The sequence below is a fragment of the Amaranthus tricolor genome, chromosome 1 (assembly GCF_026212465.1).
Source record: "Amaranthus tricolor cultivar Red isolate AtriRed21 chromosome 1, ASM2621246v1, whole genome shotgun sequence".
Lineage (NCBI taxonomy): Eukaryota > Viridiplantae > Streptophyta > Magnoliopsida > Caryophyllales > Amaranthaceae > Amaranthus > Amaranthus tricolor.
In genome coordinates this window covers 5,859,594-5,926,707 of record NC_080047.1, presented here as the reverse complement: position 1 = coordinate 5,926,707, position 67,114 = coordinate 5,859,594, and the positions used below count along the sequence as shown (strand labels likewise).

The 67,114-nt window shown below is 31.3% G+C and overlaps 8 protein-coding genes across 12 annotated transcripts in view; 3 read left to right on the top strand and 5 right to left on the bottom strand.

Moving 5' to 3' along the window:
* LOC130812043 (uncharacterized) overlaps positions 1 to 828 on the top strand; it is a 7,215-nt gene extending 6,387 nt beyond the window's left edge. For 2 of the 3 annotated variants that reach the window (XM_057677947.1, XM_057677949.1), the window contains exon 6: positions 1 to 828. This exon is cut by the window's left edge. In XM_057677947.1, the coding sequence (XP_057533930.1) occupies positions 1 to 282 (282 nt within the window). In that variant the 3' untranslated portion in view covers positions 283 to 828. The other variant, XM_057677948.1, reaches the window with a different exon arrangement.
* Positions 829 to 2,647: 1,819 nt separating this feature from the next.
* On the top strand, positions 2,648 to 3,614 carry LOC130812027 (EPIDERMAL PATTERNING FACTOR-like protein 8). Its single transcript, XM_057677945.1, has 2 exons — positions 2,648 to 2,842; positions 3,144 to 3,614. Exons 1-2 carry the CDS (start codon positions 2,680 to 2,682, stop codon positions 3,383 to 3,385), a joined length of 405 nt encoding a protein of 134 aa, XP_057533928.1. The 5' UTR covers positions 2,648 to 2,679; the 3' UTR covers positions 3,386 to 3,614.
* Positions 3,615 to 9,171: 5,557 nt separating this feature from the next.
* LOC130812001 (meiosis-specific protein ASY1) lies at positions 9,172 to 15,209 on the top strand. Of its 2 annotated transcripts, none has more exons than XM_057677944.1 (23): positions 9,172 to 9,282; positions 9,397 to 9,453; positions 10,237 to 10,333; positions 10,424 to 10,492; positions 10,590 to 10,682; positions 10,932 to 11,058; positions 11,170 to 11,239; positions 11,348 to 11,389; positions 11,728 to 11,856; positions 11,944 to 12,057; positions 12,139 to 12,181; positions 12,344 to 12,391; positions 12,465 to 12,589; positions 12,689 to 12,701; positions 12,811 to 12,890; positions 12,969 to 13,073; positions 13,364 to 13,514; positions 13,601 to 13,677; positions 13,763 to 13,820; positions 13,905 to 14,086; positions 14,188 to 14,316; positions 14,489 to 14,569; positions 14,917 to 15,209. In XM_057677944.1, exons 1-22 carry the CDS (start codon positions 9,280 to 9,282, stop codon positions 14,543 to 14,545), a joined length of 1,869 nt encoding a protein of 622 aa, XP_057533927.1. In that variant the 5' UTR covers positions 9,172 to 9,279; the 3' UTR covers positions 14,546 to 14,569; positions 14,917 to 15,209. The 2 variants fall into 2 exon arrangements, with proteins under 2 accessions (XP_057533927.1, XP_057533926.1); XM_057677943.1 differs by having other exon boundaries at positions 14,185 to 14,316.
* A 282-nt stretch (positions 15,210 to 15,491) lies between these two features.
* LOC130811985 (26.5 kDa heat shock protein, mitochondrial) lies at positions 15,492 to 17,632 on the bottom strand. The gene is made up of 2 exons (XM_057677942.1): positions 17,194 to 17,632; positions 15,492 to 16,127 (listed from the first exon to the last, which is right to left on the bottom strand). The coding sequence occupies exons 1-2, from the start codon at positions 17,450 to 17,452 to the stop codon at positions 15,709 to 15,711; spliced, it is 678 nt and encodes a 225-aa protein (XP_057533925.1). The 5' UTR covers positions 17,453 to 17,632; the 3' UTR covers positions 15,492 to 15,708.
* Positions 17,633 to 18,435: 803 nt separating this feature from the next.
* On the bottom strand, positions 18,436 to 23,274 carry LOC130811943 (uncharacterized). Its single transcript, XM_057677939.1, has 3 exons — positions 19,774 to 23,274; positions 19,017 to 19,702; positions 18,436 to 18,938 (listed from the first exon to the last, which is right to left on the bottom strand). The coding sequence occupies exon 1, from the start codon at positions 21,890 to 21,892 to the stop codon at positions 21,167 to 21,169; it is 726 nt and encodes a 241-aa protein (XP_057533922.1). The 5' UTR covers positions 21,893 to 23,274; the 3' UTR covers positions 18,436 to 18,938; positions 19,017 to 19,702; positions 19,774 to 21,166.
* A 153-nt stretch (positions 23,275 to 23,427) lies between these two features.
* On the bottom strand, positions 23,428 to 28,517 carry LOC130811959 (uncharacterized). 2 transcript variants are annotated; one of them, XM_057677940.1, is made up of 6 exons: positions 28,344 to 28,517; positions 28,155 to 28,248; positions 26,942 to 27,198; positions 26,308 to 26,398; positions 24,311 to 24,377; positions 23,428 to 23,685 (listed from the first exon to the last, which is right to left on the bottom strand). In XM_057677940.1, the coding sequence occupies exons 2-6, from the start codon at positions 28,157 to 28,159 to the stop codon at positions 23,632 to 23,634; spliced, it is 474 nt and encodes a 157-aa protein (XP_057533923.1). In that variant the 5' UTR covers positions 28,160 to 28,248; positions 28,344 to 28,517; the 3' UTR covers positions 23,428 to 23,631. The 2 variants fall into 2 exon arrangements, with proteins under 2 accessions (XP_057533923.1, XP_057533924.1); XM_057677941.1 differs by having other exon boundaries at positions 26,942 to 27,203; positions 28,344 to 28,516.
* Positions 28,518 to 32,351: 3,834 nt separating this feature from the next.
* Positions 32,352 to 33,332, bottom strand: LOC130811927 (uncharacterized). Its single transcript, XM_057677938.1, has 2 exons — positions 32,989 to 33,332; positions 32,352 to 32,891 (listed from the first exon to the last, which is right to left on the bottom strand). The coding sequence occupies exons 1-2, from the start codon at positions 33,140 to 33,142 to the stop codon at positions 32,665 to 32,667; spliced, it is 381 nt and encodes a 126-aa protein (XP_057533921.1). The 5' UTR covers positions 33,143 to 33,332; the 3' UTR covers positions 32,352 to 32,664.
* Positions 33,333 to 42,930: 9,598 nt separating this feature from the next.
* LOC130811911 (phospholipase D alpha 1) lies at positions 42,931 to 48,960 on the bottom strand. Its single transcript, XM_057677936.1, has 4 exons — positions 48,265 to 48,960; positions 47,559 to 47,676; positions 44,629 to 46,528; positions 42,931 to 43,785 (listed from the first exon to the last, which is right to left on the bottom strand). Exons 2-4 carry the CDS (start codon positions 47,649 to 47,651, stop codon positions 43,349 to 43,351), a joined length of 2,430 nt encoding a protein of 809 aa, XP_057533919.1. The 5' UTR covers positions 47,652 to 47,676; positions 48,265 to 48,960; the 3' UTR covers positions 42,931 to 43,348.
* Between the last annotated feature and the right edge of the window lie 18,154 nt (positions 48,961 to 67,114).

Here is a 67,114-nt window from a genome sequence, read left to right as displayed (position 1 = left end):
AACCAAAACACGTCTACAAGTTCAGAGATGTCAGATGAAGAAACTTGCAACGGGGAGAAGTTCCTCAGGTGTTATAACGCAGATCAAGAGGCAATTGATGATTTGGCTGATTTTATCGAGTGCAAGAAATGGAGAGACTACAGTTCTCGTCACTTATATTTAGGTCGAAGACAGTGGAGTAAGCGTCAAGAATCTGCTCTGCGGCTGCATGGTGCAAAGATGAAGGTTAACAGCTCTAGTAGACGTGGAAACAAAAAGAAGCAAAGGAAAGTCCACAAATAGGGCTGGCCATTTGGACATGTCGAATTATCAACTCACTTGAATCAAGTATATTTACGCAAATTTGGCTCATAGTCGTTGTAAGTTGAGCTTGGTTTGTAGTCGGTGTATGCCAGGGAATGGATGAAAAAGGTGGCAAATGGGTGATATTAGCCAAGCATCTATCCATCCATCCAGATATCAGTATGTAAAATTGTATAGAAGTAGGTACTAAGATTTGCTTATTAGAAAACACATACTTCATCTAATGTTGTAATGGAGCTCTCATAGAAGTAGAAGTATGTTATAGTATCAGTATCCGTATGGCGTATGGTATCCGATTTGATATCTCCTGAAGAAGCTTGGCTGTATTTGTTGCACATACAAATTGTTTCTTTTGGAAAGATCCATGTAAATGCATATATATGGGCCAGATAGAAAACTTATCGTACCAACAACACTATCATGTAAACCTCCAAACAACTAGAATTCTAAATTTTGATTCAACCCCACCAATCAATTGAGATCCGACCATTTTTTTTTTAATTTTTAAAAAAAGTGAATTTTGAGTTATATGTCAATAGTTTTTAGTTGTACATTTGCCTCACTTTTTATTTTAGTCTTCTATAAAATTTCGCCCATTTTAATTTTTGATTATGATTCATACTATTTTACTTCTCATTCACATGTTTAACTTATTTTTTCATTTAATCTCATATTTCTATTATTTTTCTATAAAATGTAACTTTATCCACTTTTTAATTTTTCCCATCTATTTTCAATGGTACAATTTTCATGGGACAGGGTGATTATTATTTGTCAATTTTACTATTTGAGTTTAATATTGTACAATTAAATTTGAAAAGTTATTTTTGGCCTAATATAATACCTTCTATAAATTTTAATAGTTGTTACAGTTCTTGTAGTAACCATTGTTTATCAACTAATTTTATTTGCTATACACTTCTCCATGTATAATATAAGACATAGTCAAGTGGGATCTTACTTTGATTCGTCTTAATGTCCATTTTTAGAATATTAACTTTTTAGAATTTTTTATCATATGAAATTAAAAATATTAAAGATTAAAATAGTGCATTGTATTTGTATAACATGAAAACAAAAGTGTAACAACTATTAAAAGTCGAAAGAAGTATGAATTTTAATAAAAAAGTTTTAATGAAAAAGTTACAAGCTATTTTATATTGATCTAAATAAAATAATAAATCTATAACCCACAAGGTCAAATCTGACCGATTCGAAACCCGAAAGATCTACATACAATAAACAACTTTCCTAGACTTTCCTAACACAAGAAAAGATGTTTAGATCACTAGTTACATTTATTTTTAATAAGTTATTAAACACAATTATATGTAAGTAAAAACTTTACCATCGTTTTACCAGACAATTTTACAAGTACTTTTACATTGGAACCAAATGGAGATAGTAATGTATAACAATACTAATTATTATTATTATTATTATTATTATTATTATTATTATTATTATTATTATTATTCAACAAAATTCACATTTTGTCAAAATATGTACTCAAAAGGCAACAAAAGTAGATCATAATGTAACCAATTAAACTATATAGAAAAGAGCAACTTGAGAACAAAATTCATGACTCCCAATCGACATACAAGAAGTTTTACCCTTAAGTTCAAAGCAACAATTTCCGAAAAACACAAAGAATAAGTCAAAAACCTGAAAATTTGGTGAGTGGTGTATGATCCATTGAGAATCAACAATTGCTTTAAGAAAATTGGTCCTCCATTTCAAACCAATTGTCCCTACAATGGGAAACAAGACATTACAACCTTTAATTAAACTGAAAACTTCAACAAAGTAATATATTGTGATGGAAAATATTATCGGCATCATTTAGCTGATTTTTTTATCAGACTCGTATACAATAAGATCCATTCCTTTGAAATTGCTGCTAAAAGTGATATATTGTGAAGGAAAATATCACTGTCATCATTTAGCTGATTTTTTTTGTTATAGGGCTCGTACACAACCAGACCCACGCCTTTGAGATTACCGCTAAAAGTGATATATTGTGAAGGAAAAAATCACCGTTGTCACTTGCTGATTTTTTTTGTTATCGGCCTTGTAACAACAAGTCTTGCATAAGAGGAGAGTTGGTTACACACAAATCCGATGAGGTTCCATTCTAAAAATCAATTGGTGTTAGGAAGAGTAGCTCATCAAATATATATTAGTCAACTTCCCTTTAATTTTTCGATGTAAGATCACATGTGGGTTATTTTCAAACTAGCAATTTCAAAGGGACAGAGTGGTATATTTCTATATCCACAACATTCATAAACCTATTTAGTCTTTATTCTTCCTTTCTGATCCTCCTCTAATCCCAACCAAATTCTACTAGTATTATTAGTATTTTGTGCACATATGTCATTCTTCTTTGCTAGAAAAGCCAGTCACTATACTCTTTTATATCACCATTCCCCTTTGTCTTCTCAAATGGATCCATCAACAAGATATTATCATAGAATTAGAGCAGCTTTTACTGTTACTCTCATCATTTTCCTCATTATTCTACCTTCTAAATCAGGTAATCATGCAATAATTTACTCACTTTCTTCCTATAAATTTACTAGGTTATAGAAGTATCAAAAAGTTCTTATTTTAGTGTAAATTGATAGTGCTCCTTTTTATTATATTTTTAATAGTAATATTCTCTTACTTCTCACTCCTTAATGTTCTTTCTGATTTTGCAACACTTAAATTCAATGACTTACTTACAAGATGATTAAAAATAAGTGTTGCAAAATCAAAAAGACAAAGAGCATTTTGACAAGTAATACATTTTTGTATAATATTTTTTATTCTATAATGTTTTTGTTCAATGTTAGATGAAAAAGAGATAAAGATGTCAAGCCAAGAGATGAAGAGCAAAAAAATGGTATTGGGTTCAAGGCCACCAAAGTGTGTTAACAAATGTTTGAGTTGCAATCCTTGCATGACAAAACTCATATCTCCTCCTAGAAATCAAATGAAAGAGCAAACCTCTTATGATTATGGGGCCAATAATCATGATAATTATTATCTTCTAGCATGGAAATGCCAATGTGGAAACAAATTTTTTCAACCATGAATTAGGATATGTAAGGTTGCTTGAAAATCGAATCAGTCTTGTCTTAATTGGAGCAAGTACCACTATTTCAGGCAAAGATCATGAGTTTGATTCTCACCTAATTCTTTTCTTTCCTCGGCTTACTCAATAGTTTATAAAAGTTTACTTATGATAAATATTTTGCATTATTTTTTCTATTGTGTTTGCCTTGGCTATAATGGTGAGATTTAGTACTTATTAATTTTAATACTTATTTTATTGTATATTATCTTTGAAAAATTTGTTAGGAATATGTGATCTTGAGTCAATGTTAAATGTTAGTTCTATGAATATAATGTATCCTATTGACCTATATGAACTTGTTATTTACTGATTTGTAGTCCTAATTTCTTATGGTATGTATCTAATATTTTTATCTTATTATTGGAATCCCAAAATTTTAAAATAGAGATGGAGAGAAAAAGAGTCTCATGCCTGAAAGATCTTTTCACGTGATTGGAAACGGAGTTAGTGGTGACTTAAACCCTAATCATTTAACCTTATTAGATAATCATTATTATTTATTTAAAAAAAATTAATTACTAATAATTATCGAATTTTTGATAATAAATAGTTCTATAGCTTGTTCATTTTACATTATGTATGAGAAAAACTCTCATATTGTGCAAAATTAATGAATATTGGAGTATAATTGATACTTCATTTCAAAGCTCCAATTAAAAAGTTAATTAAATAACATGATTGTTCATGCCTAGAATATAGTTCTATTTCATACTTTATAACATATGTATTTTGACACCACAATCTTTTATATAGAAGTGTGAATATATTGTTTTATACTCCATATGAATTAAGCATGATTTTAATTTGAAATATTCTATCTTCTTCCTTCTTTATTTGCTATATTTTTTTATTAGAAAACCTTAGTTAATCACGTTGATTTGTAAATCATCTTAAATGACAAAGGAAAAATTAATAAAATAATCAAAAAAAAAAAGGAAAGCAAAATCATTAAAGTCATAGGGCTATAAATGCTTGTCACCTCGGTGTGATTTATTTATAGATTGATAAATAACAGTTATTTATCTAGTAAACCTATTTTTTTTTATTTTACTAATGAATTTGCTATATGGAAATACCCCATTACTTTTTTTAGTTCTGAACCATCCATTTTTTTCTCTTTGTCAATACAATCCACACATCGAATTGTATTTCTCCCAATTAAGTCATCCGATTAATTTGCATGCTACGTAATAATGTAACAAATTCATGGAGATGAAAAAGATATTTTAACGTTTTTTTTTAAAATATCGTCTTTTCTTATTTATTTATTAATTTTTTTTTTCTAATTTAGAGGTATTCCAGAAAACTATTACAATCAAGAAGAAAATTAATCTTTTGCAGTAAAAATGGAACCCTTATCACAAGGCGACTAATCCATGATTTTTCTCTAGAATATCCTGATTTGATAATATCTCTGATGAATTTCAAGACCACATAAATACAAAAACCTTTTCCATAGTAGCCGAAGCAATAATGCATCCATACATGATATATTCATGTGTCATGTTATGTCCTACTTATCTTACATTATTTGGAATTATATAAAAAATAGGGACAGAGTAAAGATTTTGAATGTACTATTTGTTTTTTCCGACGAATTTTTAAAATTGTGGCCCTAAACATTATAAAGTATTACTTTAAATATAAAAAAGTTAACAAACAAATCAATTAAAAAATATTGCTCAGAATCAAGTTTGTATAGCACTGTTTAATATTTGAGGCCAATTATTTCCAGAGGCCCTAGGCAGTCAGCTACCTCGAATTTTTTCACATAAATGATGCAAAATAATTACTTCCTCCATTCTAATTTCCTTGCAGCATTGAAAATACTTGCACTATTCACTTATCTCTCTTAAATTGTGATTAGTTTGTAATTCATAAGTTAAAATATAGTCAAGTGGTATCTTTTTTATTCGTCATGATGCAAAAATTATTAATATCAAATTTTTATAATTTTTAATTATATATAAGTATTATAGATATTAAAAATTAAATTATTATATTGAATTGCGTGAAAAAGCAAACGTTGCAAGTAAAGAGAAAATAGTATATGATACTAAAACTAAAGTGGATGATTGATATATGCATGCACGAATATATTCCAATAACAAGGGGAAAGGAGGATGCATAAATAGAAGAAAATGGTGTATTTTGTCCATAGTTTTTTATATTTACACGATGGAGTACGCAATAGCAGCTGTACAAATCAGTGGTGTATAACTGTGACTTGTATTGTCACACCGTGTACAAGATCCTAGAACACAACCAGCCAGAAGCATTATTGGTGAGTCCCATCCGCAGGATTTGAGAGATGGACCCACATCAAAAACTTTGATAGGACCTAATACTCTAATATACTAACAAAACTTATCAATATTAGATTTAAAGTTGTAGAAAACTTATTTAGAATAATTTAAGTTTTTACTGATTTTTTTATAAAAATTTTAATTTTTAATTAATTATGAATAATTTAAATTTTAGGATCATTTATTCAAAAATATTGTTGCCTAAATGGTGATCAATTTTTGCTGGTTAATTATTACAACAACAAAAGAAAAGGCTTATTTGATTCATTTTTAAATTTTTTTAAATTTTTCTTTTTTTTTAATTTAATTTTGCATTTATTTTTTTATGTTTTTATACAAAATAATTTGTTTTGTATAAGTAAGAGTTTACCTTGGTGTATTTTTAACAAACATTCCTTATAGTTAAAATTATTCATGATTAATCAAAAATTATAATTATTATAGAAAAATCACTAAAAGATTGACTTATTACATAATAATTTTTCCAAAAAATTACAACTAAAAAATGAATATTTCCTTACCTCCACTACCTTGGGTCCGCCTATGCCACCACCCCACTTACGTACGCTTGTTGTTGGAAGCGCGTATGCGGTATGCTGCATAGTGTGTTGACCGGTTTTATATGAGTTTGACATGAGCAAATTAATGGATCCTTTCAATTTTGCTACATAGTTCCTCCGTTTTATAATACCTGCTACATTTTCGATTTTTACAATTTCATATTACTTGTTATATTTTTATTTTTAGTAATAAAACAATCATTTAAAGTTCTATCTACCCCTATTTTTATCCTACTCTATACTCTATACTTTATAATAAAATACTATACTATACTCTATAAAGTAACCTAACAACCTATTTTTCCTTTTTCTTTTTCAATTAACAATAATAAAATATTATACTCTATAAAGTAAACAATCAGCTACAGTGTAGGTCAATCACTTTTCTTAATCCCCGTGCCTATGCCAATGTAGCGACTAAAACAGAACGGAGGAAGTATATATTTTAGAACTATATTAATGAGTCATGGCATAAAGATTAAGAATGATACAGATGTATAAAAGAATAGAGAAGTTTAAGTATAGTTTTTCGTTAAATATGTTTTAAATACTCTTATTGTTTAGAAGAGTAGAGAATTTTAATTATAATTTTTCGATAATATATGAAAGTTAAAATATATTTACGTGCAACATGTAAGATTTGGCTCAATTTAATATTAATAACTTTCATTATGCTTGAATTTGGCTCAATTTATGTGAAACATGCAAGAATAGAGAATTATATTAATGACTCAAATTATGCTTGAAAATTATGAAAAAAAAATAACAAACTGAGAATCACACTAATTAATAATTATTTAAAGAAAAATTTAATATTAATAATCTAACATTTCACTTATCCGCTTTGAATAATCTCACATTTAGATTATTTTTTAATAATTCAACTTTTGCCGTTAGTTAGCTATCAACATAATCTTTTATTTTATAATAATTCAACCTTTGTCCTTATTTTGCTATCAGCATACCCTATTACGGCTATTAGTATGCTGACAGGTGACAACAAACTAAAGGCAAATGTTGGTTTATTAAAAAATAATTTAAAGTTTAGATTATTCATAGCGAATGCGTAAAAGGTTGGATTATTAATATCAATTTTACCTTATTTAAATTAATTCAAGTTTTTTTTCTTTCTTATTTATGTCCACTTTTTCTATGACTAAGAATCAGAATACATAAATTCTTGTATAAAACGGTATCATCATGAGACATGTCTCATATTGAGAATCTCAAAACAAAAAATTTGTATTCTCATAAATTATATCAGTCAAATTATTAAATCTATGTATAGAATGCGTCTCACAAAGAGACCCTGTCATACACTTATACAGACATACTTCAATTGTGATGTAATTATAGTTACAACTCGTCTTGTATGAGACCGTCTCACCATAAGATAGGGTCATATAAATAGCCCATTTCTTTAGTTGATTACGTTAAGATCGTAATTCGTAAGTGATCGTTTTAAGGTCATAAGTAATCACTCTAAAACTATTCTAAGACTATAAAAAATTATTATTTTAATATTCTAAGTAATCACTTTAACGTTATGAGTGATCACTTTAAAACAAAATGTGTATTGGACTAGTCCAATGGAGATAGTCTCACCATGAGACCATCTTATTTAAGAATTAGCGTTGTAGTTATAGCTCCAAATTTTAAATGAAAGAATTTGAATTTCAAAGAAACATTATTTGAGCAGCAATATTATGAATAAAGCCCAAAATTATGAGTAAAAGCCCAAAATTCAAATTGAACACTGAATAGTTACTCTTAGAGTTAGCTGTGTGAGAGATCATTTTTTAGAAGATGAGTTCAAAACAAGTAGTCCTTGTGCTAATAATTTGTATTAATTGAGCTATTGGAGTCATGTATGGGCGCATTCTCACGCTCATACAATAGTTTGTATTTTTTTTATAAAAGACTATTTTTCAGTAAAATGATTTTAAAATAATAAATTTATATTTTCATTATTTGTATTAGTTGAGTTATTTAATTCATTATTATATAGTCTCACTATCATAAAATAATTTTGAAATATAATTTTAGTAAAAGTTAGTTTTTAAATTTTCTGTTAGAATTGGCTCTATTCCCATTATATTGCTCAAAAAAAAAATAATTCCCACTTTGCATTATGTGGGAAACTATTTCCCACATTACCGTCCACGTCAGATATTTTTTTTTTTTTTTTTATAATAAAACCGCTACCTGAAATGGCGGTTTTGTTAAGAGATCTGAACTAAACCGCTACTTGAAATGGCGTTTTGTGGATTTTAATTTTTTTTTAAAAAAAAAAAAAAATAGTAAACCGCCACTTGAAGTGGCGGTTTTGTAGTAGTACAAAACAATATTTTTTTTTTTAAAATAAAAAGTAAGATAACCGCCACTTCAAGTGGCGGTTTTGTAGTAGTACAAAACATTATTAAATTTTTTTTTTAAAAAAAAAAAAAAGTAAGCAAATTGCCATTTCAAGTGGCGGTTTTATAGCAGTACAAAACAACATGTCATTTTAATTTTTTTTTTAAAAAAAAAAAAAAATTAATAAGCAAACCGCTACTTCATGTGGCGGTTTAGTGCTTAAGGCAAACCGCCATCTCAAGTGGCGGTTTTGTCTGAAAAAAAAAAAAAAAAATTTCTGACGTGGACGGTAATATGGAAAATAGTTTTCCACATAATGCAAAGTGGGAATTATTTTTTTTTTTGAGCAATATAATGGGAATAGACTCGTTAGAATTGGCTCACGTATTTTTCAAAATTTCGAAAATGAAACACTCTAGCTCAGACGTTACTCGAGGCAATTTTTTCTATCAAGTGTCGATTTTCGCGGTTCTTTTATATGCCCTGCTGAGTGCTCAATTCACACACCCTTCTCTTCCCTTCCCTCATTCGTCAAATTCAAATTTCCAAAGAAACAAACTGAAACTCCTCCTATTTCTCTTTCTGGTATCTTACCTCACAACTTTTCTCTCTCGCGCTAAAACTCAGAAAAATGGTGAAATTCTTTCATTCATCTCATCGATTATCTTCTTCTACTTCTCTCTCTGCATTTGCGATTTCTAAAATTTATTGCAATTTGATGTTATTTTTACTTCTCATTTTGATTCAGGTCGTGGCGCAAAAAGTGAAGGAAGCAGAAATCACTGAACAAGAGTCGCTTCTTCTGGTATTCTTCGTAATTTGATTCTTAACTTGTAATCGTAAATGAAGTTTGCTGAATCGTTTATCGTTGCCTTATTTACTTGTTCAAAATGTATGGTATTACAATAATAATATTATCTTTATATGCTAAGAATATAATAATATCTTAGAGATATTATTGTTATTCAAATATTGATTTCATATTTTTGCTCTTGAACCGAGCAGAGCTTCAGATTCTAGTATTATCGGTTATTGCTTAATTTATTTGTAGCGTAGTTATGTTAATTACGAAAATTGAATTATCTGTTCTATTGTTCATCCTATACTTAAGGAGTGATCTGTTTGTTTTTGTTTTGGCTCAATCATCCATCTATTCATGTCGCTGTTATCCGATCGATTTTGGAAATTATAATCTAAATTTGTTGAGGTAATTTGTGCGTTCTGCTTGATGATAAAACTTTTCAAAAAGTAAATTATGTGAAAAGAAGTTGTTTTGAACATTATTTTGTGTAGATATTTCGTTTTATGCGCTTATCTACGAAGTATATGAATATTTGAAGACTATGAACTTCTCATTATTGGATGACTTCTGAAGTTTTGAATTATTCGAACATTCTGAGCTGAGGCTGAATTCTAGTAACCGCGAATCTTATGTCTGCTGGTTACAATAAACTAATAAACTAATAGATATTTTGATTATCGTAATTCTAAAGTGAGTTTCTCAAACGCCTTTGTTAAAAAAAAAAGTTAGGTTTTGCTATTTCGGAGTTCTAATGATCAATTCACGAATCGATATAACTGTTTGCAGACCAGGAATTTACTTCGAATTGCGATATTCAATATCAGTTACATTAGAGGCCTATTTCCAGAGAAATATTTCAATGATAAGAATGTTCCTGCTTTAGGTAATTTTTCTGTGTGTCTTTGTTTTGTTTGTGTCAAATACGATAATTTAAGCAGTGTGTTTGTCCTGGAAATGTATGTGTAATCATCAGAAATGAAGATAAAGAAGTTGATGCCTCTGGATGCTGAGTCTCGCAGACTCATAGACTGGATGGAGAAAGGCGAGTGACCTTATGAACTTATATGAATGTTCAGCTTCGGCTATGTTCTTGCTTTCTAATTTCAGTTGATGAGCTTGACTGTGTTGAAAATATGCAGGTGTATATGATGCATTGCAGAAGAAGTACTTAAGAACACTGTTATTCTGCATTTGTGAGGCTATTGATGGGCCAATAATTGAGGAATATGCATGTGAGATTCTTTTACAAATGATAAAATATTATTGCTGCATTGTCTTAAGTCCATGAGAGATGAAGTTGTGATTATTATGCTGTCTTTCATAACCAATTAAGCATTTGTAAATTCAAGATTTTCTGATGTTACACTAGTCCTCAAATGCAAGTAATTGTTTGTGTCTAATATGATGCTAAAAACTCAATACCACTTGAGTATAATGCTGAGCTTAGTGAATAGGCTTAAATTTTGGTGTGCAATTTTCAGTTTCTTTTAGCTATCCGAATGCTCAAAGCCAAGAAGTATGCATGAATTTCAATCGTTCTGGAAACAAAAAGCAGGGAGGAACTTTCAAATGCAATGCTACTGATGAAGTTACTCCAAATCAAATGAAGTAATTCCTATATCTTGCTAAAAGAATCTGCTACAATTGAGACTTCTGTGTGATTTGTTAGTTTGTATCATTTCACTTACTATGTGTTTGACTAAGGAGTTATTGTTGTAGGAGTTCAGCTTGCAAAATGATTCGTACTCTAGTTCAACTCATGAGAACACTTGATAAGATGCCAGAAGAGGTAAAAAGAAATTCAGCTAGTTTTTGCAGAAGATGATAATAATTAATAACTTATTTATGTATTCAGTCATTGCTTTTTAAATTTTAATGGTACTATTTCTCATTTCAGCGTACTATATTGATGAAGCTCCTCTACAATGATGACGTGACGGTGGGTTTTAATATCTACTGTCTAATTATAATTGTAATACCAGCCCGAATGCATGCATCTATAGAGTATCTCGTTTGAGAATCCGTTAAATCTTAATAAATTTATGGTGGGAAATATTTACAAGATTATAGATTTCTAGGCAGTTGTTAAATTTCGGTATGACTGTAAATGGAGTAGGCACTTGGCCTCTGGAGACATGTAATGCCCTTGTGTAACCTTGATTCTTGGATAAATGTGTTAAAGACATTAGAGCAACTACAACAGCTTTCCTTATGTGCAACTGTTTTAAGTGTTTTCAAGGTGTGTATCCTAAAATATATCCTTAACTATAATTGCAGCCAGCAGATTATGAACCACCATTCTTCAGAGGCTGCACAGATGAGGATGCTCGTAACATATGGAAGAGAAATCCTTTGAAAATGGAGGTTGGAAATGTGAATAGCAAGCATGTTGTGTTGGCTCTTAAGGTCAGTTAGGAAGTTTGATGGTGTAGCTCAAATCAGCTGTTTATAGTTTTGTTTGCCTTCATATGTGTTAATCGTCAATCTTTGCAGGTAAAGAGTGTGCTTGATCCTTGTGAAGATGACAATGAAGTAAACAATGATGATAGCGTGAGTTTAGGAGCTGATTCTGTTGAAAATGATGACGCTTCAGATTCTGGCAGTGAGGTCCGTCTTATTTTATTTTTAGTATGCTTGATCTATGCAGACAAAATGTCTTACATAGTAATTTATTTTGAGATTTTCCAGGCCAGCTCCTCACAGGAGGATCAATATATAGTCCAACCGATAGGTATTGCCAAACTTTCTCACCTTTATAGCACACTTTCTCGCCTTTATAGCACTAGATTATGTCATGTCTAGGTTATTGATGCCTGATGGTCTTTTCTCAATTCTCATGTTGCTATGTGAGACTGTGTACATATTATGCATTGCTTTCTGTTCTGTTTTCCAGACCAGCAGCAACCTTGTCAACAGGATATTGCAGGCTCTGCAGGAAGTGGTAATGCACTTCTCATGTTCTAAGTATTACATCAAGGAAACTGCTAGCCTATTTAATGTCTGGCACTTTGCAGAGGATACACAGGATCCATTAGAAGATGAACTTCAACTCAACCGCATAAAGGATTGGATCATATCTAGTATTTCTGAAACTGTGGGATTCCTTGACGTTCTTGCTAATTTCCCAGACATCTCAAGGGTAATCAGTGTTTCTTTGAACCATAAGACCTGCATTCAATAGGTTTTTGCATTTTGCATATTAACATTTATTAATCTTTTGAAATTTGTTTATTCACAGGTGCTAATAGAAGGTAAGATTGTTTCGATTCACCCCTCTAAATAAACGTGTACAAAACCCTCCAACTCAACATCCATCATCAGTGTGTATATTATATAGTATGTATTTTTTGTTGATGACAGAAATCATGGACAAGCTTGTTCTTCAAGGTGTCATAGCTAAATCTGGAAAAGATGCATATACTGTTTGCAAACAACAAAAGGTAACTTTGATTCACTCCTTTGTCACTCATTCAAGCCCTTCTTTCATTCATTTATAACCCATTTATTTTGGAACCCAGGACTTCGAGTATGAATTTGATGTCAAAACAGAAATAGATGACCAAGTTCCTCGAAACGGAGAGAAAGTCTCCCCTGGTTCTGAAGAAAATTACTTGTATATGAAGGTTGGATCCACTTTTCCTGCATATTACAAAGAGTTTTATTTGTATTCAAATTTCAATATCACTTTATAGTTTGTGAGTGTGAACAATTTTTTTAAAAAAGATTCAAGAGCTGGGTTTTCACCACCATGATAAAATGCTGCAACAGAAGCTCACTTTTGTTCTATTTATAGACTCCTTAATTACTTAGCCTATGGAAAGCCTATATCGCTGTTTGAGATATCCATTTATCATCCTATTTTCAGTTCTTTGTTCCTTTTACAGTCTACTTGACTAGTAAGTCCTAAGTGCAGGCTTTATACCATGCTCTTCCTATGGATTATGTCTCGGTCAGCAAACTTCAGAGCAAACTTGATGGTGATGTCAACCAACCCACTGTGAGAAAACTCATTGACAAAATGACCCAAGATGGATTCGTTGAAGCTACCAGCAAACGCGGTCTAGGTCAGACTGAGTAGCTTTATTTTTCCTTATGCCTCTTATACTTTAAGTTGTCTATAAGACTATAAATAAATCTTTCATTTATCTAGGCAAGCGTGTGATCCATTCTGATGCAGCTGAGCAAAAGCTACATGAAGTCAGAAAAGCATTGGATTTTGAAGCTATGGTAATGACTACTGTTATCTGTTTAGTTATCCATTTCAGCTTCAGTAAGGAAATAAATTTAAAAGGAATCGTAATCTGAATAACAGGATGTAGATGTTGATGGAACACAAAGCAAGTTGAACTCCGCTAAAGCTGAAAAAACTGGTGAAATATTCACCTCTTGAGACTTTAAGAAAGTTTGCTGCAAATTTCCTGTCTGCTGATTGATTGGTGATACACATTTTACAGGAAACAAAAAGGCTGATGTCTCAACATTTGGCGTTCTTCATTCCATTGGATCTGATGTCACTCGCATGCGCATAAGATCTGAGACTGATAATCATCAAAATGGTTCCTTGAGGACTGATCAATCTGTTTCAAAGACAAAGGAGGGATATAATATTCCAAATACTCCCACAAGCAAGAATGCGGTCAGTGTCATTCTACTGCAGCATCCTTGTTTTGATTTTATGAAGCTCACAGATATGCTTTAAACTGTTTATAATAGAATTTCTTCTCTGATAATTAGCAGCCGGCAGCTTCACTGGAGAGTACCATACCTGGGACTGATAAAACTAAACTGAATAGGAACAGCAATGATGTTGAAGATGTAATTAGCAGTCGACAATCTCAAGACAAGCGGTCTAGGAAGGCAAGCACGGTAAGCTGTAATGCTGAAATAAAGCAGTTAGAAATTTGTTATCTAGCCATCATGCACTAATAGTTTTCAACATAATACAAAGAGAATTATTTTAGCAATCTTCTACTGATAAATTTATAACAGGATTACTAGTTTAACAAATGGTCTGTGATCTTTCTTTGTTTCTATATAGGTGAAAGAGCCTATCATTAAGTACTATAAGCGCCAGAAATCTCAAGCTGCTTACTGATGTTGTGTTTTGCTAACACCAGAGGTAAAACTTTTTCTGAACTATCAATTAATTATAATGAACAAATATTAAATGGAGAATTTCAGGCACGTATTGAATACGGAATGGACGACAGTAACAATTTGCACTAAATGTTATCAATTTTTTCAAGTGCTCTGTTTTATATAGTTTGTCCACAAAACTCGCATCAGTGTTTTCTATAATAGCTACTCCTGTCTTCGCTACTGATAATTTGTTTTAACATTCACAATTTCAATATCATGAATATCCTGTCAACTCCTGATATGAATATAAATTTGCAGGAATTGTACCAGATTTAATCTTCATGCTAATTCTGACCCATGATTTTCTTTCTTTTGGATTCAATACAGGTGAAAGTCACAATCCTTTTAACACTTGAAAAGGTAAAGATTATTTAGCTGTTACGGAATCCTAGATATTTTTCTGATCCACAGGGGAGAGGTAAACGTTTTTGCTGAATCACTCGTACAGTTGCTGTAACAGTCTAATAGAGAGTTCGCTTGCTGTATTTATGGTGGATGACCATTTGCTAACTCTTGTGAACTATAACACAAATTTGCACCTGTATAATGGCTCTAGTTCACCCTAATACTTATAACACTTTTGTCCCCCTGAACATTAAAGAAAGAGTTGCTTTTTTACAGTCCAAAGCTTCTTCATATATCTTATGTGAGCTAAGGTGTCTTGTTGATTATATTTTCATATCTGCCCGCTCTTCATTAATGATGTTCTCTGTAATATGGGCCGTTGTCAACTTCCTAATTGACTTTGCTACACTACACTAAAAAAACTCACTAACAATTACTTGATGGCAAAGAGAATACCTGTTATTATAATAGCATGTAAAGTATATTGGATGATGACAAACACGGTAATTTATTGATTTATTGGGGACATAACAATGACGCATAAGAATTAAGCTCCAACATTAATGCATTATTCTTTTAATAACTTTGAAATTCTTCCATGTACATATCAAGAAAAAGAAAGGATTAATTTCTTTCTTTGCTATAATTTCACCACATTATTAGGAAATAAAAGGTAAAATCTTTCTTTTGTTGCATTACAAAACAAATAGAAGCCACAAATCATTATTCCCGAACCCCAAACCATACATACAACGCAATCTTCATCCTTACAAATCAGTCAATTTGAACCTCCTTGACATTCTTGCCATGAGACTCTGTTTTGGGCACAGTAATAGTAAGCACACCATCCTTCAACTCAGCCTTGATATCATCTTGTTTAATCTCATCAGGCAAAACTAAGCTAGTATTGTAGTAACCATAGCTCATATAATACTCTTCATCATGTTCATCTTCCTCTACTTTCCTCTCGCCTTGAATTCTAAGCACACCATCGTCGATAGTCACCTTCACATCTTCTTTGGTTAAGCCTGGCATATCAAACTTTAGCTTGTAGCTTTCATCTGTCTCTTTGAACTTTCCCATCAGCTGTGAGGGTATAGCAAGCTGGGATGGTAACACACTTTCAAATAGCCTGTTCATGTTTTCTGCTGCTTCTAAAAGAGCGTTTCCTAAGCTGGCTGGTGGGAACATTTCTGCAATCACATAAAAGGAACAAGTTTGAAATTAGAGGAATGTGTTTCCTCAGAGTTTAAGTGAAACTTTTAAACAAAATCCAATTGTAATCGTAGCGAATTTCAAAATAAATTATGGAGTATGACATACTTAGAGATTAAATTTAGTTGTTTTTTGACATGATATTGAAAACAAACATACATAATATCATAAATTTAAATCTCATTGGATCCTTTCAAATATTTAGAAAATACTACTCACTATGTAGCTCCAAGCACTGCATGGAGATTGAACATTGTATGATGAATTGACTTTAGAAAACAAGTTATTTTACATGCAAAATTTATTTTAAAGCAACAACAATAAGTAACATTAACAAAGTAACTTTTAAAATTTACATAAACATACTAATAAAAATTATTTAATTATAATGGTTGCTAAACTCTTACCAATGAATTCATAAGGTTAGAACTTGGATTAGCCAATTATGATTCTTTTTGTCACATGAAAATGATCCAATCATAGTAAGTTTGATTCAATTAAGTATGATTTTCGTGCTAACAACGGAGTTTAGACAAAATTTAAGGAATTGGTGTGTTTGTATTGAAAAGACAATTATAACCTTCTATAAAAATCTATAACAAAATAATATCTATCACTTTTTAAATTGCTTACGTGTTTATTTCTCAATAAAAATTTTCACTTCAAAACTCAATGATAATGTTATTGCATTTATTCATAATGTTTATATTTTTAACCTTTCTAATTATAATTATAATATTATTAATATTAATTAACTTTTATCTTTTAGGTTACATTATTTAAAGTATGAAAAAATTATATATTTAATTTTATTTTCTTTCAATTTATTTAACTTTTAGTTTATATAAATATGTCAAAAAATTTAATAAAATCGTATATCGTATAGACATTATCTAGTGTAAAATAAAAGAAAAATAAATGCTTATTTAGTTTTAAAAAATTTGTAATGTAGCAAGCAATTTACAAAGAACATAGGAAATAAATCAAGTATAATAAAACGAAAGTAGTTACTGGACCCTTGAAAAAATAGGAAAGAAAGAGTACCTAAATGACGATTATCATCTTTTTTCCTCCAAAGACTAATAGGTTTACGGAGTGTTCTAGGCAATAAAGACTTCCACTTACTGCTAATACCTGATCTCTTCTGATCATCATGAACTTGAACAGCCACTTCTTTACCGTCTGATGCAGCCGATGATGATAATCTCTGTAACACTCCATATCTCCACCCTTTCCCTTGTTTACCAACACAACTACCTGTTTTTTGGTGCAAGTTTTTCAAAGCCAACCTTGCTAAACTCATTTTTTTTATGAATAAAAATAAAATAAAAAGTTTGTTAAAAATATGTGTTTTGGTGATTAATTAATTAACTTGATTAGTTGATTTATGCTGTGGTTAGACAATGAAAATGACGCTTTAGTATTAGTGACAATTTAAAGAGTCGAAAAAGAAGCTAAGAAGTGTCGGAAAGTTTCTGGTTATATTAACACGTAAACACTTTTATAAACAATTTTGCTAGAACATGACCGAAGCTTCACCGTGCTTCTTATACTACAACCTCCTTTATTTCTCCCTTTTTGTGATTTTATTACTTTTGGAGATTTAATTATAACATGCATAATTTGATTTTTTTAATTTTTCGTGGCTTATTCAAAACTCATTCAAATTTTATTTTAGTTTAATTGAAGTGTACATTTTTATTTGTTACTCGTATATTAAATTTAAAATAGTCACTTATATTATCTAAGTAAGGTTTTATGAGGATTTTCACTTGAACTTTTCTTTCTCTGCTAATTACAGATACAAAAACCAAATTATTAACAAAAACAAAAATATCAAATACAAAATCAACAATTACAAAAAGGTTACATACATCGATTCTCCAAACTTCATCCTAAATAAAAACTATTAAATAATATTAAAGTAATAAAATGTTATTAGTGGTGTTGAACAGAAAATTTGAAACCATTAAGCGAAAAATTAAAAAAAATGAACCAAATAATCTAAGTTTTAAAAATATTTCAAAAGTAAGCGTGAAAATCCCAAACCTGAGGTTTGGAACTGTTTGCCTAACTGCAAACAGCCAAATAGGACAAAATAGTTGTTCGCAGTTACTAACTGCGAACCGCTACTTTGTCCTGTTTGGCTGTTCGCAGTTAGTAACTACGAACAAATATTTAATATTTTTTTCCTTAATTTTTGAGTTGTTATTTGTTGTATTTGCATTAGAGACATTAGAATAAGTAATTACAAATCAATGTATGTTTCAGGCGGTATGATTCATCGCCAAAACTCCAATCATTCGTAAGTGAAAGCTTGGAGGCTATGATAAAGTAATTAAACATATATATACAACAAAATATATGCAAATGTTTGAAATATACAACTCAATAAAAAAATATATATATATACATAGTCGATTCAAATACACAAAAGTTAAACGCTAACGCTCACGACCCTCATCTACCCTATCCAACTGAGTTAGTCTCCTACACTTCCTACGATAGTAAGAGGCGTTCGTGTGTCACTCTGGCAGTGGAGGGGACTGGTACTGTGATGGCCCAGCCTGCGAGGTCCCTGCAACGTCAACGGGGTATGAATGGTCCATTTCCTCCAAATGATAGTCATAAGCAGGAGATGAGACGTGCGTATGGGCGGTAGTCGGTGAGGACTCTGCAGCGACTTCCGGTATGAAGTGCTAGAACTGTGAGCCGACGAGCATGCCATGCGCAATCTCTCTCACCGGCTCCTCGTGGCTGTACCGCATCACTGCTGCCGCACCTTGTGCCTGCAATTAATATTTAGTTAATGTAACATTATATAATTTAATCGGCAACTTAATCATTTAATCCAAATGAAGACTTACAAATTGGGTCATCGTAGGCGCAACAGGTGCGTAATGTGCTGCTGCGAAGATAGCACGTGGTGTCATCCATCGGCGTGTGATGAAGAGGAATCACGACATGTAGTCTGGTGTAGTAGGTGCGCCATGAACATCGATCGGCGCACCTTGTGCCAGCAGCTCCAGTTTACCATCCCAACGAGCGATGTGACGCCAGTTGATGTCTATCCAGTTTGCCGCACCTTGATTTTTGCGCCAAATCTAGTGCAGCTAGGGTTCAGTGTCACAAGGCGGTGGAATGCCCTGTACCAACCCATATTGGCGCAGTATGCGCTCTGGTAGATGTACTTCGACAATGTCGAAGCATATGAGTGGCACAAAAGCCCTCCACGCACCTGAATGAATCCCCGAGTGTTCGGGTACAGCTGAGTAGGCTTCCGCAGGGTATGGGTCCACAAAAACTAAAATAAATTTAATTAAATTGTACTAATGTTAATGAGTACTGAAATATTTACCTGGTTGGGTCGTAGCAGGTCTAACTGATCTCGGTAAAACCCGAGACCGGTACCAGTGTGCTTGCGCGTCCGGCGTGCAAAATTCCACCTTGAACCGTACGCAACATCTGGTGGGGGTTGTAGTGGAGGAGCAGTTTCACCACGACCAACGGTTCTGTAAGATTAGCCGATAAGAATATGCTCCCACGCCCACAGCTGAATATTGGAAATGTAATTAGTATGTAATTTAACTACACCGGATTAGAGTTAAATGTTAATTTTATTACCTGTAATATGACTATTGGCCCCGCAATCTCGTTAACGTTCTTTTGGGCAGCACCGCATAGCCTCCTATACAGGTATCCAAGGGCTGCAGAGCCCCAGCTATACTCGGCAATGCGCTCCCACGGGTCGTCAAGTAAAGTTAAGTAAAAGAGCTGTATTTGGTTGTGTCCTCCAAGTAACCACGCGCTAGCACATTCACGTCTATGAACAAAGTAGTCGTTTACCCGATAGAAGGTAAATTCAACAAGTGTTGTCAAAGGTAAAAAACGTAAACCCTACATCATTGAAAACTTCAGCTAAGTTCGTGTTAGTAACGCCATACCTATGACCTCCATCATAACACAATGACCACTTAGACATATCACCCACGTCATCAATCCAGAAAATTGCCTCTCGTTTTGCAGTTGCAATTGCCATTAAATCATTCATTACCTTAACTTGTTGTCTTTGCTCAGCTGTTTTACCAAACAACTTCTTCAACTGAACATTACCCATAGCACGATTGAAGTTGCTAAGCAAATGGCGTAAGCAAAACCTATGATAAGCATTAGGTGGTTGCCACTCCGGCTCTTTCATGGTTGCTAAAATACCAGCGTGTCTATCATAACGCATAAACCCATCCTCTGTGTGACATGCTTACGAATACAAGCCATAAACCACGACCATGCACTTATATTCACCTTCTCTACCAAGGCAAAGGCCAATGGAAAGCTTCCCTTATCACCATCTTGGGCAATGGCAGTCAATAAAGTATGACGATATTTACCATACAAGTATGTGCCGTCAATGGCGATAAGAGGTTTACAATAATTGAAGCCTTCAATGCAAGGTTTAAAGGCCCAAAAGACACGTTGGAAGGTCCTAATATTAGGTCTCACATATACACTCGTGTCATTGTCCTCCTTAAAATACCACTCAAGTACTAACCCCGGGTTGGAATGTTGCAAAGCTTCTAAAAAGCGTGGAAGGAGTGAGTAAGAACCTTCCCAGGTCCCGTAAATGGACAACAAGGCTTGTTGCTTAACACACCACGCTCGCTTATAATTCACATCCACACCAAAACGATCTTTAACCATCTGCCGTACGACAAATACCTTAATGGATGGGTCTTTAGCAACACAAATTCTAATGACATTGTTAATGACAGAAGATGTCAGGTGAATATGTCCAGCCGAAACAGTGTCACTACCCAATACACAAGAACCATGCTTATCCTTATAGGTAACAATACGCCATGAAGATAAATAAGCATCAAAGCCCTAAGTCTCCACGAACAACCCCGCTTGCACTTCAAGGTAAGGACAATTTGGTTCGAGGTCTCTGTTCTGTACTCCACATTTCTGCGAATATGATACACTTTGATAGCTTCCAACAATGATTCCTTGCTATCAAACATCATACCCTTCTGAAACTCTCTGTCTTCGGTGTATGTGGTATCACAAGCCAAGTCCTCCATGAGTTGTCCTCCTCATACTCGTCTATAGGTGGACAGAGGGCATAAGGTGTAGGAGGAATGATTATAGGAATGTTGCCTAGGGCCATGTCATTTGCTAGCACATTCTCATCGACATCCACATCGTCCTCAGAAGGATCGTCAATGAGCTCATTACTCTCCTTTCCATCATTCCAAGGTCCCTTCTCAGCAGTTTCTCCTAAGTTAAGCATTGAATCAATTGCAACTTGATTCGTAGGGGGTTGAGAAGAAGTACAAGATGCGGAAGAAACGACGGGATTTACAGTTTCCTGAGTTAATATAGGCATAAGGGTAGGAGTAGGATTAGAAGCAACTACATTCCCTAATGGTACTTCTTCTACGTATAAATTCAAAGAGGGAATTTGGGTGGACTTTGAATGCTCCCACATAGCATCTATAGCCTCATCATCCTCAACAGGAAAGACAAGCAATTCTCCACTCATGTCATATTTAAAGCTTATATTTACGGTACTCCTAGTAGGGTCCAATCTAATCTTCGAACATATAAAACGTTTAAAGTCGTTCAAATCCATGTTCAAATTGCAAGCAAACAACTTACGTCTTCCCCCAACATAATGAACTTTGTCACTACTTTTTTGAATACAACCATTCCAAAAACATACTATAGTCACGCGAAATGATGTCATTTTCTACATTAATACAAAGAAAATCAACATTAACATCAACTTCATGCCCATACAAGTACATTATATTCATTTGATTATAATCTTTTTTGGTCTAAAAGTTATTACTAATAATATTACTTCATTTCTAATAATATTATCAACATTGAATTCAACTAATTCAACAACATTACTTCAAAAAACAACATAAAGCTATAAAAACAATTAAAAATTACATTCAATACTTATGTATGATTAAGAATAGTCATAATTTAACAACTAGTAACCTACATTTGAAAAAATAAGCAAATGTGATTATTACCCTAAAAAACTACATATACACCAAAAAAACACAAACAAGTTTACCTTTGAGCAAGCTAGAGTATTCCACACTAATTTTGAAGTGCCAAATTGAAAGAGAAATGCAAGAATTGATGGATTGAATCCATGGTTTTAGAGGGAGAATATCGAGAGTGAAGGTAAGGTTTTGAGAAATGGGGAAAAATGGGAAAAAAAGAAACTGATGCGTGTTTTTGTGCAACAGGTTACTAACTGCGAACAGCCAAACAAGACAAAGTAGCTGTTCGCGGTTAGTAACTGCGAACAGCTATTTTGTACTATTTGGCTGTTCGCAGTTACTAACTGCAAACAGTTCCAAATCACAGATTTGAAATTTTCACGCTTACTTTTGAAATATTTTTAAAACTTAGATTATTTTGTTCATTTTTTTTGTTTTTTCACTTATTAATTTCAAATTTTCTGTTAAACAACCCAATATACACTATCACATACATAATTCAACTATAAATAGTATATATACTATCGATATAGGGAAATCCAATAAAGTTCATATTCAAAAAAAATTCTCATTATGGATAAATTTGACGCAATTTAAATATATTTTGCAATGAGATTGCACGCATTGTTTTTTGCTCTCTCATTGAAGTAGGTATGATAATGTTTGACCGCCACCTTCACCCCAGACACTACTTTATAAAAAAGGTCATTGCTCAATAAATTAAAAGTTTGAGTATAGCATTTAATGGTATAGATAAGTATTTTTAAAATATTACAACTTTTAAATACCTCTACATTTTTCTTGGCAAAATATATTTTTATTGCTATTATCACCACAGCTTCTACCAAACAATATTAATTTCGACAGCTAATTATATAAAGTTAATTATCTAATATAATACAATAAAATTTGATTTGATCGTCTTAGCAATTAAGAGTGTCCTCTTATTCTAATCAAATGCCTCATTTGACTTAACTGCACAATTATCGATATATTATTTTAATCTTAAATATCTTTAATTATATTTAGTAAAAAATTATTAAACAAAAATATTAATAAAATTACCATTAAACAAATCAAGCAAAATCTCACTTGACTCAAATTAACAAATAGGATATTTGATAAAAAAACGGGCGGAGTAATAAGTCTAATAACTAATCATTTTTCCTCAAATTAAGACGTTTTATGAAACGATGGAGTAAGAATAAAAATATGGCTCAAGTTTCTAAGGCAGTAAGAAAATCAATGAAGAGAATAGAGATGAAGAAACAGCATGAAGTTCCATTGACAGAAAGAGTTATAAAAAGCAGAGGAAACCAAAAGGAAGCATTTAAGAAAAGTAAAATAAAAATGGTTACAACAAATGTAGTTTCCTTTCCTCCATGCATTTCTATCCTTTCTTCTCAAGCATTTACTCATGTAGTTGTATTACTTGGTGATATTACCTACCCAAATCTCGGCTTCGTCAATCATACATTCCTTCCTGCTCCCATATGTCCACAAGAAAATCTACCATTTCCTGGAAAATATAGTAACATCACAAGGAAATTAGTAATGTTGAAAATACTTCACATGTAAGGAAGATTCTATACCGTTAAAATATTAAGTTGTAAACTTGCATATAATACTTTGTGAGTGCCTCGTTGATGTGTCCATATGAGTGAGCCCATGGAGTGATCATATGACGAATTTTCACGGCCTAACATGATACTCGAGCTGAAGGTGGTTCTTGGATATGATGTGGCTCGCATGTGAGTGGGAGTGTTGAAAATTCTTCACATGATCGCTAGAATATTGGGTTGTGAACTTGCATATAATGTTTGGTGAGTAATACTCCTAATACCATATGGTTTTTGGGAAAGAGTAAAATTCATCAAGTGTTGTATGCAAGTCAACGCTCATTACTCGTAAGTTTGTGGGCCTGAGCCCATGGGTGACCCGTGAGTGTGTCCACATAAATGAGCCCAAGGAGTGATCATATGACGGATTGTCACGGTCTAACAAGTAAAAGGGCCTTCATACGCGTCAAAGGGTCGAGTAGAAATAGCTTCTTCGTTATTACAGAGGGGAACCACTTCATGGATAATGCAATATTGTATATTTGTATGTAACATGAAATGATAATCCAATAGAAAATGGCTTACAGATAGAGGTACTGGTTGAACGAATGGCTTGTTACTCCCAAGTAAGCTCTCGTAGGTCGCGTTCCAACTGCGAGGCCAGAATGAAACAAGTATGCTGAAACCATGGTTGCTAACGGGATAAAAAATGGGGGAAAGAAACTAACAATTCAAAAAAATCATATTCCGTATTTATGAAAAGAAAACTTAAGATGAATGCATAGTATGCATTTAGATTTTTACTAACACACAGCAGTCTGTAGGGGGGAAGTGAAACAAGTGAAAAAAAAGGGAATTGATAGTGGTGATTGTTGTGATTAGACATGTGCAACGGGCCAGATACGGGCCGGGCTATACTTTAAACAGTAGCATGTATTCTAAGAAAATAGTAAAATAGAATTTACGTCCCCAAGATTCACAAGTTCGCTGTATTCTGAGAAAATATTTAATATCATTCCTCTAATCATAAGAAAAGGAACGTGTTCCATGTATAGACAAAACAATGAGGTAACATTCCCTTCCCCACTGCAACCCCCAACAAGCCTAGCAGGCCAAAAACGAATGCAGTCATCCACAAAATTGACAGAAGGATATTGTTGATTAATGGTGACTCAAACTAACAAGCACCATTGAAGAAGATGAGTATGGGTCAAAGAGGAGGTCCGCGGGGCGCGGAGAAGCTGCTGCCTCAGTCTGCGGGGCGCGGAGTGCGTTCTATCTCCATTTCGCGGCTCGCGTAGTTGTACACGGCTCACGAAATGGCGGTTTCTTTTCACGGAAGGTGTCTTTTAGGACGATTACTTTGTGTTTATTATATAATAACTTCCTTCTATTGAGCATTAGTATATAAACTCCCATTTTAAGATTAATAGATAATAATTCACAAATTGAGAGAGATCACAAGAGAGCCATTAATTTGTGAGTGTGATTGAGATTCATCTTGTAAATTCTTTGCAATCATAGTGAAAATATTTGATCTCGGTGCCGGTGGACGTAGCTATCACATTGATAGCGAACCACGTTAAATCTCTTGTGTCATTTTCTTATTGTTTGTATTGAATTTCTTGTTTCATTATTGTTCATCAAACTTGCTTTCGCTGTCGCACAATAGATATATTATTCTACGAAAATAAATTCCATTTAGAACAAAAAGTATACGCAACAGTTATCAACCAAAAGATCCCAATCACTTTCCTTCAACAGACAACACCAATTTTTGGAGGAAAACATTGCTTCAGTGTACTAAATTTTCTCCATCCTCTTCTATATCTAGAAGCCGATGCTGAATTCTATTCCATTCTAGATTAAAAAGCTGTAAATTGGGTCAAGATTAGCCTGAACCAAACAGACAAAACAAGCAAAGTAGATGGTTGAGTAGGCACAACGTATAACCTGAAAAATAAACCGAGCACCAAATTCAAAAGCTATACGATTATACTATCCCATAAACCGTGTAGCAAACCAATCAAGTAAAAATCCAAATGATGATAGCTCCCTTTGCCATCACTTGAAATTCTTAAAAAACTTTTTGAAAGCAAATATTTCCTTTGCAAGACACCATCACTATAAACTTCATGTCTAATTTTTGTTTTGATGACGTCACACTAGAAATTACGCCCAAAGCAAGCACCTTAAAACACAGGCACTTTTGAACCAAGATCCCTTAGATTCCATAAACGTCTTAAAAGCTCCAACATCGATAATAGGTTCTAAACATTGAGTAGCAACCCAAACACAAAATTCTATAAGATCCAGGCTCCATCTCTCTTTGTAAACCTCCTCGCCGTTCATACTTCGAAGTTCGAAGTGTCTTTGTTCATTCACATCAAGTGTTGCCTTATCCCCCACTTTTTAAGCGAGGAACTATGTTTTTTTAACCTAATGTAATGAACCTTTTCAAAGACTCGATCCAAATTAAGCAAACGAGTTATAAAAATTTGGGAGGCCAGAGGAAACAACAAAGCACAGTACAAGTTAAAAAGCGTATATGTATAGATTTGGAATACAAATAATGTACCAACCTTATTTTTGGATCACGAACTTGATGCCCTTTCTTCCTTTGATTTTTATTATCTAACCAGCGTTGTCTAGTCTGATTCCACAAAAGAAGACCTGCCACCAATATATTTGAAAGATGTGATGAAAAACCAGCAAAGAAAATCTGACAAGTACTAGAAGTTTTCAAAAAGATTACTCTTCAATTCTATGCCTCAGAATATCCCACAGCAAACATTTATTTTCCACGTATGTGCTCACTTAGAATTGCTATGTCAAATTCGATTTCTTCACCTGATGATAATATAGATTTATGGCACACGCAAAGTCTTAAGTATAATAGGTATTGGCTGTAGTTAATGGTCTAATGGGAGTGGTAACATACAGCCTGTGATCAAACAAAAGAATCCAACGCCACCTCCCCCCCACCCACGAACAACCTAGAAGATAGCTACTAAGCTGGACACAAAATATTCAGTACAAAGATAAACATCATCATCATCATCATCATTATACTTAATATAACCCGCCCACAGAAAACTATGAGCAAGGTTTGAGGAGGGAAGAAAGCAACTCATACCCATAAAGGAGAGCGCGGTCAAAGAGCCCTCAACTCGAGAAAGTATAAAGATCAACATGTTAGCAGTAATTTAAACTTGCCATGATTTACAAATTCACAAGCGTGATTGGAGCTGCCAACACCAGAAGGTGTATCAAGAGCTTGAATTGATATGTTGATTGACGATAAGCTTCCTTGTGACTGCATTGCACTGTTGTCCATGTCACAGGCACTTGTCGTCCAAAAGTCCCTGGAATTACTGGGTATGCTTCTTGTTTGATGTTGACTTATACTGCTTTTTGATCGCTCATCCAAGGATTTTATTGAATCGGGCTTGAAACAACATGCAAAGCAGCCACTGCTCTGTTACGAAACATTCTCTATTAGGAATCAATCACATTCGGCAAACATAACAGCCAAAAAAAGAAGCCACAAACGAAAAGTCACCAAAAATAGCATGTATAACCTTTCATAAAAAATAAAAAAAAAAGATTTTAGGTCCTTTATAACTAGTCAAAATTATTTCAATCCAATATATAAAAGATAGAATCTGGAATTCAGCTTGATGCTATCAGTAAATAAAAAAAACTTAGTTTTAAGACAAACCTAAGAACTCTACATAGAGATAACCCATCAACAGTTTCCTAACAGCTCGTCTTGTATGAGACCGTTATAATTAACCCACTTTTATGATTGATCACTTTAAAATGATAAGTGATCACTTTAAAATGATAAGTGATCACTTTAGCAGACTAAATATACATAAGTCAGCCCAATAAATATAATCTCAACATGAGACCGTCTCATGTAAGCATCTTTGGTTTTATAAACTCAGGTTTATGCCCAAATGTCTGTAAATTGTAACAACTCAGTTGGTTTCCTTTGGCTTGACTTATCAGCATATCCGGGCAGCAAAGTGCTTGTCACCGTCTTAATTGGTAGCCAAAATTGTCCTTTCCCCATTACAAGATAGTTGCTTATAGGTCTCAACTCTTAAAATAGTCTTTCAAAATGATAATAACAAGTTCCAGACAATGATCCAAAGTCTAGGTTTTCCACAACAAACCAAAAGTATCTATTTTCCTATCTTAAACCCAAATGTTATTCCGAAAATCCCTTTTCCCATCAAACTTACATCAACAAAAACAAGCAAATGTAAATCGAAACAATTCCCAAATGCAACATTAACTTATCAATCACACACTACATAGTAAACTTTCTTCCCTTTCTTTTTTCCAAAATATGTACCAGAACCAATTATTTTTTATAAGAAAAATCCATCACAAATGATTTGTCGAAAAAAGAAAAACTTACCCCATTCAAGCAAGAAGAAATAGGAAAAGCCAATATTTTGTCACAATACACAAAATTGTAACATTGATTCCAGGAGGGCCCAGATCACAAAATCCTGAAATCCCAAAAACCCATTACAGTAAACCAAATTAAATTTTCAGCTCATCAAAATAATATTTAGGAAAAAAGGATCAAAGAGAAAGAATTTACCTTGGGTAGATTAGGACAATGAAATCAGATTAAAAGCCTTTCCCGGAATCAAACACTGCACCGACTCAAGGAAGATTTAGGTGGTGAAATGCAGAAACTTTTCTGTGCTTCCCTTTTTTGTTTCTTCTCTGAGAAATCGCTCTGGATGAAGAGAGAGGAAAAAAAGAAGGTTCCCAGAAAGAGGGATGAATATATATGGGGTGTTTGGGAATGGATGAAGATGAGGGTAGTTTAGGAATTCTGTAGTGCGTGACGGATGACTATGGGGGCCGCCTTTTTTGAATCAGGGCCTGGATTTTGGTGTCCGACACTTTCGTTTTGTTCCCAAGCCCAAGCGATGTTTGGGGATATGTTTTTTGACTACCTTTTGACTTTAATCAATAAAAACACACAAAATTTTGTGAGAGACCTTTTTAATTTGGACCGTTTCATTATATATTTTTTAAAATATTATAGGCAAGCATTTATAATAATGTAATTTAGAAATTTAAGATATTGAAAGTAGACATTTAGAATTATGTAAGTAAGCATTAAGGATAATGTAAGAAGACATTAAGAATACAATAAATAGGCATTAATCATAAATGGGTGGGCTTGAGATACATCTCTCAAAGAGAAGATCTCTTAAAAGACTAGCTGATAAAAAAATCATAAATTTTTAAATGAGATGGTTTTATAATAAGACTATTTTATTGGATTAGTCTATGTGTATTAGTACATTAAAGTGATTATTTATAAATTTAAAGTGACCAATTAGAAAAATGGGCTAATTATATAGGATTGTTTCATGGTGAGACGATTTTATATACTTCCTCCGTTCCATAATACCCGCTACATTTTCTATTTTTGGCATTTTCATATTACTTGCTACATTTCCGTTTTTAGTAATAAAACAATCATTTAAAGTTCTACCTACCCCTATTTTTATCTTACTCTATACTCTATACTCTATAATAAAATGCTATATTATACTCTATAAAGTAACTTAACAACTTATTTTTTCCTTTTTCTTTTTCAATTAACAGTAATAAAATAATATACTCTATAAAGTAAACAATCAACTACAGTGTAGGTCAATCACTTTTCTTAATTCCCGTGCCCATGCAAATGTAGCAATAATTATGGAACGGAGAAAGTAAAACAAGTTGAAAAAAATATTTACTCTTATCCCATACAGAACACACTGAGGAATCAACGAGAATAATAATTAGGGATAATATATCATTGATGTTTGTTTAAAAATTATAATTTCATTTGAAAATCTAAATTTTGTTATATTTTATAAAACAAAAAAATTCTCCTAAGTAGAATATGGTGAGGAATCAACGAGAATGATAGTCAGGGATAAATATTTCACTGATGTTTGTTTAGTAATTACAATTTCATTTGAAAATATAAAATTTAATTATAATTACCCTAATTAAAAAATTTAAATTTTTAAATTTAAATCAATTTCATAAGTGATGAAAGTTGAAAATTTGAAAATAAATATTAAAATGTTATTATTCTCAATTTCAAATTTAATTATATGATTTGTTAATCACTATTGTTACTTAAAAAGAGTATAAACGTTTAATATAAAGGAGATACTCCCTCCTATTCATTTTAAGTATTCTATTTACTTTATTAACTCTATCTAATGCATTTATTCAATTCTTAATATATCGAGTTATGTATAATTATAAATTATAAAAAGTTGATATTAATAATCCTTACATCAAAACGAATCAAATAAGATCTCACATGACAATGTTTTAACTTATAGATAAATAAATAGTGTCTCAACAGTAAATAGAACACCTAAACGCGGGTACACATATGTGCTCCCTAAACTCTTATTTAAGAATGTCCTGTGTACTTGGTTCTTGATTTTATTCCTTATATGACTTTCATAATTTGTTTTAAAAGTACTTACTTTCTCATTTTCAATATAGAAGTATTTTGTTATATTTAACTTTTTATGTAATTTAATATATTATTTGATTAATATATGTATAACTGAATTTTTTTAAAAAATTATTAGATATTTAAAATAAAATCTCACTTAATTATAATTTCTTACACTCAATATGTAACAATAAAGTTGAAAAATAAATAGTTTTAATAACTATAATCTATCCGGTATTTCAAAAGAGTGAAGTATAAATTATCAATTTTGCACTCATAAATAGAAGCTCCCTTGTTGTCAAACTTGGTGTTAGAAATTAAATTTCTGGTCATATTCAATCTTGTCAACTTTTTGAATTTGGTGATTTTTGTTTGTAGCCCCATTTTTATTTTTTATTTTTTATTGGCCTAAATGTTCATCTTATAATTTGGCACTTAAAAACAAGTGATAAAATACATTACCTTTGAATATTGATCAAATTTCATATTAAAAATATTTAAAAGTTATTAAATATCTTAACATTTATACAAAATAATTTATGAGCATTTTCAAATGTTACTCAACTACAATGATAACTTGCTCTTCTTTAACTAATAACTCCACTTCCTCTCGTTTTTAATGATTGCTATACTCATGTGTTTTTTACACTATTTGAATGCACGATTTTAATTTTTAATATTTTTGATTTTATATGATAAAAAATTCTAAAAAGTTATATTATGAAAATATGCATTAAGACAAATTAAACAAGATTCCACTTAATTATATTTTACTTATACATAAAAAAATATATACCAAATAAGAATAGTTAATAAACAGTAATTTTCACACGTAATATAGCTACTAATAAAGTATAGAATATTAAATAAGCTCATAGGTGGTAAAAATCAATTCATTGTCAATAAAAGCAAAATTTTTACCTACTAGATTTATTCATAGATCTTTAACATTAAAAAATCGAACTAATGTTAAATATGCACTATTTATCCCACTACGCAATAAGTTTAATTAACTATTTGTCACAGGCTCTATTAGGTAATTAGATTTTAGTTTTGGGTGTTTTTCTATTAGCTTTTTTATTTTTTTTAGCCTTTGAATTAGTCAAATAGTAAAAAAATTATTTAATAGCCAAAATCAAAAATTACTCTTTTAAAACTTTTTTTATTAGCTTTTGACTTTTAGCATACTGATTTTTCCTAATAAATAGCCAATAATTAACTACTAATTTTTACCAAATATTTTCATAACCGACTTAAATACCTAATTTATCAACCAATACTTTCAAGTTGTCAAACCAACTAACACTTTCCAAACAAACCCTTTAGCATTGTTAGTTGGATTGTTAACTATTAGGAGTAGCTTACAAAATTAAATTTGAATTTTAATTGTTGACTAATTATTAATGTTAATTTAAAAAAAAAATGTTTGGTGAAATTAACTTATGAAATTAAATTTTAAAAAATCAATATTTTGTTTTAATTTACTTTAATGAAAAATTTTAAGAATTAAGATTGATAAAAATCTCATTCTCACATACCAAATGCCTCGTTAATAAAAATATTGATATTGTATAATATCGTAAAAATAGCTTAATTAAGTTTTAATATGATTAAAAATAATTAAAAAAATACTTTTAATGCATGCGCTCTCTCCCTTTTTCTTCAAATCCAAATTTAATCTAGACAAATACTCCCATAATGATATTATGGTAGAAAAATTAAACTATTATGAGTTATTTTACATATGTTTAAAGAATAATTTTCCAAAAATATAAATTTCCAAAAGTATTGGTGGTATAAGAAGTAGCATTATTACTCAACTTGTCTTCTCCAACTATCTTCTAGCTAACAAATAATGTCTTCTTTAATCTTTATCATGCACCAAAGAAAAGACACTTGTGAATCTCTTTCTGACAAATTTCATATTCTAGATTTCTCTTACCATCTTTCAAAAACAAAATCATTCATCATTAATTAACAAAAAAAATACAACATTAAACAACATAAATCCAATTAATTAAAAAATTTAATTAAGATTTTTAAGACATATATAAATTATACAACGTAATAAACTTAAAATTTACTTTAAAAAATATAAAAAATAAACAAGAATGAAAAAAATTGAAAGATGTAATATTTTTCTATTCAATTAATAGTCCAAATTAACAATTTACAAATTTCTTTCAATTGATTGCTAATTCTTTTGTATGTACTCCACAAACATTTCTTAGAAAAAAAGACAAATCTAATAACGAAATCTAAAACTTGTCAAACTCCTCATCGATATATTCTGCTCGTACAACTTTGATCAGGGAAGACAATAGACCATACCTTTCTAATAGGAGGCTGCCGCCTATGAGACTAAAACTTGTTAAGCTAAAAATGTAAAAAAAAAAAAAAAATTAGGAAAAAAAAGAAAATTAAAGATGATTAATTAATAAGAACATTCAATTCGATGAACTCTATCTCTCAATATTCCATGATAAAGTGCAGCACGATTTGCAGGCATTTGATGAAATTCTGGGTTTAATTTTTCACCTTCATAAATCTGAATTTTCTTCTTCTTCTTTTTACTAATCATTGTAGTAAATTCATTCTTTTGATCCTTAACATTATCAGCAAATTTAACCTTTTTCTTTTTCTTTTCTCTTCTTTTATCATCTGTAAAATTAGTCATAAAAATCAAACATCAAAAATCAAAAAACAAAAGAAAAAAAACAGGGGAATTAAAAACAGAGGAATTGAGGAACCCACATACCAGAAGATAAACAAGAACGTATAGGAGAGTGAGAATTATGATGGGTAATTGGTAAATTTTTGATACGACAAAGGGAAAGGAAGATAAAAGCTCCAGAAACAGCCATGGCGGTTGTTAAGATAACACTTGGAGAACTTATAACAGAGGAAGCCATGGAAATGATCTTGAAGATGAAAAATAGAGAAATAGAAACTTAGGAGAGTTGTGGTGTTAGTTGTTGATTGCAAGTTGGAGAAGAGAGAGGAGAAAGTGAGAGTTGAGAATTGAGAGTTGAGGGTTGAGCAAGAGAGAAAGATATTGGGAAAGATGTTTGAGGATTTATAGTGGTTGGGGTTCGTTTTGTATCAGGTTGCTCCTTATTACTTTTCTCTATTATTCATATTAGGATTTTAATATCTATTTTAGAATAAAAAATAAAATATTAAAATTTTTTCCATTAAAACTTCATCAAATAATTATAGCCATTGAATTAATGAATCATCCATTATATTTTAAGTAATGAAGAGTATCCTAACTTATTACTTTTTGAATAGTTTCCAAACTACTATTATACTTGTGGTTTAGGTTTATTTAAAATAAATGTCATGTCATAGTTATCAATTTAATATCTCTTATAAAATAGGGGTTAGAAAAAGAAAAAAGTAACATACATACCATACCATACTCCTTCAAGGAGATGACAAAGCTGAAAATACACACTAAAATACTCCCCAAATAAATGGGTCTGGTAAAAAAGAGAAGTGAGTGTCATACAATTAGGGATCTGAATAGGTCGGATCTAGATCGAGTTCAGCTAAATCCAAATTCAGACCTAAATTTTTTATTGTAATACAAATTCGGATCCAGATTATTAGGGTCTGACGGATTGAGGGTCTGAATTTGAGTCTACAACAATTTTTTTTTCTAAAATTTTAAAAATATATTATTCAATTTTCGACCATTCGTATAAAATTATTTAAATATTTTTTATTAACAAGGATCTTCTAATATTTTATACTAATTGAGTAAATAAGTATGAAGCTTTCCAATATTCAAGTTTTTATAACGATATTTAACAAGTCTTTTACTTTTAAAAGTATAGATACAACGATCACATTTCAAATTATGTGAACCGATAAAGTTCAATGTAATGTTCAAAAATATAACAACATTCCAAACCAAAGAATCATATACACATGATAGCTAATATATAATTAAAAAAAAAAGATGTAAATGGGTCTATTGGTCGGATATGGGTCTCAAAGGTGTGGACCCTGATCCGAATTGAGATCTATAGGGTCTAAAAATAGGTGGATTCAGATCCATAAATAGGATGGAATTGGATCTATACCCTTAAAGTCAAAGACCCATGTCCATCCCTACTTACAACACTTTTGTAGAGACACCTGTAAATAAACGTAATATAATTAATTGTTTGGAGGTTTGGTTTTTTGCATATCATTAATTAAATGATAAAGATATTCTCCCCTTTAACAATTTTTTTAATATAGTATTAGACCGAGAAGAGGGAAGAGCTCAGTGAAAAATTGAATAATCAACTTTAAAATCTTACTTAAAAAAATGATTTAACTGAGATAATACATAATTTTCCTTCACGGATTAACATTTAATTAACACTTACATTACTTTGGTAAAATTGCTTTAGATACTAGTTTCATGTTCTTTAAGGAGTAATTTACAAAAAATATGTTTTATAATATGGTAGGAGAAATATGTAGACAAAATATTAGAAGATAAATTAAATATATCAATGATATTCTTTTAAGGGATATTTTACATGATAGCAACAAACTTTTACAAAAAGCCAATAGTAACATATTTTATAATATTTCGTTTATTATACCCTTGTGATCTTCTTTGCATTTTCTCCTTCTATTCATTTTCTTTCATCCACGGCCTAGGACCCCAAGATAAGGCCAAGATCTCTAACGAAATGTGGAGACACAACACAAAAATGCCTAAAATGCTTAGCAGAACATGATGTAGATAGGCCGACTATGGGCGATATTTTGTGGAATTTGGAACACGCACTGCAGCTTTAAGAAGTTTTCTCTCCGTTGTTTACCAACGATTGTAATAAATTGTTAAAAGATTTCAATGTAATATTTTTCCATAATAATATTATATCTGATAGGGCCGTCTCAAAGAAATTAAAAGCCCTGTACAAATAATGTAGAAGAGACCCTTCACTCCTTGTATGTACAAATAATAAAAATATTCATTATTATATTAAAAAATTTATTTGTCAAATTTTATTTTTACAAACTTAGCCTCAAGAGTACTAATCTTAAAAATACCACCTATTTACGATAATGTGATAAATATATTAACTCATTCAATTCATAAAGATGAAAATATCAAATTTAAATCAATGTTTTGAAGGTAAAAATTCATATAAAACGGGAATAATTCTTGATGATTGAAATCATTTTTTAAAGTTAAAGATTTCTTGGTGTAAATTATTTGCTATTATTAATTACAATTACTATATTTAATTAATGAATAGTATAATTTGTCTCAAAATAAAAAAACAAAATAGCAAAATGCCCAATATATATAAGGAGTTATTTTTGTGAGAGACCATCACTCAACGAAACGACATAAAAACACGAAATTTATATGTTAATGATTTATATTATTGGGTTATTTATTCTATATATAAGGTGTGTCTCATGAAGATTTGTGATAATTTCAAATTATTATTTAATAGTGAAACAAAATCAATAAAAAAAAACCCCGCTTTTAATAGTTGGTAAATAAAAAACGTTACTAAAAAAATCAGTAACAACCGGGATAGTAAGTGGTAAAATAATATTAGCTGGTGATAAAGCAATATTAATAAAGGCACATCAAAATAGTACCCTACTCACTAGTTGGAAATTGGAAATTAAGGGTGGGGTATTATATTTAGAGGCTAATTCAGATTTTTTTTAAAGCTCTATTAATTAAAATAGATTTATTAATTTAATTTTTTAGGTTTTTTAAACAAATTTTACAATAGAAATATCATAGAATAACGATTGAACCGCAGACCTCCCATTTCCTAAGGTACCCTCCACAAAATTGTACTTCACTAGCTATGTCATGGACTATTAACAATTTGGAAAAATTACTTAGAATAATTCGACCTTTTTAAGATTTTTCTATAATAATCTCATTTATTGATTAACCATAATCTTAACTTTAGGGGTATTTGCCTAAAGTGAACTTAGATAACCCGTTCACCTATAGCATGCTTTTTTTTTTAAGAAAAAGATAAATTACAAATAAAATGTCGAAAAAAATATTTAAAAAAATTCTAATTTTTTTATCATTCAAAATTTTTTTTGTAAATTTTTAAAATTTGTCTCTAATTTTATATTAATTTTCAATTTGCTTTTTTGATAAATTAGCAATTATAGCAAGTCAATGGGTTACCTAAGTTTACTCTAGGCAAATACCCTCTAAAGTTGAAATTATTTATAGTTAATCAATAAGTGAGATTATTATAGGAAAATCATGAAAATATTAAATTATTCTAGGTAATTTTTAATATCAATTTTTAAATTCTAAAGTTACAATTAGTTGTCTTCTTAAATCTTAATAGTTATTTTTTGGTCACTTCAAAAAAAAATTGTTAATTTTTTGGTGTTTTAGCGCGGAAAACACAATTAAGGGCAAATTTTGCATGGGAGAGACTACTTTTGCTAGTCGGGGATGATGGTGAGGGCCAGCGGTATCTAGAGAGTGGTACAAGAGGGCGGTTGCTGTCTATTAGAGCTGTTTATGAGCGGGCTTGGGCGGATAGCAAACTGGATAATATAAAAAAAAAATCTATCCGCAGACTCAAACACTTAAAAATCCGCTTGCATTTGCAGGCATTTTTCTTGTCGCTATCCACTCATTTTTAAAGCGAGCGGGACCCGCGCGTAGGCGGGTATTTATTATATTAAAATAAAAAATATAATACAAATTATTAAGTTAAGTGTTAATAATAATTAAAATATAATACATTATCCAAAATACTCCAAATACATAAGAAAATCTTAAAATACTCAAATTACATGATAAAAAAAATAAGGTGGATGATCCAACAAAAGCATTGCATCATCGATTTATCTTACTAAGGAGTACGAAATCTAGATATATACCTCCTCCAATCATAATAAGTTTTAAAAAATTATTAATGTGGGTATGAATACTAATTACTAAAGTTGGATATGTAATAGTACTAAACAGTAGAAGTGACTACTAGTTTCATAATCAATAGAATTAATTATTTAATAATTAATATATTAAACTAAGCGGACGGGTGGGTGTACCCGCGGGTATTTTATTGATGTCGCTAACCCCCATTTATCTTGGCGGGCGGGTATTACTCGTCCAAATTGAATTTTTTTTTTTGAAAAACGTTGTCCAAACCTGCCTGTTTTTCGAGCCGGGTGAGTCGAGCCTGACGGGTAACCCGCCCATGAACAACTCTATTGTGTACTCTCTCTATCTGTCTCATTTAATTTTTTACTTGGTCAAATAACAAAACAATATATAAATGGCATTCAAGCTAGTTGAAAAAACCAGTTTTTAAGACAAAACTAAATAAAGCTACTCATAGTAATTTTTTTTAAGTGGTTTTGGCTTTTGGCCTATTTTATTCTAACAAACAACTAACAATCAACAAACAAATTTAATCCAATATCTTCGTAATAATTAGTTTAAACAATTGACTTATCAGTTAATACTTTCAATTAGTCAACCTACCCAATAAATTCTAGATAACAGTCATCTGTCAAACAAGTTTCAACACATTTGGCAACGTGACATACCTCTTTTATCCTATTAAGAATTTCACTACTTGTTTTGCTATATTTTTCAGATTTGACCCACAGTCTTTTTTAATTCTCATTTATATATTTAACTTATCTTTTCATCTCATTTAAACTTTCCTATAATTTTTCATCCCTTATTTGCATTTTGCTCTTAAATTGTACTTATAGTAAAAATTAAAGACATAGTGTTCTATTACTATTTTGTAATTTTACTCTAATTAAGTATTAATTGATAGTAGAAAAATACTCTATTCAATTCTTTTAAGTCGTCCAATTTATTTTTTATGACACTTCATATCAATCACTCTTAATTTGTATTTTATTCTTAATCTAGACGTTAAAATATAGTTAATTGAGATCTTGTTTGATTCATCTCAATGTAAATTTTATCATTATCAAATTGTTATTAGAATTAAATTAGTATATTGAATAGTGTGTCAAAACTAAATGAGACAACTTAAAAGAATCGGAAGGAGTAATTAGGTAGATGAAAATCTAAAGTCATTTAATTTGTTTTTCAGCAACACGTTAGCAGATGCAAAATTGCAAATGTATGCACCTGAGCAATTCCAAATATAGCAATTACAAAGTAGAATCTAGATAGAGTATATTCCTTGGTTAAAATTTAAAAAATGCTAAAAAGAACATAGTTTAGTATACAAGATACCCAATAACAACATGATAATATAAATTATCATCACCATGTAACCTTTTCTTTTTGACCAAGGTCCAAGTGGGTGTTCGTCATGTCATTAGGTGATCGCTAATGCTACATAGGTTAGAATAAGATTTGTGTAATAATGACAAATGAGTAATCAAGCAATTAGAATTAGGTGAATAAAGGAACAAATTAACGTGACAATTAAATATATTGATTTTATTTTTTATTTTAGAGATTTATACAAAGAAAATAAAGAAGCTAATAAAATTTTGAATCCTCTAAATTTTAAGGTTCTATATTATTCCACTTTACATATATAAAGATAACCGATCTGATCGAATTAAGCTCGATTTTGATAGACCTATATTTAAGTTATACTTAAACCCTTAAATTGACATCGAATTTGAAGAACAAATCAATTCTAAAACCTGACCATCACTTGTTGTAACCAATCACATCTTCCTTACTTGCACGTATAATATGAAGGAAATCCTAGCAAATTGGATGATGACAATACACATGCCTTGGGAAATCGATGTTTGTGATTTGCAAGATGAGTTATCGTGTGGGATTGCATGTCTTTTCTAAACCCTTGCGCCTTGCCTTTTATATTTCTAGCAAGTTAATTACTTTAATTTCTGGTGGAAAAATGCTATGTACCGCCTTGAAATTATAACCCTCACGATCTATTTGGTTAACAATATTAATTGATAGTTATGTGAACGATATGTAGTGTAAATTTTATGACTCATATTAATTTTATGGTAATGAAAGTTTGATCATAAAATAAAAATTTATTTGTTCTACAATTTTTCATTACCACCTAATATCACATGTTCAAATGATAATGCATTGAAATAAATTTTGCGAAAAGATTGTTGAAGGAGAAAAACATGGCCATTAAATTTCTCAAGAGACATTACTTTCAAAATGATACTAACTTTTCATTACCATTCCAATATATCATTTAGTACTAATTACCAAAAATTCCGTAAGTATTGTGTTCGGTGAGACGAATTCTAAAGTTAATTTTTATCTAAAGACTTTTATCTCCTTATCTGACGAGATTGTACACGTAAAGTAACATCTTTTTTTGACATAATTGTACATGTGGTAGCACATGCAACAACCACTTAAGCAAGTATATTTATTTTTGAACAAAAAGGCCGCGGTTTGAATCTCGGCCTCTCTTCATTTTTTTATTTAAATAAAAGGATATTTTTATCCCCTCCAAGCTAATTTAGTAGTTGTATTGTTTATCCAATGATTAGAGTGAATAAGATATGTATAATCTCGTATTATCATCGTCAGGTTGATGGTTTGATAATATCGATCTTTTCATTATTAGAATTGGAGTTTCCATTATTTGAGTCATTCCTATCATGCTTTGATGTTTACTTGAGCATTGAAATTAGTTTACTCCCTCCGTCATTTAAGTTGGCAATATTTAATAAATTCTTCATGCGAAATTTTTTTAAACAATTTGTAGTAAATTAACGACACAAAGAAAATACTCACTTTAGTTTTTTTTAGTTGTCTTATTATTTTATTTGGATAGTTTACTTCTATTGTTTCATTTTTATTTTAAGACATATATTTTTAAGTAGTCTCCTTATTTTCTTAACATTAAAAATACCTAATATTATACATGGTCTACTATTTATAAGGTCCCCTTATTTTCTTAATATTAAAAATAAATAATATTTTACATGACTTTATTATTTTAGATGATTCTCTCATTTTCTTAATATTTGTGCCCAAAATAGAACAACAAAACTGAATTGAAGGAAGTATGTTACACCGATGAGTTATCGAGGAAAAAAAGTTAGATGATAAAGATAGTTAAAATAATATGTCAAATAAATATATGGAGAGGGAAAAGGTAGACAATGAGCTATGTTACCAATTGGAAATTATTTATATAATTTATACAGATTATGTAATTCACATAGATAAAATAAAAAATGTAAAATTTATAAAGGTCAAAAATAAATTAAAATGTGTTTGCATAGTTATAGTAAGCTGGGAGTATATCTTTTCACTAATTTTTTAACCATTTATTACTTTTATTTGTTGTTTCTAAATCGACAAATTAGTATTTATATAAAAATGGACATAATAAACGTTAAAAAAATAAAATAAAATAAAATAAAATAAAATCATTTTCTGATCTTTATTCAAATGTTTTAGTTCATCTCTTCTTTAAATCTATCTAAGTTAACGTTATCTTATTCAACATATCACATTATATTTAAAACATTTCAACTCAACAAAATATGTAAATTAAATATAAAACTCATTTTATATTTCCTACTATATTTGACTTGAAAACTTTTGTATTTTTACAATAGCTATAGCTAGAAAACATTTAAAAAATTAGGCACTTTACTTTCTCACGTAAAGAAAATCACTTCTATATAATTTTATATTTTCTATCTTACTTGTTCATCGTAGAAAATATATACACCCTTCGTGTCTTTGAGATTGCTTCTAATAGTGCATATTATAAAAAAAAATATCACTATTAATAACAATCTTAAAGAGACGAAATGATAACTAGTTTTTTCTTAATAATTCTACATAAATAAATATAAATGAAATTTCATTTGAAATTATAAGTAGTATCTCAATTTTCATGACATACGAACAACATTGCTATTATTTGCATGAATTTGTATTCGTATGGAAGTGAAGATACAAATTTAGAGTGTATCGAAGTGGTCAATATTGTTGAATATACATATCTTGTAAGGTAGTCTTTTTTAGTTTCAAATACAAACCCATGAAAGTTTAGATGTGACCATTTGATATCAACTTCTCGTAACCGACACCAAACACGTAATACTTGTCAATTTACATTAACAATTTATGTTCTCCACGTCCGACTTACGAATAATTCAAATTGGATATCTCATTTTTAAATTTTTGAATTTTTGAAAATTAAATTGAAATCAAATCCCAGCCCCGCAATGTTTAGTGTTAATTGATGAATATTTATTAAAGTCTACTATTATGAATGTTTTTGAATGTCTACATGAATTTTGCTCTTTATCAATTGTTTAGCTTGTTCATACAAATTTACTCTTTATCAATTGTTTATAAATAAAAAAAATTCAACCTAAAATGAGACAACGAAAATAATAAGGTAATTTTAGTCATCTGTCTCTTTGAATTTGCTAATAACATCAATTGCAGTGAAACCATTTTGTGTTGTGTAGCAAATTCAAAACGGGTAAAAAAATGTGTTTCCTCCATTTTATTATACTTATTATATTTCAATTTTATGCAGTTAAATGTATAATTTTAATCATTTATACATTAAATTATGCATAACTCAAAAATAAAAGTATGTTATTAGGTGATTAAAAAAAATTCTACTTAATAATATTCTTACATGTTAACCGTAATATATAAAATAAATTTAAAACATAAATGATACTAATAAATCTAATATAACTAGTTTCAGAATGAAATATATATATATATATATATATATATATATATATATATATATATATATATATAATGCGGTTTTATGGGATTATGTGACACTATTCATTCACCTCTTATAATGTGTGATTAATTTTTAATCTATAAGTTAAAATATAGTCAAGTGAGATCTTATTTGGTTCGTTTTATTACAAAGATTATTGATATCAAATTTTATAATTTTTTATTATACATAATAAAAGACATTAATGATTGAATTAGTATATTAAATTGCGTGAAAAAGCAAATGTTGTAATTAACTTGAAATGGAGAAAGTATTAATTAATAGAAAAAGTAGATGTCCACTTCATGTGATCTCATTCAAATATAAGAGTGCCATGTGTCACTAAAATATCTTTAAGTGCTAATGGCTTGATTTAGTTTACTTGTCAATAAATTTGGATTAAGATTGGTATGAATTATTGTATGATATATGTAATAAGATGGTATCGATACTCTTCATTTAGTGTGGTCCATGATATAAACCGAAAGTGAAGAATAGATGATCCATCACCCATGTTGGCTCCTTCATTGAATATGGTCCCAAATATCCATTTGACCTTACCCTCTCTTTCAAAGGTTATAACTAATTTTAATTTGTAAGTTTCAGCTTGCAAGTGGACATGTAACTGCCTTGCACATCTCTTTCTTAATTACTTTATGTTTCTGTCTCGGACCGGACATAATTAAGATTGACATAAGTTAATACGAGCTTACATCAAGTTATTGTTAGTGAGAGGTTTGTCATTGTGTTCTAGCCTTCTTCTTGTCAAATACCACTTGTGTTTGATACGCACGTCAACAAACATTAAAAGGGCTTGAAGTGTGACCCTAGAGACTGCCTCCGACGCTCAAATCAGTATGTATCATTGGTAAGGTACTTAAAGTAGCCAAATTTCGAGTGCACAAGGAACTATACTAGTATTTCTTCATGACATAAAACTGTAATTAATGTAAATTGATAAATACTTCAATAAAGACCTAGAATATTTAAGAGAACATGTCTCTTAAAAGCAAAACAAACAGAGTATAAATTATACAATAACAAAGTTATTACAAACTAGTATTGTTTATCATTTTTCAATGCCTCATATAAAGTAAAACTTAACCCCTTCTAAATGGGGAAAGAATGAAAAAGAAATTCTTACACAAAATGATACATAAACAGAAAGTTAGTAAAGAGTACAGAATAGGGATTCAGTGTTCAACAATCTTATCACAACAGCAAAGGCAGTGCATATCATGATCAAGTAACCACCAAGATCACACTAATCTTGATTTAAAAACTCAAAATAACCCATCTAATCTCGAAACAATACTTTATTATTGTGCCTATTTCGAATGCATCTTCCGTAAAAGTATGAGAAAATAGGTGGTTACGGTTTACCTATTGATATGAACTAGATTAGGTGGTCAAGATTGGAGGGAGATAATCGGATTTAGTACCAAGTACCCGGGCCTTTGTATCAGGGAAGAACTCGAAGCCAGGAAGTTCGGTGATGTCTCCTTCGCTAGAAATACCGATAGGGTAGCGAAGAAGGTGACCGGGCAAATCATGCTCAAGAGACTCACTTGAATATAGATCCCAGTACTTGTCTGCAGCTCGGTTTACTTTTGCAACGCAGTCGCTGCTTTCAGGGTGGCCGAAAGTTTCATCAAGCATTCCAAGGTGCTCATACCACAGGGCCATTCGGAACCCATGAATTTGGCCTCGTGCTGGTTCGTTCCTTGTTACCAAGTGGTGTGGTTGGTAGGCCCCCATGGCTATTTCAGAGTCTCTTGCACCATCCATTGATCTTTGGTTGATGTTGGCAGATCCAACAATAATGTATTCATCGTCAACTGCATCAACCGAAACAGTTCATAGATAGCAAAACAATCATAGAACATTACATAGTAAAAACATAAAGTTCATCGGCTAGATGCAACATTCCACTACCACGATGTTAGTAAATGAGAGCAATGAATTTGCTACATTATGTAAATTGAGTTAAGAGCTTTTGTGTAATGTGGCAAATTCAATAGGATAGGAGTATGAGGTTGTATAGGACAACAACTAGGGTGTTCAATGGGTCAGATAAGGGTGGGGTCGGGCTTAAGCAAATATGTGCCGGATTGGATAAGTGCCTAAAAATATTAGTATGGGATTTACATGGGCCGGATTTTGAAACCCCAGCCCAGCCTGACCCGTTTTTATAACTTAAAATTATTATAATCCCTATTAATTAATTTATAATTAAATTATCATTATAATTAAATTGTAGAAACGTTAAATCCTCATTGACATTGTCATTTTATAATACTTAGATTATCCATCAATTATGCTTTTTAAAAGGGCCCGTTTTTGACCCTTATAACCCGTTTTATTTCAATTATAGTATAGTTTGTTTCGGCCCGGCCTATTTTCAACCCTACCGTTACAAACCCTTCTAAAAACGGGCCGAATAAGGGTTCAAAATGGGATCCCAGCCCGTCGCACACCCCTAACAACAACCTTCAAAATTCTGGTAAAGCAGAAACTATATAAGTACAAAGCAACATTACTATAACTATAGGTTAGAATGAACTACATCAACTAAGGCATCTTTAAGTATATAAACTTTTTTTGGCTAAATTAATCTGGACAGGTCATGGGGTCGGGAAAGAAACAGATAAAGAGAGAAGAAAAAGATGTCAAGATCATACCAATCATCATTTTTGAGTGAACATAGATCATAAACCGACGATTCTGCTGGGCTTTTTCATAGTCGGAGTCAGGTTCAGGCTGTTCCAAAGGTTCATATTCACCATCCTTCTTCATCTCCCGGTTGGCCAAGCAGAAAAATGTCAAATAATTCCTCGGATCCTCATCACTACCCTTAGCCCTTAGAGCGGCAATAACATCCTTATACATCATTGTCATTGTCCTCCTTTGCCAGTCTAATATCGCCTGAACGGATCCACTTTCTGGTATTCCCTCTGGCCACATTGGAAGAACTACATAGACGGTGAACCTCTCGTCGGCTTCAATTTTGCTAACTATCTTTAAGGAAAGTTCCTTTGGGATCAAATGTAAGGCACCCACATCCTCGATCTTGATATCATCCGCTTGCTCCCACGCAAATGAACTTCCAAGGAAATATTGATTTTCGATATATATGAAATTCCTTGCACGGCGAATTGCATGGATATAAGCATCTTGGATGCTTCTATCAATAATGTTATCCTTACCACTGACAAGGCCTGCTCTGGCTGCATCTTCAGGAGTGTCGGGGAAACCAAAAGCAGCACCACCATCAATTGACCGAAACAACTGAACATGCCACGTCTCAGGGTCGTCAGGGAAAGTCACTGACGAAGGTGGTATAATATCATCAAGTTCTCTCAGTGAAACGAGTACATCTTTACCGCCCTGCTTTCTCCATCTCTGTTCAAAATTGAACAAGACATCCCAAGCAATAGGTCCCTCGAGACGGGAGTGAATGTCGTGCCAAGGCTCTCTAGGCCCACCTTTTGTTATTGCACCATCGGGAAAGTTAGGCTGATGAAAATCGTCGTGATGTGCAGTGTCGAGTGTCCTGAAAAGCGAATGGAACTGAGTATCATACCTCCCATCACAAAGATCAATACCCCCAACAAAGCTCACAATCCTCCTCTTATCCGAACCTCCCCCGGGCATTGCACTGTCAACGACAACGATCTTCTGGTGATGAGTAAACATAGTAGAGATCTGTAAATCCTGAACTATGCTTCCACCGTCATCAGGATTGCGGGGGCACAAAACACAATGCACCTCAGTATCGCGGAAAAATTGCTCGGTTTCTTCATCGTGTGTGGCCATCAATCCATCTTTTTTCAACACACCAACAGATGTACGGTCATCCCACACAAGCATACAGACCCTCACACCTTCTTCTGCCTTTCTCTTAAGAAGCTCACCAAGGGTCACGTCCCCACCCGGCTTTGGCCTCCTAGAGTCCCTGACCAATGCAATCTCGGTGTATACAGACCATCCGGTAATGTAAATCATGTGTTTTGCATTAGTTATTGCATCAAATACATCTTCCCAGCACCTGTGAGGCTGATAATATTGGCCACCCGCAAGAGGTATTTTCGGAATAAAGTTATCGGGTACATGAGCATCCTGGTACAGAGCGACTTTACACCCTTTCCGTTGTGGGAAAAACGTGTAAGGGACTCCAGGATACTTTCCACTTTTGATACCATGATTGAAGCTGCGCTCTTGGGTAATTTCAAAATATTCCAACTTCACATGAATCTTAGCACCGCTATCAAGAGGGTTCCTGTCCTCATCACATATTTCAACCCATCTGTCAATTTCTTCTCCACCGATAATTTCCTCGACAGGTACATATGCTCTTCCAATCAAAGTTGCTCCGATGGGATTGTCATCTTTCACGGTAAAAACCACATTTGAAGCCAAATGTGCACAGTATATGTGAAATGATTCATACCATCGGGGGTTTGCAGGTTCATTTTCAATTATTCTAGTTCTTCCAACTCTAGCTCTTTCAAGATCAATGGTGGCATACATTTTAGGAGTTCCTTTTCCAAGACCAACAGTCTCCTCAATATTCGCCATAAGCTGCAAATAATGGGCGAATACATCATAATATGAAAAATCATAAACATAACAGATGGAGCCAGTTAGAAACAAGACACTATAACATAAAAAACGTTGATATTTATATGACATGATTTTTGGATGATCCCATATCCAAACAAGTTTTTTAGATGGTTCATAGCCTTATTAATCTATAAACTGCTCTGCGGTGCAGCCTTGTGCCTACTGGGTGAATATTCTATTCAGGACATCGATTCAAAAAGTAGAAAAGATCGCAATATCTTTACAACCAAATTAAAAACATCAGTAAGGTTGGAAACATTCAAGACCAAACCATCTCTATTGAGCAATCAATCATTAAAACCGCAGAAGATTGGGCCTCAGTGATAACCCAAGGGATAGCTATCCTACAACCGTAAATGTAAGGACTGTTTCGGTCTTTGTTTGAGACATTTCTTAGAGTAAATCAGATAGAGATAAGATATAGCCCAATTTTTTGTTCTTTGTATTCATAGATACTTTCATGTCCCTATTCCAGATTGGAAAGAATAAAAAGATTCACACTTTGCAAAGTAAATATGAAGTACTAGTTCTTGGCTTCTATAAAAAGTTTTTACTTCATGATCCAAAAGTTGAACATTTCTTCATCACCAAAGATACTGCTTCTAATTTCTAAGAATTCCTCAATTGCAATCAAAAAATATATTCCACGATTCCCAAAAAAATTCAACTTTGATCTAATTCAATCACCATTTTCAAACACATCTCTATTGATGATGCTCCCTAGAGAGAATATGATTAGCAAAATCACTAATAGAACATAATGTTTATGATTCCCTTCTATATGTGGATCATTGTGGTGCATATTTAACAACCCTTTTTCAAAATACTCCAATAATTAGATCTCATCCAAAAAGATCAAATCAAGCAAAGCAAAAAATAAAAAAAATAAAAAAAAAACAACATATTAGCCCAACAAAACCCACTAAATTCCAATTGATCCACATGAATTCAACTTTAAAATTAGGGAAAATGGAAAGAAAAAAGAAACCTTGCGGAAGACACCAGGATCATTTCCATGGTGAAGTTCACTAGCTTCATAAATGGTAACATGAAGTGTTCCATGTAGCAAAATCTGCGCCATTTTCTTGTTTTACTTTCTTAATAATCTGCAAAATTTAAACCCATCAAATAAATTTCACAAATCAATAAAATTTCTGTACACTATAATGCAATAGACCCAAAATGAAATCAAAAGTAATCGAAGAACAAAATTGGGGTTAAGAAGAACTGAAAGAAAGTATTACATAATTTAGACCCATCAAACAATAATATTTAGACCTATCAAATAATGATATCAGATCCATTTTTATTGCTTTTCATTCTTAATGATCTGCAAAATTTAGACCCATGAGATAATTTTCACAAATCAATAAAATTTCAGTTCATTATACAAATTCAAACAATCTGAAAACCGCGATAGACCCAATATGTAATCAAAAAGCGACTAAAGAATAAAATTGGGGTTATTTAGATTTTAGACCCATCAAATTATAATATTTGACCTATTTTATTGTTTATTGTTGAATGATCTGCAAAATTTAGACCCTTTTATTAATTTTCAAAAATCAATAAAATTTCATAACATAATTAAAATTCAATCAATCTGACAACTGCAATAGACCCAAAATGTAATGAAAATGCAATCAAAGAACGAAATTGGGATTAAGAAGAACAGAGATAGAGAGAATTATTACATGGGAAAGGTGGAAAGTGAATGAGAGATCTGAAAAATGATGAATATAAGGGGAATGAAAGGTGATTGGTATTGGAGTATTTTAATGGTGAATGGATCTAATCTTGAGGAATGGGGATATAATAATAATGGGTGGAATGAATGTGAGTAATCGAGGAGTTCAAGATTAAATTATTGTAAAAAGATCCGAGAAATTAGAAAATTTGTGTCTAATTATTTCATTGGTGGACGTAAAGTTAATTGTACAGCTGCCATTAATGCAGCTTTGTGCTTAAAATTCAGATTTTGAGAGTTGGGACTTGGGAGTGATTGCTCTCTTGCTCTTTAGTCTTCCATGAAAAAAGTGTGAATTTGACCTTGTTAAGGATGTGGATTAGACTAAAGAGAATAAGAGATAAAGAATTGAGGTAGGGGTGACATGATGATTACGATTTACAAAGGTGATGAATAGAGATAACAGACGAGTAAAATTAAACAGTTTTTGCACTGTATTCGTTTTAATTGGGAAGGATATGTATAAGATTATGGTGGGTAATGGGTAGGTGGTGAGTATGAAGTCATATTCGTCTCCATACCCACCCGTTCAGTCCCATATCTATCCCCCCATCTAATAATCACTCGTCCCCCACCCATTAACTCAACATATTACCTATTGGACAAGATTAATATAGAGAGGGCCTTCAAGTTGGGATTGAAGACTAAATTGCTTAAGACATTAGATTTGAAGCGAGCAATATGTAGAGTTTATATTGAATCGACGCCAAATCCAAAAGGGAGACCAAGTAACAAGAATCATAGGAGCAATAAGTGAAATATGGATAAAGTCAATATAGATAAGTTTATGTCAGATGAGATCAGTTGATGAATAATATTTGTTACAGGGATGACAACGACTATTAAAATCCAGTGGAAGTATGTTTTAATGCAAAATTTTGTTTTATTACAAGGTAAACTGAGGGAAGGAAAATGCTAGGTGAAAATTAAACTCATTACCTATACTGAAAAGTGGTACTTGCTCTTCAACTGAAAAGAGAACCGATTCTCAAAAAGCAAAGTTTAGTTTCGTCCATTTTTCATTTAAAACTAAGTAATATTCTTATTATAAATCTTTTTATTATGAAATATTTTTTTTACCAAAATAATCTCATTTATCTAACATATTTTACTAAAACGTAGCACGTATTTATAATTTTGCACATTTTTCTCTCTCCTATATAACAATTTATGATTTTCAAAGCACTTATTTATTACTCTCAACAAGAAATAATTATATAATATTTGATGTTTTTATTTTATGTTTAAGAACCACACTTCAGCTTTACTTAGTCCTATTCATTGTAGGAATTTCTGTTGATCTTTCTCGAGTTGAGGGACTCTTGGTCGCGCTCTCCTTTATGGGTATGAGTTGTCGCCTTCCTTCTCTCCCCAGACTCTGTTCCTAGTTTTTTTATAAGCGAGATACACTTGAAAAAAAGTTTGGATAGTTTTTCTAAAATTTTCAAATCATAAAGGAAGAGTTAGAGCATAACAAAGTTTGGATAGTCATTTTCAAATTCTTAACTTTTTAGTATTTTACTCTTGAAAAAAAGTGGTAGAGTGGACTCAATTACAAAATTAAAATTTTTGATTTATCAAACAACCAAATTTTAGCCAACTATAGATTTTCAAAAAAAAAAAATAGTTCCCAAACACAATAGTATTATTTTCTTTGTATAAGATAAACTCTTGCTAGCATAGCTTAGAATATGAGGTTTTTTGTTTTTCGGTTGATCGTCATCATCATATCCAATGTATCCCACTCATAGAAAACTATGGTCAGGGTTTGGAGAGAGAAGAAAGATGGCAGCTCATACCCATAGAGAAGAGTGCGGTCTTACAAATAGAATAAATAGAAATATGTACAAATAACTAAAAATATAGATAAAAGTAAAGAAGGAGGCTTGGTCAAACAACTAAAAGAAGTGTTTGGTTAATAGATTTTAAACCAGCTGAAAATGTGACTTTTAAGTCAAAATAAAACAGCATCTCATATTAGGTTTTTTTATTAGCTCTATTAGCTTTTGGCTTTTTGACATATTTTTTCTCTACGAAACATCCAACAAATAACAAATAATTTTTACCAAATATTTTCTTAACTATTAATTAGCTTAACAACTAAATTAAGCAGTTGGCCTTTTCAGTATATATTTTCACTTTGTCAAGTAAGTCAACAGCTCCAGCTTACTACTATTTGTAAAATAAACCTATAACTATATTCCAAAAGATAATCAAGAACAATGTATAAATCTAACTTGTGGTATCTTGTAAAGCAATGTAGTACTCTATATATTAAGGAGTGGGAATCGTCGAGGTATTTGTGCAAATAGATAGAATCCAGAGACTCAAAAAACCTATCAAAATGAAAAACGATAATAATTATAAGTGTATGAAAGAACCCTTTTTGTAATTCCTATGATGTAATTGGAGCTTATCGTCAAAAAAGAATCAATTTAGGAAAGCATTGATCGGAGGTCTCATGGTGGCAAGGAAAAAGCTTTTGTTGCGCGAACCCCACAATAAAAAAAGATGGAACACAAGAAGCTCAGTAGCAAGGCAGTCTCATAGTCACCACTTGTCTGTCGTTTCAAGCTTCAAAACAATCAGAAAAAACAATATACCGTTGTCGGCTCGAAGTTCATAAAAAGAAATTGTCAGGTCAGTCACATGACTCATCCTGTTAGTCGAGTATAGCTAACACTACCATGACGCTACGCTGCGCCTGCACCGACATGACTTGCAAACAACGCTGACGCTATATAGCCATATGCGCAACGCTCAGGACCACCTCCCTTCACTTCGCTTCAAAGTCTTAGGCGCAGCTCTTCTAGTCAGAGAAGAGTCTAGTTTTGAACAAGTGCACTCCCAAACTATGAAAGCTTCTATCACGAATGGGAATCATGTGATTCTTTCTATCCCCGTACTTTCTCATTCTTATGGAGTTGTATTCCCTAGGTTATGCAGTTATCTTCCCTGGCCTGACAGTAGTAAATGGAAAATCACTTGACCTTTTTAGCCTTTGCTCCTTCTTTCCGGTGTGCAGTATCGGAAAACCTGAGATAACGACGATCTACTTCTTAGCTGCTGTGAAAGTTAGCGTCTTAAATAAGTGCTTGCTGCTTCTGCTCTTATAGTTAGAGAACGCACTAAAGGCATACCTTATATCAGGGGCATGAATACACTGCTTTCACACTCGAACTCTCCTACTGTGTGCTGTGTGTGCTTTCAAGCAATAAGACTGCTTGCTAAACGAACCACTGCTGACGAAGTGCCCTCATACCTGCACTAGCACTTAAATAAAACCTTCTTTTAGGAAAGAAAGGGGTAAGCTGTAGACATTTGCTTAGGTTATTAAGGCACTGCAGTCTTCTTCTTTCGAACTCGATGCTCTCTTGTTCTTTCTAGCTTTACTGCTGTTCTTAGTTATGGATGGGCTTTTCTTCCTGGTGCTTCCCTTCTTGCGCTTCGGTTCTTTTGAGACAATCAATCACTTTAGCTATACTCTGTTAGTACCAATTCTGACTCTTCTGCTATCGCTCCAGAGCGTATTGTATTGATCTCAAAACAGAACTGAAAGAATATTTGAGGCAAGTTACACTGTAAGGAAAGAGAAGCAATATTAAGTCCTAATTCAACCGGAAAGTGAAGTTACAGAATCTTAAGAATGAATGAAGTTCGGAAATAGTCAGTTTCGAGCTGCTCTTACTTGCTCTTGTTCGTTCCTCTACCTAGGATCGAGTAACTTCATTCCAATCCCTGGAACTGAAGGACTCCAGACAGCTGGCACGGCTTCCCTCACTTCTTCTTCTTCAACTTAAACGGATCTTATTTCTGCAACTAGCAAGAAAACAAACTCAATAGGCTAACGCGCTCAAACCAACAAGCAAGCACTAAGTCAACCCTGTCGCTATCGGTAGATAAAACTTTCTCTTGCTACGCATTCTTGCAGGTCATTCGCATCCATCCTCCCTCTTCGAGTAAGTTCAGTTCTCTCATACCTCTCCTTGTCAGTCGAGCAATTGAATACCTATCCCTAACAGTCGAGGTACCGCAACCCTTCCCTATTGGTGTCAATCCTCTCCCGTAGGCTTGAGAAAGCAGTAAAGAGTAAGGTTTCTGCTGAGTTCGAGTTCAGAGTTGAGCAAGTTGGATAATTGTCTCTTAGTAGTAAGTCTCAGTATGAGTAATAAGTAAAGTAACTCCCCTTGTGAGTTTTCCTCCTTATAATCAACCCTCATATATATATACATATATATATATATATACATATATATATATATATACATATATATATATATATATATATACATATATATATATATATACATATATATATATATATATATATACATATATATATATATATATATATATATACATATATATATATATATACATAATATATATATATATATACATATATATATATATATACACATAATATATATATATACATACATATATATATATATACATATATATATATACATAATATATATATATACATAATATATATATATACATATATATATATATATACATATATATATATATATACATATATATATATATATATATATATATGTATGTATATATATATATATATGTATATATATATATATATATATATATATATACATACATATATATATATATACATACATATATATATATATATATACATATATATATATATATATATATATATATATATATATATATATATATATATATATATATATATATATATATATATACATACATATATATATATATATATGGTCGCGTTCAGGTGCAAACCACGGTTCTATGCGAACCGTGAGAACCAAAAAATGTGTTACCTTTTTACAGAAAACGTGCTACTTTTACATAAAAACTGTGTTACTTTTGTTTTTAAAAAAATTTGGTACTTTTTACCAAAAAACAGTAACTGTCAGAAAAAATACAAATCCAAAGTAAGACGTTTTTCTGAAAAAAGTAACACCTTTTTATGTTCTCACAATTCTCATATAAAGATGGTTTTCACTTGAACTTCTCCATATATATATATATATATGTATGTATATATTACACTACCTTTAAAATGAATGCATTCTTTCGAAATGATCCCTCACGAATAACTACTTTTTGAAGAAGCTCTTCCTAAAATTACTCATAAAGATAATTTTCAACCATTCAACCCTAAAATCACATTGAATGAAGAAACGAATGAGAAAAAGGTATATAAATTTTGTATTTTTTATATGTGGATGGTTAAAACTTGAATTTGATGCGTTTACATCTCCAATTCAATCAAACAACTCTAAGAAAAAGTAATTAAAATTATATAAATTCAAAAATAAAAGGATGATAAAAGGTATGTAAATTGGAAATTATAAAAATGAAGAAATGATGAACGAGGGATGTTGATAATGCCGATAAACATAGTTGCAGAATGAAGAAGATGATCATAAAAAGATAAAAAAAAAATCTGACTTTTGTTAGTACATACTTATTTTGTATATCATGTGTTAAATTTGTGATTTAAACAAACCAATTTGACAAATAAAAATTGCATCGATTTCAGTATGTACTTTAATACGTAAAAACCTACTTTAATTAATACTTAAACATACCTACTTTAAATGGTTAATACACTAACTTTAATACTTAAAGTACTTACTTTAAATAGTTATAACACCTACTTTAGTACTTCTACTTACATTAAGTGGTTAAAACATCTACTTTAATACTTAAAGATACATATTTTAAATATTTAAAACACATATTTTAATACTTACAAATACTTAGTTTAAATGGTTATAACCATAAATGCTTGATGAAATGTGAATCTAACGTAAATAACAGAAGCGCATGATACTTCAAAGATTTTATTTTTTTAAAATAAAATGTTAGGCAGGCCCAAATAACACAATTATCAAAGAGATCTTCCCTTTTGAGAATTTGTGTTTACATTTGATATTGAAATTCAACACAATATAACTTTTGTGAGTAGTTTTTTAATTATTTTTTCAGTATGAAACGTCGTGAGAATAAGGTGAGGAAAGAAGAGGATTGGTAGATGAGAACAATGAGAATTAAACATATATCCATTTTAAAAAGAATATTATATGCTCTAACTGAAATAAAATTCAATATTTCCAACAAAAGACATTATAAATTTAAGAATGTCTACAAGGTACGCATATGATAACATGTCTCTTTGATGTTTAATTGATTTAATTTGCTCTATTTTATGTTTTAATTATTGGATCAATAATTTTATTACAACTATCTTTTGGTACATAAATTTATTTAAATTGCGCAATCAAATCCTTTAATCAAGTGCTCTTAAAAAGTATGCATATTAAAATTGAATTGATATTGAAAGTAATAATAGCAGGATTAGACATAGCTGACAAAGAAAAAAAATAAACATAAAAGCTCACAAACATTAAATCTTTTATTAAAAAATAATAAAAATTTTAATTTAATAACATCCATCAAAAACATTCCATGAGTAACATCATATAATAAAATCACATTAAAATGGGCAACATATTATATTGTCATTGGATAGATCATAGACTTTGAAACATAAGAAGGTAATCCTCAAGATGCCATCAAATCAATAAAAATTGGGAAGTTCTTTCCTTCTTGGTAAGATTTATCCTTTATCTTATGTTGATTATGTATGTGAAAGAGTAGTATATATTAATACATAATCTATTTCATCTTATACAACACTATATCATGAATCTAGCATGCAATAATCTAAAATTTCCTTTTATTATTAATACCATTCAAATATACAACTAATATTAACAAAGATTTATGCTTAATAAATAATGGATAAACTTAGACTTCATATTGTATTGTAATTGTTAATCAAGGGTTAAAGTAAAGGGATTAAGATGGTGAGTTCTTAAAACATTATGCTAAGTTATAGATAATATTTGAAGATATTGGAATATTTTGATTGTAAACAGTATTTTCATCGTTATAAGGATATGGCTATGTATATTCAACATTTTCTAGTCTAGTTTAGGTAAGAGCCACTTATATTATTTATTTTATTTTTTTGGTTGATTTTTGAATTTTTGTTGGTGAAACGTGAAATGCCTAAAAAAAGGTGTTTGAAAAATAATTTGAACGCTTGCTAAAAAGTTGTCTATTAAGCCAATACCAAAAACTACGAATATCGAATATGAATAGCTTTTTCATTCATTTTTTCTGTAACAGTTCAACCAATAATTATTTGTCAAACATATATTTTTTGAATTATGTTGTTTTTATTTGATACTTCATATATCTAATTAATTAATCTGTTCGTCTTAATTTTAGGAGAAATACGTATTAATATTGGTCTCATATATTTTGAGCTTTGTGATGTTGAGGAATGAAGTATTATATGCACAACCTACTCATTACTCAATCATTCAATGTGATGAATTTTGGCGCAGTTGGAGATGGAATTAAGGATGATTCTCAGGCAAGTTGAAGTATATACTAGGCGTAGTATATTTATTATTAAAAACAAAAATTTTAGAAAAATTTATTCAAAATAAATTTCTTAAGATATATAAGGTAGAATTTATAATTTGTGGTGGGTATGGACACTCCCATAATTTACGTCCATTGACTAGAATATATTTTATATCATACATTATAATATTAAAGGGAAAATTTTTCAGGCATTTACAAGAGCCTGGGAAGCAATTTGTAAAGTGAAAACGCAAAGAGTCATCCTTCAAATTCCAAAAGAAAAAAATTTTTTGGTAAAACCTTTGAAATTCATGGGTCCATGCAATTCTCCTAATATCAATATTCAGGTACTAATAAAAATTTAATATTCATTAAGTAATCAAGTTCATCACTTTTTTTTTTGCTTTTCTACCTTGAAAGATTATCTTTTCAGCATATATATATATATATATATATATATATATATATATATATATATATATATATATATATAATTTTCTCTCTCTATTTTTTCTATAAGAATTCTCTAACCTATTTTATGAATAAAAAAATATTCTTTTTCTTAATCATATTATGAATCCAAATTTATCTCTCTAATTGAGGATGTTATTTGATAAACCAGATCTACTGACCATCCCTTTATTATTTTCGCATGCAAGTAATTTAAAGTAAGCTTTTAATTTTTTTTGGCAAAAGATTTTCTATTATCAGAATAAGAAATACACATTCTAAATTAAAAAGGAGTCTTTTCAAACTTAATTGCATCAGTATGAAAACGAGATCCACTTTCTATGAAGGATTTCCCTGCCCCACTCTTCATGTCCATCGAAGCTCTTCATGTCCATCGAAGCTGAGGGGGGGTCCAAACTACCAAAAAGCCACAAATCGGCATAATAAGCTATACAAACAAAATGCCTATACATTGACTATAGAGCAAGGCCTAGCTAACATATTAGTAAACTTTTAATTTATTCATAATATAAAAATCAAGTCTTTTATAGATTTTATCTAAAAAAAATTATCATTTAAAAAGATTATTAAGCGATTTAAGTAGAAAATAAAAAAATAATAAGCTAAGTTATTATGTTCAATATTTTTAATTGTATGCATTAAGTATATACAAAACTTATCATTTAGTTAAACATTTTAAGATTTAATTTATTCGGTCTCATTTTTAATGTTGTAAGATAGGAACATATAAAATGAGATCAGCTAAACAAATATTCAATTAAATACATAATCTAAAATACTTTTTTTTTATTTTAAAATACTCTTTATCTTATCTTAATCATAATATATAAAATATACACAAACTACTCTCGAAAAATAAGGTATATACGAAAAATATTAAAGATAGATTATATATTTTTTGCAATATAATCTTATATTGTTGATAATAATAAATGGTGGTGTAGGTTTCAGGGAAAATGGTTACACCAAATGCACCATCCGATTATCCAAAACCAACGGCTAAGAGTTTGTTAATATTCACAAAAATGGATGGACTTACTCTTAATGGAGGTGGTACTATTGATGGTAGAGGACTTAATTGGTGGAAATCTTGTGTAGTGAGTTTTTTTCCATTTATTTTAAATACTATTAATCTGTTTTTTAAAATTTGTTATATTTTTGACTGTGATTATATACATAAAAAAATTTATAATATAGCGACTTTTAGTAAAGGAAAAGAGAATAATAACTCTTAATAATATTTTAAAATTTATTTATTTATTCTTTATTATTTTTGCAGGGACATATATTGACTTGTGATGGAAGACCATCTGTAAGTTTAATTCATAAATACATAAATCATTAATGTAATGTTTGAGAACAACTATTTCATTTCAAATTATGGATTTCAATTATGAAATCATAAATGGAGAATTTGAGAATGATAAGATTTGGATTGCCATTTTCAAATTCTCAACTTTAACTACTTAAAAAACAATGGTGGAATTTGATCCAAATTCAAATTTGAAATTTTTTTAATTTGCCAAACAATAAATTTTAGTCAATTTTAAATTTTCAAATAAAATCATCGTTTCCATAGCATAATATATTTTGTTTTGAGTTTAACTCAAATGCCTACTGTTGAATGTATAAGCTGACTCAAGCACATCATGCTTTGGCTCTGAATCAGCAAATAACAAGAAGGCTCTCAATGTGTTGCACGTGGATTCAAGAAATGTAAAAGAGTCTTCAAGAAGCTTGTCAAGAGTTAGTTATTCTGGATCCTAGTCAGTATAGTTTGTTAGGTTAGTTAGGAGTTAGTTAGGAGCTTGACATGTATAGGTTGTTATCCTTATAAGTAGTTTCCTATATATAGATACCTTTATCTCTTGTTCTTTAATTCAATCAAGCAAAGTTAATGAATTCAATCTTATCTTTCTCTTAATTAAATATAATAAAATTGAGTAGATTTAATTCAATACGGAATGAAAATTTAAACCTATATTTATTCTTTTAATCTTTATAAAAGCTACAAATAAATTTTAATTTCGCTTCTAATAAGAACAATGGTAACTTGTTTTATCAACACACCGCGGCATTTATTCATTGCAACAATTTAAGTATTCAGAGCTTGAGATTCATGGATAGCCCAGCAAATCATATATCTCAATAGACAATTGCAATGGTGTTGTTATTTCACAGCTCAAAATATATGCACCTCTAGATAGTCTTAACACCGATGAAATTGACATCGTTTTTTCAACTGGAGTTGTCATCCGAAAATGTATCATCACAACAGGTAAAATTTTTCATTTTAAATTTCCTGTCAAACCAAACAACGAAAAAATAGCAAAAATAGTTTTTTCAAAATAGTTTTATACTAAGTATGTTTTGGACATGCATCTTGATTGTTTTGTATGCATACCAGGTGACGATTGTATAGCAATTACAAACGAGTCACGTAACATAAACATTACTAAAGTCTATTGCAGTCCAGGGCATGGCATCAGGTAATATTTGTCTATTATAATTTTAAATATGTATAACAAATAATTTTTTAGTTGACTTTCAATTTTTAGTTTTTTAGTTTATTAGATAACAAAAAAAAGGATAATTCGAATATACATCAAAATAAAAAATGTAGTTTTTTCAATAGATTTGACTTTTTATTTAATAAACATTTAATAATCAGCAGACAGTTTTCAAACATAACTTTTATAAATACAGTTTACTAAAAATCAATTATCAAACACCCCTTGGATTATACTTGCTTTCACAATATTTTCAAATCCCATTTCTAATGACTAATGGAAGGTCAAAATTGGATACATGTCTACATAAATATTTGTGAGACTAGTATTGGAAGCTTAGGCAAAGTTGGGAGTGATTTTGTGGAGAAATCCCATTTTTATTGACCAATACTATTGTCCTCCACAAAATTGTGCAAATCAAGTGAGAAATTAAAATTCATCTTTTTAACCTCACTTAATCCTGTTTAGCTTAACTGATTTTTATTAATTAAGTCAACTGATTTTTATTAATTCAACTGATTTTTACTGATTGAAGCCGAATTTAGTTTTTACTGATTGATATTGATTTTTACTAATTAAAACTGATTTTAGTCATAAATTATTAGTGAATTTTACGGATTAAAACTGACTTTTACTAATTTTAACTGTTTTTTGCTATTTTTTTAACGTAAACTAAATAGAACCTTAATAAAAGTAAAAGTTGAATCCACCACTACATATTGCTCCCTCTATCCTTTAAGTGACAAACAGTTTTTTAAATCATATGGTGCAAATTCAATGGATCAAATAAAGGGAGTGTGTTATTATATAGTCGTTCTCGTTCTTTCGTTTTGAATTTATCAAATAAGTTGTTTTTCGTTTTAATTTCTTAATCATCAATATACAATGCAGACAAGTGCAGTGAAAATAAGCGATAAATCGTTTAAAAGAATGAAAAGAAAATCAAGCTCAGAAAGTGCAATAAAATTGCATTGTAGTGAAAGGTTTTGTTTTAATGCCGATGTTCGAACTACACAATCAGACAATATACCCAGTGTTCATACTTGCCTCCACAAATAACTAAATAAATAGTATACCGTTTGTCTGTTTAAATTTGCACCATACTACTAAAAAACAATTATACAGACTGAGGGAGTATGTATTTTTTTAATACTAGCAATTAGTAGTAGTTAGAATATTATTGAGATGAGATTAGTGGTTCCCTAATTTATTGTAATTTTAGTTATTAATTGAATCAATAAAATCTGTTTAATTACATTGTAAGCAATTTGACAATACTTCTAAACCTATTTTCTGAAACTCATTTAAGAAGGATTTAGGTTCTGATGTAGGATCACCTACATCTAGTTCTCATGAGCTAACCTGGATCAATACCATGATTTATCATATGGAAGATGCTCAAATTCAAGGTTTAAATGTCAAGTCTTTTAATTTTGTAATCATGAACTAAGTCTTCTTTAATTTGAATCTTTATTTTGTATTTTCATTTTTATAATGAAACAAAGTCTTAGAGATGATTAAGCCAGGTTTAGGATCAAGCTTAATCATGTCTCATGTTTAGTTAGTCGAGTTGTAATTTTTATTTTATTGAGTCTAATATTTATTTTGCTCATGGGACGTTTTTTACAAAATTAAAATGCATGGATCAAAACAACCAATCAGATTCTCCAAATTGAGCCGTTGCATTCTTCAAAACTAGCTGATTTACAACAGCCATATGTTATGAAGATTGAGTGGGATTTTTATGATAATATCTCTTACAAATCAGCCACAAATAATCCCAAGAAGATAGAAGAGCTGATTTGCAAATCCCAAAGAAAAATTAGCTGTTAGAGACAACAAAACTAGCTGTTAGAGACAACAAAAAAAAAATCAGCAAAAATCTCCTTGTTCTTTTACTAGCTGTTGCATTTTATTGCCATTTTGGTTGTACTTTCATTTTCAAAGTTTGTACTCATTGCTGAATGCTTTAGTATAAATAGGATGTATGCACTCTTGTAATTCACAACCTGATTTTTACATTCTGAATACAAAACAACCTTTGAGCAAATTCCTTTGTTCTCTCTTTGCAATTTACTTTAACTTGGATTGGTTTTAGTAAGTTGAAGTTCCTATACTTTTCATTCTTTTGGCTTAAAGTTTGAATGTGTTCTTAGGAGCCCTTGGTTTTAATTTGTGGTGAATCTGTATCAAATTAATCCTTGGATCAGCCATTTTCAAGTTGTTCAATTCAACATATCTTTTCTTAGTTCTTCTTATTACAAAACCCACAAAATCACAAAAAAAAAAAAAAAAAAAAAAAATATTTTACAATACAACCTAAACTTTCAGCCTTAATTGCTGAATTCCGAAACCTTGAAACATACGTGTGCATATAGTTTGGTCCTTGTTCAAAACATAGCCAACCTATATCATCTTGGTATCAGAGCCAAGGCTACGCTCCGAGCCTTAATTTTGTTCATTCGCAAAGCAAAAAACACCATGTCTCAAAGTGGTGAAGGAGAAACAAGTGATTTGAGCAGAATTGTTGAAGAGCAAAATGCCACCATTAATTACTTACGAGCCCAGCTTAAAGAGTTTCTAGACCTAAAACGCACCTTAAGGGAAGGTGGGGATTATGAGTCTGAAAGTCCTAAAGTTAATAGGCAAACAAGCCGTGGAGATGATCTTAAAGTCGACATTCCAGAATTTGAAGGAAGATTAGATGGAGATGAGTTCCTTGAATGGGTAAGAACTGTTGAAAGAGTATTTGATTACAAGAATACGGATGAAGAAAAGAAGGTAAAGATAGTAGCCTTAAAATTGCGCAAATATGCTTCTACTTGGTGGGCTAGCAAATGTGCAAAACGAGAAAGAGAAGGGAAAGACAAGATTAGATCATGGGAAAAGATGAAAAAGCAAATGAAGGAAAAGTTTCTGCCTTCATACTACATGCAAGAGAATTTCACCAAACTTCAACATCTACAACAAGATGGCAGGAGTGTAGAAGAGTATGGTCGAGAGTTTGAGACAATGATCATGAGATGCGACCTTAAGGAGGATGATCATCAAACTTTGGTAAGATTTTTAAATGGTTTAGATTCAAAAATCAGAAACATTGTTGAATTACAACCTTATGCTTGCCTTGATGATTTAATTAACCTTGCACATAAACTGGATAAACAACAAAGAACTAAAATGAAGGAAACCTCACGTTTCACTTCAACAAGAACGACCAATTTTAATTCCTACCAAAAGAACACTCCCCATTCCTATTCTAAAGCCCATTCACAAGATTCAAAAGCTTTGCAAAACAATAATTCAAATCAGCCCCTAAGCATGCCCAATACAACCAAACCAAACACCAATTCATTCACACCTAGGAGATGTTTTAAGTGTCAAGGCCTAAGACATATTTCTTCCGAATGCCCAAACCGAAAAATGGTGAACTTGGTTGAATTTGATATCATCAAGAGGAAAGCGAGGAGGATTTCTGTGATGATGCTGAACTTGATGAGGAAATGATATATCCGGATGAAGGAGAATTATTGGTTATGCGAAGAGCTCTTAGTGGGGTCAAAGCCAAAGATCCAAACCCACAAAGGGAAGCAATATTCCACACGAAATGTACGGTTAAAGGTAAGATCTGTTCGCTTATCATTGATGGAGGAAGTTGCACTAATGTCGCTTCAAAGACCATGGTGGACAAGCTTAATCTCACCGCCTCTCCACACCCCGAGCCATACATGATTCAATGGTTGAATCAAAACAAAGGTATTCCTGTAAACTCTCAAGTTTTGCTTTCATTTTCCATTGGTAATAGTTATAAGGAGAGTCTTTTATGTGATGTTATACCTATGGATGCATGTCATGTTTTATTAGGTAGGCCGTGGCAGTATGATAGGAAAGTTATGCATGATGGTTTTAAAAACACACATACTTTTGTTTTAAATAACAAAAAGATAACTTTGGCACCATATGCACCTAATGCTAATTCTAAATTGCAAGCAACTTTAACTAATTTTTATTCTTTAATTCCTATACTTAAAAGTGAACAACATGAATTTGAGGAACGAAAAGAATTGTTATTGCTAAATGACGAAACTGAATCTGTTTTGCATGATCACCCTTTGATTGAACCTTTGCTTGATGAATTTGCATATGTTTTTCCTAATGAAATACCAAACGGACTTCCACCTAAAAGGGATATACAACATAAAATTGATTTCATTCCCGGTTCCTCATTGCCTAACAAACCAGCCTATAGGACTAATCCTAAGGAAACTGAAGAAATTAGGAGACAAGTTGATGATTTGTTAGCTAAAGGTTTGATTAGAGAATCCATAAGTCCTTGTGCCGTTCCTACTTTACTTGTGCCTAAAAAGAATGGAGAAATGAGGATGTGTGTGGATAGTAGAGCCATCAATAGAATCACTATCAAGTATAGATTTCCCATACCTAGACTTAATGATTTGTTAGATGATCTATATGGTTCTAAAGTTTTCTCTAAGATTGACCTTAGGAGTGGATATCACCAAGTTAGAATCCATGAGGGGGATGAGTGGAAAACCGCATTTAAGACTAAGGAAGGACTTTATGAATGGTTAGTTATGCCCTTTGGTTTATCTAATGCACCTTCTACCTTTATGAGACTTATGAACCAAACCTTGAAGCCTTTCTTAGGTCACTTTGTAGTGGTTTATTTTGATGATATTTTGGTGTATAGTCAAAGTGAAGATGAACATGTTGATCATTTACGTCAAGTGTTTAGTGTGCTAGCTAAGGAGAAGTTATATGGTAACTTGGAGAAATGTCAATTCTTTTCGGAGTCAGTTAAGTTTCTTGGATTTATTGTGTCAATTGAGGGGATAAAAGCGGATGTAAAGAAAGTTGAAGCTATTAGAGACTGGCCTATCCCTACCACCATTCACCAAGTTAGATCATTTCATGGTTTAGCTTCTTTTTATAAGAGGTTTGTCCCAAACTTTAGCTCAATCATGGCCCCTATCACCGAACTCACAAAACTTAAGACTTTTGAGTGGAATTCCAAAGCACAAGCAGCCTTTGACACCATCAAAAACAAACTTACCACCGCACCTGTTCTAGCTTTACCTAATTTTGATGATATTTTTGAAGTAGAGTGTGATGCATCTGGGGTAGGTATTGGAGGTGTCCTTACTCAAAACAACAAACCCCTTGCTTACTTTAGTGAGAAGCTCAATGATGCTAAGAGGAAATACTCAACTTATGATAAGGAGTTTTATGCTATCATTAGATGTTTAGAGCATTGGAGACACTACTTGATTGCCAAAGAATTTGTGTTACATTCTGACCATGAGGCCTTAAAGTTCATTCAAAGCCAACACAAACTTCAATCTAGACATGCTAAGTGGGTCGAGTTCCTACAAACCTTTCATTTCACCATTAAACACAAAGCGGGTAAACTAAACACCGGAGCTGATGCTTTATTTAGGAGATACTTGCTTTTGAGTACTTTGAATACTAAGGTTGTGGGAATGGAATTGTTAAAGGAATGCTATATTGATGATGTTGATTTTGGAGGAGTTTTCGAAAAATGCCATAATAAGCCTCAAGGACTTTTTTACATCTTCCAAGGATATCTTTTTCGAGGAAACCAATTGTGTGTGCCTAGACATAGTGTTAGGGAGACTTTGATTAAGGAGTATCATGAAGGAGGACTTGGAGGACATTTTGGAGAAGAGAAGACCATAGCTTTAGTAAGTGAGACCTTCTATTGGCCCAAGCTTGCTAAGGATGTCATTCATGTTATCAAGAGATGTGTGCAATGTTTAAAAGCCAAAGCCCACAAAACATCTCAAGGTCTTTACCAACCTCTTCCTACGCCACAAAACCCATGGGAGGATGTGAGTTTAGATTTCATCACTGGACTTCCTAGAACCTCTAACAATAAGGATTCCATCATGGTTGTTGTTGATAGGTTTTCTAAGATGGCTCACTTCATTGCTTGTCATACTACTCATGATGCCGTTAATATTGCTAACCTTTACTTTAAGGAGATAGTAAGACTACACGGGATAGCAAGAAGCATAGTGAGTGATAGAGATTCAAAGTTTCTTAGTCATTTTTGGCTTACTTTGTGGAGAAAAATGGGAACAAAGCTTAACTTTAGTAGTTCTAGCCACCCCCAAACTGATGGTCAAACCGAAGTAACCAATAGGACCTTAGGAACCTTGTTGCGTGCTCTCATTACAAAGAATCCTAAACAATGGGAACAATTGCTACCACATGCTGAATTTGCTTATAATCGCGTTCCTAGCAAGACCACAGGGTTTTCTCCTTTCTTTGTGGTTTATGGCCTTAACCCATTAACCCCTATAGACCTTACGCCTTTTCCTACACCATTGAAGTTCAGTCACGATGCCGAGTTGAGAGCTAATGAAATTCAAAAGGTGCATAAGCAAGTTGTGGAAAGGATTGAGAAAATGAATGAGAAGGTTAAAGAAAGAGTGGATCAAAAGAGAAAAGAGGTGATTTTCAAAGAAGGTGACTTAGTATGGATTTACTTGAGAAAGGATAGGTTTCCCATCCAAAGAAAATCAAAATTAAGTGCTAGAATTGATGGACCTTTTGAAATTTTGGAGAAAGTAAATGACAATGCTTACAAACTAGAGCTACCTAGTAGCTATGGTGTGTCCTCTACATTTAATGTTGCAGATTTAATTCCATTCCATGAAGAGGATACGTTACCAAGCTTGAGGTCAAGCTTCTCCAAAGAAGGGGAGGATGATGTAGGATCACCTACATCTAGTTCTCATGAGCTAACCTGGATCAATACCATGATTCATCATATGGAAGATGCTCAAATTCAAGGTTTAAATGTCAAGTCTTTTAATTTTGTAATCATGAACTAAGTCTTCTTTAATTTGAATCTTTATTTTGTATTTTCATTTTTATAATGAAACAAAGTCTTAGAGATGATTAAGCCAGGTTTAGGATCAAGCTTAATCATGTCTCATGTTTAGTTAGTCGAGTTGTAATTTTTATTTTATTGAGTCTAATATTTATTTTGCTCATGGGACGTTTTTTACAAAATTAAAATGCATGGATCAAAACAACCAATCAGATTCTCCAAATTGAGCCGTTGCATTCTTCAAAACTAGCTGATTTACAACAGCCATATGTTATGAAGATTGAGTGGGATTTTTATGATAATATCTCTTACAAATCAGCCACAAATAATCCCAAGAAGATAGAAGAGCTGATTTGCAAATCCCAAAGAAAAATTAGCTGTTAGAGACAACAAAACTAGCTGTTAGAGACAACAAAAAAAAAATCAGCAAAAATCTCCTTGTTCTTTTACTAGCTGTTGCATTTTATTGCCATTTTGGTTGTACTTTCATTTTCAAAGTTTGTACTCATTGCTGAATGCTTTAGTATAAATAGGATGTATGCACTCTTGTAATTCACAACCTGATTTTTACATTCTGAATACAAAACAACCTTTGAGCAAATTCCTTTGTTCTCTCTTTGCAATTTACTTTAACTTGGATTGGTTTTAGTAAGTTGAAGTTCCTATGCTTTTCATTCTTTTGGCTTAAAGTTTGAATGTGTTCTTAGGAGCCCTTGGTTTTAATTTGTGGTGAATCTGTATCAAATTAATCCTTGGATCAGCCATTTTCAAGTTGTTCAATTCAACATATCTTTTCTTAGTTCTTCTTATTACAAAACCCACAAAATCACAAAAAAAAAAAAAAAAAAAAAAACATTTTACAATACAACCTAAACTTTCAGCCTTAATTGCTGAATTCCGAAACCTTGAAACATACGTGTGCATATAGTTTGGTCCTTGTTCAAAACATAGCCAACCTATATCAGGTTCGAGTCTAAAACAATAAATAGGTCTAGACTTAACTCACTATTCAATTCATAATCAATTTTAAACTCATTCTAAACCTATTTTATTTATTCAGACTCATTTAAGACTCAAATACAACATACATACCTCTTTATACCTGATTGAACCTTGAGAATATAAAAATACTCCTGCACAGAATTAACAATTAGTTTAAAACTCATCAACGACTCAATACAGATCCTTAGAATCTTAGCCCATCAAACCTAATATGTCTGGATCAAGTCTAAATTATTAATTTTCGACAGATTCAATTCAAGTTGGGTCTACAAAGTATTAATAAATTTGAGTATAAACCTTGTTGGATTATCCCAAACTCGACCCACGAACATTTCTAGTTTTATTGCTGGTAATGGTAAAAGAAGAATCAAACATTTCTAGTTTTATTGCTAGTAAAATGGTAAAAGAAGAATCAATATTTTTCCGTGATTTGCAATAAGCATCAACCCTACAAAATTTTCTATCTAAAATATGGCTTATTTTAGTTAGTATCCAAC

Coding starts and splice junctions, on each gene's coding strand:
- LOC130812027 (XM_057677945.1), top strand. CDS start 2,680: ATGTCATTCTTCTTTGCTAGAAAAGCCAGTCACTATACTCTTTTATAT. Junction 2,843..3,143: donor TATTCTACCTTCTAAATCAG/GTAATCATGCAA, acceptor GTTCAATGTTAG/ATGAAAAAGAGATAAAGATG.
- LOC130812001 (XM_057677943.1), top strand. Junction 10,334..10,423: donor TAAGAATGTTCCTGCTTTAG/GTAATTTTTCTG, acceptor TGTAATCATCAG/AAATGAAGATAAAGAAGTTG. Junction 11,059..11,169: donor GTTACTCCAAATCAAATGAA/GTAATTCCTATA, acceptor TTATTGTTGTAG/GAGTTCAGCTTGCAAAATGA.
- LOC130811985 (XM_057677942.1), bottom strand. CDS start 17,452: ATGAGTTTAGCAAGGTTGGCTTTGAAAAACTTGCACCAAAAAACAGGT. Junction 16,128..17,193: donor AGATGATAATCGTCATTTAG/GTACTCTTTCTT, acceptor ATGTGATTGCAG/AAATGTTCCCACCAGCCAGC.
- LOC130811943 (XM_057677939.1), bottom strand. CDS start 21,892: ATGACATCATTTCGCGTGACTATAGTATGTTTTTGGAATGGTTGTATT.
- LOC130811959 (XM_057677940.1), bottom strand. Junction 24,378..26,307: donor GTTCGTGATCCAAAAATAAG/GTTGGTACATTA, acceptor CTGGCCTCGCAG/TTGGAACGCGACCTACGAGA. Junction 23,686..24,310: donor TTCAACCAGTACCTCTATCT/GTAAGCCATTTT, acceptor TATATTTTCCAG/GAAATGGTAGATTTTCTTGT.
- LOC130811927 (XM_057677938.1), bottom strand. CDS start 33,142: ATGGCTTCCTCTGTTATAAGTTCTCCAAGTGTTATCTTAACAACCGCC. Junction 32,892..32,988: donor ACGTTCTTGTTTATCTTCTG/GTATGTGGGTTC, acceptor CTAATTTTACAG/ATGATAAAAGAAGAGAAAAG.
- LOC130811911 (XM_057677936.1), bottom strand. CDS start 47,651: ATGGCGCAGATTTTGCTACATGGAACACTTCATGTTACCATTTATGAA. Junction 46,529..47,558: donor ATCCTGGTGTCTTCCGCAAG/GTTTCTTTTTTC, acceptor CATTATTTGCAG/CTTATGGCGAATATTGAGGA. Junction 43,786..44,628: donor TCACTCAAAAATGATGATTG/GTATGATCTTGA, acceptor CGGTTGATGCAG/TTGACGATGAATACATTATT.